Source organism: Oryza sativa, chromosome 6 (genome assembly GCF_034140825.1).
Source record: "Oryza sativa Japonica Group chromosome 6, ASM3414082v1".
NCBI lineage: Eukaryota > Viridiplantae > Streptophyta > Magnoliopsida > Poales > Poaceae > Oryza > Oryza sativa.
Genome location: NC_089040.1, coordinates 6842512 through 6908638, shown reverse-complemented (window position 1 = coordinate 6908638; position 66127 = coordinate 6842512). Strand labels below are relative to the sequence as shown.

Below are 66127 nucleotides of genomic sequence, written 5' to 3'. Positions count from 1 at the left end.
AATCCGTTTTAATCCGCTTAGTCACGTCAGGTCTTTTTCAATCTACTCCCAAACTACAGTGTAGATAGTATGTGTATTTTCCATTTAATCACCAAGCACAAGCCGTAGTCTGCGTACTTTGCTAAGGATTAAGGAAGGAGGTCTTCATGTTGGCCACCAGAGTTCGATTCTCACTGTCTTGTTTTCCCTTTTCTACACATATTATTACTTGCACTTGCATGCTTTAAAGCGTCTATGGGCCAGATTAGGCATACTCTATCAAAATCTTTCTGCTTGCCTCCCAAATCTTTTGCTTCTAATTGAATCGTATCTCTCAAACGTAAATCGGGTATGACACCTCCCCCATCGTCAAAAACCGGTGCAAAATAAATCCTTTGATTCTATGGGCCTCTCCTGGGCCAGATTAGGCCTACTCTATCAAAACCTTTTTACATCTATTATTACTTGGAATAAGTCTACTTTGCCTCCCTTATTCTTGCTCCTAATTTAATCGCATCCCTCGACCGTAAAACATGTATAACACCTCCCCCATATTCAAAAACAGGTACAAAAGTCTACTTTGCATCCCTTATTCTTGCTCCTAATTTAGGGCATGTTTGGCACAGCTCCAGCTCCAACTCCACCCCTCCTGGAGCTGGAGCTCAGCCAAACAGTTTCAGCTCCACCAAAACTGGGAGTGGAGTTGGGTGGAGCTCTCTCACAAAATATACTAGAGTTATAGAGCTGGGTTTAGGCAGCTCCACAATTCCACTCTAGACTCAACTCCTGGAGTTATATTTAGGAGTTGGAGCTGTACCAAACAGGCCCTTAATTGCATCCCTCGACCGTAAAACAGGTATAACACCTCCCCCACCTTCAACAACAGGTACAAAAGTCTACTTTGTGTCCCTTATTCTTGCTCCTAATTTAATCGCATCCCTCGACCGTAAAACAGGTATAACATCTCCCTCATCTTCAAAAACAGGTACATAAGTCTACTTTGCCTCCCTTATTCTTCTAATTTAATCGCATCCCTCGACCGTATAACAGGTATAACACCTCCCCCATCTTCAACAACAGGTACAAACCAAGTGCTTTGGTGGTTTGGAGAATCGTTTCTGCTGATGTGGCAGGTGGGACCACATGTAGGGACTCTCCTCTCCCCTCTCTTTATTCATCTCTCTTCTCATTTCGATCTCTTGCGAGAGTGTTATGCCCGAGCACGAAGGCTCGCCACCATGGGTCGGCATCCGCGGCACCGGCGGTGGTGGCAACAGCCTACCGCAGTGTGGACCACACGTCATCGTAGCAGCTGGGGACGGGGTGCTCTGGCGCTAGGCGGTAGTTGACGGCTACAGCTCGTGCATAATAGGGAACCGCTCGATCGAGCACCACACCATTACCTTAGTGTTTTCGTCTCCACCGTCGAGACGACGACCACCATGAAGGAAGCCTTTTGCCCACCGCTAGCCGCACAAATAGGTAAGTCGTGACCAGGAAGGAGCTGGTGAGGAGATCTACAAGATGGGCGGTGACAAAGGGTCGAAGACGACGCTGTCAATGGGAGGAAGCTTGGGCGGCACTTCCTGAAGCTCCCCCGCGACCACGGCGGGTGCCAGGAAGGATGCCATCCACCGTCCCTTTGCCTCCGCGACATTGAACAGCTCGTCCACCCGAAGATTGGCTGCTCGGTCCATGGCCACACCTTGCGTGCCAAAGGGAGCCGCTTGATAGAACACCGCCTTAGTGTCTTGGTCCCTACCGCCGAGACTACGGGCGCCATGAAGGATGCCTTTTGCTTACCTTCAGCCGCGCCTATGAAGAAAGACGACCTGAAAGTAGCAGGATGGCAACAATGGCGGGGCGGCGGGACGGTGGGGCTTGAACATGGCGTCCTTAGCATCATACTCCATCCGTCTCTAAATATTTAACGTTGTTGACTTTTTAAAACATGTTTGACCGTTCGCCTTTTAAACATGAAGTAATTATTAATTCTTTTCCTATCGTTTGATTCATTGTTAAATATACGTTCATGTATACATATAGTTTTACATATTTCACAAAATTTTTTGAATAAGACGAACGATCAAACATATGCGAAAAAGTCAATGATGTCAAACATTTAGAAACGGAAGGAGTATATCACAAGTGGCCACGATATCGACTTTGCCACTGAAGCAGGCGCCGCGCATCGCCGCGACTATCGGCTTCTGGCACTACTCGATATGCCCGTGAGCGTCGCTTGCATATCTACTCTATAGGTAGGATGGCATGTGGCGCAGTGGCGCAGGGTAGTCTTGGGTGCCACCAAGCGGGGAGGGGGGCCATGGCGGGGTTCTTGGCAGAGCCGAGTTCGATGCCCGCGCAGAAGTGCGGGCCGGCGGCGTAGAGCACAATGACGCACGTGGTAGGGAGGAGGCCGAGGATGACCATGGCATGCATATGCATGGCGGTGGGGAGGGGATTTTGAGTTTGAAGATTTTTTGGAAAAATCGGAGTTTAGTTTGTCTTGTTGCAATGCATGGATATTTTTTTTCTAGTATAAGAAAAAGAACTTTTATAACGAGATTTATTAAGAGAAGTGAGATTTAAATCAGAGTCGGCCTAGGCTATATCTTATGGTGTTGCTAACCGAAAGACCCCCGGACCTTTCTCACAGGCAAACCAAACATAAGCCATGAGCGTAGGAACAATTTCACATGAATCATGTATATATGAATCACGAATTTCGTTTGGAACGCAAGGATTTTACAATGTTTGTACGAACCAAAACAAAAACGCTGAGAACGTACGTTGAACCAATATACTACTAGTTCTACTACTACTACTTAGCTAGGTTGAGGTGGAGTTGTTGGCGGAGACGGTGATGTTGAGCTTGCGGAGCGTCTCGAGCGCGATGAGCTCGTTGGCGCGGTCGGTGGGGTGGTACTCGTCCCAGAACACGTACTGGCTCCGGTCCTTGCACAGCGTGGACAGCGGCGTGCACGTCAGCGTCGGCCGCACCCGCCCCAGCGAGCAGCACGGCGCCCGCGAGTTGTTGAACCCGTGCGCCGCGGGGCGGTCGATGATGTCCTGGAAGTAGTCGTACGCCTCCCCGAACCTGAACGTCGCGTTCGCCAGCGACGACGACAGCCTCGCCACCGCGGCGCCCGCCTGCTCGTTGAAGCTCCTCGCCAGCGCGTTCGTCGGCTCCTGGCACGCGCCCGTGGAGGTCAGGATCCGCTGCAGCGGGATGCAGCCCATGGGCCCCAGGCCGAAGAACGTGAGCCGCCGCGCGCCGAGGGAGTGGAGCAGCCGCAGCTGCGCCTCCAGGGTGGTCACCATGTAGCGGACGAAGGCGTCGCCGTTGTACGTCCACGAGTCGGAGTAGACGGGGAGGAGGTAGTTGTTGATGAAGTCGTTGGCGCCCATCGCCACCACGTAGTAGGCCTCGCCGAACAGCTTGTCCGCCGCCGCCTTCCCGACCTTGCGCCGCATGAACTCCTGCGTCCCCTGGAACAGCTCGATCTGCTTGTACAGCGAGAATCTCTGTATCTGCAACCGCACATGCGTGACATATTCGGTTCAGTTCTTCAGTTCACCGAGCACAAGATAAATTCTTGGCAACCTCTATCCCAAAATATATAACTTCATTAACTTTTCTATAATATTTAACCATTTATATGTAAAAGCATAAGTTAAAATCATACCCTTCCATTTTCATTTCATATTATAAGTTATTTAATTTTTTCTTAGTCGTTATAGAAAACATATTAAGATTTTTTTCTTAGTCGTTATAGAAAACATATTAATATTTTTAATACAAAATAAATATATTATCAAAACATATTCAATGTTAAATTTAATAAAACTAATTTGATGTTGTTTATAATTTTTTCTATAAATTTAATCAAACATAAAGAACATTGGTTAAGAAAAAAGTCAAACGAAAAAATAAATAATATTTATATAATTTTTTTTAATAAAATAATGATTAAACGTTACGTGGAAAGCCAACAATTTCGTATAATTCGATATAGAAGAAAGGAGTACTACTTACAAAGAGGGAGGAGGTCTCGTTGAGGATGCCGCCGCCGCCGGAGGCGAAGTTGACGCCGCGCTTGAGGATGACGTTCTCGTCGAGGGAAGGGTCGAGGAAGGCGGGTGGGCGGGGGAGGCCCATCTTGTCGCCGACGATGTCGGCGACGGTGCGGCCGTTGCAGAAGCGGCCGTTGGGCATGCCGGTGTCGAAGTCGATGCCGTACCAGGGGAGCGCGGCGCGGGCGAGGCTCTTGGTCAGGTAGTCGTTGTTGCCCACGTCCGACAGCGAGTCGCCGAAGATGAACTGCACCACGTCGCCGCGGCACCGCCCCAGCAGCAGCACCACCACCACCACCATCGCCAGCGAAAATGCCATGAGCTTCGACTTCTGCTTCTTGCAAGCCATCTTAATTTGATCTGTGTCTCGATCGACGAGGTGATCTGCTTGGCAAAAGGCCTCCTATTAAAAGTGTGGCGATTTTGCTAATGCGTAATACTACTAGTAGTTAATCAAGAATGATGGGATTTGGAGGTTAATTAAACTGAGGCTGGGACTGGGAGTTGGTCTGAGTAGCTTGGTTTGATACACCTAGCTTACCTAACTGAAAAGCGCGGCAAAGGAAAATTTTTGATGTGGGGAAGCAAAAAAGGGGAGGAGTTGGTCACTTGGTTGGCCTAACGGTGTCGCGGTCGCTGTCAGCCGGCGGCGACTTGATCCTCCTTGCAGATTGCAGCACAAACATTCCAGGAACGGTTGCTTCCTTTGATGCATACAGAACACAGTATAAATTGCACAAAATGCGAGTGCATCGGTTTGAAAACGCCTTAAAAATTTTGGACAATGCAATCATTGCATATGCTGCTCTGTTGGGAAGTTTGGTGCGAAAGGAACAGGTGAATCTTCAAAAGCAAAGAACTCTCAATGCTTCAGCTAGCGGCGAAAATCCTGGATGAAGTGAAGATTTGGTCTGCTTGTGGAGCTAAGGACATTGCGAGAATAATAGTACCTTAGTAACTTTAGCTGGCTTAGGTTTAAAAAAAAAATTGGACATACACAGATGAGACAGGACCAAATCTTGCATTTATTTTGCCGAGGCAAAATAGACTTTTAAGCATCCTTCATCCACATTCGCATGCTACTGTGTTATGCCACTTGGACAAAACTGGCACGAAATTAGAAAAACATTCTCTTTAGTGACTAGTGGCCCAGTATGTATATACAAAGCACTCACCGGTTAAGGGTTGTTTCAATCAATTTGCTGCAGCAAATTTTTTTGGTATTACAATATTACATGTTGGTGTTTAGATACATGGTAAAGTTTTGCCATTAATTATTGCTGCCTCTTTCATGCACAGGGCCCGATGTTTTTTTTTTTTTTGCCAAATTTGTTGCTATGGACTCCCAAATGACAAATGCTAACTTACCTACTTTTTGCTACTAGTATTTAAATTCATTTTGGCAAAAAGTGGTCCAAATCGATAAAATTTTTGGCATTTAGGAGGATGTAACAGTCCCTTAACGATGGAGCATTAAGCCGATTAATTAGTTGCATACTGTATTAGTGTAGTACGAAATGAAGACCCTGTTTAGGATAGCTTTAACATAAGAATCCTCTCTAAGAATCTTCTGCTCCCAAACAATTCAAATTATCACCCAGTTATGAGATTATAGAGTTATAGAATTGATGAAATAAAGTATTCCCTCCGTTTCACAATATAAGACTTTCTAGCATTGTCCACATTCATTTAGGTGTTAATGAATCTAGACTTTCTAGCATTGTCCACATTCATTTAGATGTTAATGAATCTAGACTTTCTAGCATTGTTCACATTCATTTAGATGTTAATGAATCTAGACTTTCTAGCATTGTCCACATTCATTTAGATATTAATGAATCTAGACTTTCTAGCATTGTCCACATTCATTTATATGTTAATGAATCTAGACATAATGTCTAAATTCATTAACATTATGTTTAGATTCATTAACATCTAAATGAATGTGGACAATGCTAGAAAGTTTTACATTGTGAAACGAAAGAAGTAGAAGCTAAAAACTAGGAAACCCAGCCTTTTCAAATTCTTAAAAGCTAGCTACCAACCAACTGCTCATCAGAATCTAAATCTCCCTAAACAGGAACAAAAATACAACAGTTGCTATTCCTAGATAGCATATCATCAGACATCGGTTTTGTTCTACAAATTCCCAAGGTGGAAAGAAAAAAAGAGGTATAGATTTCAGTCACAAGTACTTGTATCGGTTCACTTAGCAGTCCTAATTCAAGGTAGTACAGGACTACAGGGCACGACAAACAACACAGCTACTGTCCACTACGGACTATGCTAAACTGTTACAGTCAACTGAACCCATTCCTGTAACTGGAGTGCTGCAGGATGTGCTTCCAAGTGTCATCTTATCAGAAATTCTGGATGGACAGCCAAAGGGAACAAACATAGCAGCTACAACAATCAGGCTTTTTTGCGACCACAAACAAGAAGGAAAAAAAATCTTTGCTTCTCTGCACATCTGATTAAAAGCAATCTAGGCAGCATACAAAAACTTGCTTCTCTGCACATCTGGTCAAATAACTCGAACACTAGGGAGTTTCACCTGCCAGTCTTCATCTTTCTCAGTTCCCGTTGTACCGCCTTTCGCCTAGCCTCATCTGAATTTTCCAGTCCAGGGATCAATTTCTCCGCAGACTTAGCATTTGGTGTTCTAACATTACTTGAGGAATCATTGCCCTGGTTTTCTGGGTGTACCATAGGAGTCACAGCCACACTCTGCCCACAGCTGGTATCTGATCTTAATGGAGTACCTTCATTGAGATTACTTTGTCCTGTCCTTTCCTCGGAGACCATATCATTTCTATCTACACTAACAATATCATTGGATCCTCTCAGTTGTATGCTATCAACAGTGTTGGTATTGTTATTATTCTCAGCCGTATGATTTTCAATGTTGTTCTCCTTTTTTGTGGCTGCCACTCTTGCGTAATGACGAGTACTGGAAAACCATTTAGTGACCTGTCAACAGAAACTCTATTAAGGAGGAGAGATACAGTGACAGCCCTGCGAAGTGCTCATGGGAGGAAGAACAAAGATCACTGTTTTAAAACCTGATTAAATGTGAGGCCTAACTCTTGTGCCAGATTTTCTTTTGTTGCACGACTAGGGTATGGATCTTCCTTGAAATGTGCCTTCAGTTTCTGCATGAAAAAATGATCAATTTAGTAATGTAAGCAATATACTCTCCAGTGACAAATAAAGGTTGGTTTAGGCATTGACAGTGTTCAAAACTTAACTTTCACTTCTCCAATCTACTACATATTTTATTAAAACAAGTTGGGAAGGAGTCCATGTTCATTCTTATTTCTCAAGGCCTAAATATTACCAGATCATCGGAGAAAAGGAAAAAAGAATCTACAATATTGACAATCCTGAGGGTCCAGATTACAAAATTCTATAGATTATAACAAATAATTCATGTCAAATACAACTAATAAATATCTGAAACTTGGATTGAAATATATTAGAAGAGTTCACACCAAATACAATACAAGAATAACTGGAATGCAGAATAAAACAAAATAAACAAGCAATTTGATTCCCATGCAAATTCTGAAGTAGATTGTCTACCTAACAATACTTCAAAGTAAACTTTAATTTAGTCCTACGTAATTGCATGACGAATTCAGCTAGTTTTTGTTGTACGATATGTTTATAAAGAATGATAAAAGTATAATATTACAAAAGTACTTTTGAGACAAACCTACACTTTAGATTATGCATGATCTAATATCCCTAGAGATAACAATAGTTAGAATCATAAAGTTTGACCATGCAGCTCCCAAAGCATCACTTATTTGTTGACTGGAGATTGTCTAACATAATGAGACATTTGATTATTTGATATTTATACCTGATTAATTGCAGGACCAAAATGTCTGTTTTTGGCTGTGCTACCATTGCTATTGGAGCAAAGTACTTCAGTTTGCTGGTCGCTTACTGAACCACCGGGCCTTACATTCTGTGGAGTATGTTCATTATTATGGTACCTAACTGGTGCTCTTCTAGAGAATCCTTTTCCACCCTGAGGTGATTCAGCAAGCGAATCTGTTTCACTGTCTTCTAAATTACCTTTTTCGGGTGTACTATTTCCATACCACTCTTCATCGTCACTTGAATCAGATGATGCTTTACCATAAGCCTCCTGTAGATCCCCACATGAAAATGTGAAGTGAGTAATGTCCAAGCATTAGATTCTGATTGTTTTCTTAATCAAGAATGCATCAGTTTGAATATCACTAATTGTAATTGTAAATCCCATTAAAGGGCTACATGCGTAAAGCCAATAAACATTGGCAAACGGTAGTACAAAACAGCATCAACAAATATGCTTCCGTTGGAAATGTTGGCTTGTGCTCTGGCTACAACTAGAAAAGAAACACTGGAGAAGAAATAAAATAGGATTTGGTTCATCAATGCCTGGTGTGAGATTTAGGCCTATCACTATTCTCAGTTAGGGTATGATGTAGGCCGAGAATGTTGGTATTGGTGCCAACTGGCCTGCAGTGAAGCTCGGAATGCGCTAAGGCAGATCTCAACTCGAAAGGAACCAGCGCGACTGCAGCAAAGGCACATTGATGTGCTGGGTACTAAGTCAATAGCAAATTAGCAAGGCACAGGTGTTACATTAATATTTTAAAGGGACAATTGCTTATTTGACCCTGTTTTGAACTGTAATTGCCGATTTGGCCCTACTTTTTGAACTTTGCTTATTTGACCCTCTTTTTCGAGTACGAAGCTTCCGTCTGACCCTCTTTTGATGACTCCGTTAGGGTTCGATTTTTTTTTAAAAAGAAAATGTTTCAAGAGTTCCTAATGACGAAAATACCCTCCAAACCCTATTTTGACTCTCTCTCTCTCTCAATCGTGCGTGACTCTCACGGTCTCACCTCTCTCTCACTCTCTCACTCGTGCGTGCAGCGGCGGCGGCTAGCTAAGGGGGCGGCGGTGGCGGCGAGCTGAGGGGGCGGCGGCGGCGGCGTCAAGCACTGCCCCGCCGGCGCCCACTCGTTGTGGTGGAGGGCGGCAGCGGCGGCGCTTTGAGGGGGTCCGAGTCGGCGCCGATCTGAGGGGGCGGCGGCAACGATCTGTGGGGGCGGCGGCGGCGAGCTGAGGAGGCGGCGGCAGCGGCGTGATGTACAGCCCCGCCGGCGCCCGCTGTGGAGGTGGAGGGCGGCGGCGGTCTGATGGGGCGCGGGGCGGCGCCGATCTGTGGGGGCGGCGACGCCGAGCTGTGGGGGCGGTGGCGCCGAGCTGTCGTGGCGGCGACGGTGAGCTCGATGACGAGGAAGAGGAGCAACGGTGGTGGAGCTCAGGCCGTGGTGGTGTGCAAGCGGTGGATCCGGCGGCTGTTGAGTGTACGAGCCGCAGATCCGGCGGCGGCGGCGCCTCTCTCCCGCAAGCTGGTGAGCTTCGGCGCCGCGCCGTCACCACTCCACGCGCGCCAGCCTCCTCCTTTCTCCGCGCGCGTGATGCCGCCGCCCGCCCTCCGCACGCCGGCGAGCTCCAGCGCCTTCCTCCCTCCGTCTGCGTGCCGGCTTCTGTCTTCCTCCGCGCGCGCACCGCCGCCGGGTCAGCAACAACGACAACGACGACGCCACGGCGAAGATCACAGGGAGCCGCTCCCTCCCTCCCCGCGCGCATCGGCCTCAATCTTCTTCTGCGCGCGCCGCCACCGGTCGGCAACGACGACGACGACGCTGTGGCGAAGAGCACAGGGCGCCGCTCTCTCCCCCCCAGCGCGCGCCGGCCTCCGTCTTCCTCCGCGGGTGCGCCGCCGCCGCCGCCGCCGGGGAAAGAGATTTTTTTTTATATTATCCAAACTTTAGGTCAAACAAGCAAACAAACAAGATATAACAGGGCCAAATAAGCAAGGGCAAAATGGACTATTTACCCCAAAATTAACACCGTCACCTCACACAAACGGAATAGGGTCAGACCAGAGCTTCGTACTCGAAAATGAGGGTCAAATAAGCAAAGTTCAAAAAGTAGGGTCAAATCGGCAATTACAATTCAAAACGAGGTCAAATAAGCAATTGCCCCTTTAAAGAGAGCGAAGCGAGTAATATATCTAATTCCGAAGATGCACAAATGGGTAAATACACATCCAGGCATGCACATAATGTCTTGTTTAGATATACATCAAAGATGCACCAGGTTAACACCATTAATGCACCAAAGTATTTTATCAGCATGTTAGCATAGCATAACTTAAAAACCACTTTGGTAGCAAAGCATGGTTCACAAAAAGGAAGCAACCATACTAAAAGATGCTGCACAGTTTATGACCTAACCTATGTGAGGTGGTACATGTAGTGCTCTTTTTACAAGAGCGTACATGTAGTATTATGACTTATGAGCCATATATTTGTCCCCCTAATTGTTTGCTTGGTATGTCTTTTCTTATTCAATTACATTTATTTCCTATACTAGGAGATTGTTTTTCATTAAACAGCAGAAAGAAAGATTTGAAAGTAGTAACTAATCAAACATTGGTAAGAGAAAACCAATTCACAGTATAGAAGAAACAGGATGAGGATACATACATTATACAGTTTTTTGTAATCCAAACGTTCAACTTGTCGTTTACTAGAAATTGGTAGCACCATGTCTTGCTCTAGCTCTGTCTCCATAAATGCAAGATTCGAATTTTCTGCATTAGGCTCACCATCAAAACCACTTCCATCGGTGCGATCGACTGTTCTGATTTGTGATGATGAAGGGCCTGAGATTTCATCCTGACCACAGGATTTAGCAATCTCAGCACAAAAATCATCAGAGTCAGATGTAAAATCTGATTCATCTGACTGATCTGAGTTTGATTCATCATTTTGTTCTTTGTCGGAATCTGGACCTGCTGGATCAAAGTCACCATCCTCTGAATCCTCAGAAGGCAAACCAAGATCATCAACTGTCCTTCCATTCTGTGAAGTTTTAGACTTTTCCTTCTCAGAAGATTCAGAATCCTCAGAAGATGAGTCATCAGAATCTAATCCTTCACCACCATCTTCTCCAGAAGATTTTTCTTCATCCACCTTGTGCCCTTGAGCCAAAGTAGGGTCATAATCATTGTCTGCTGAATCATCTGATGGAAGATCGGACGCATCAATTTGCTTAGAACCATTCAAAAAGGATGCTGCCTCAGGAAAAACTTTCTGCAAAGAATAGATGAAGTTATGTGCTCTCATTTATGTTGAAGACAACATAAGATTGATAGTGCATTACTACTAACAGGATAGTTTATAGGTTTTACCTCCCAAGAGTCATGGATAGAGAGTTTGACCCCTTGGAGTTCATTTAATACATCTATGCAGTCAATTTTGCAATCACATGCAGGGCAAAGCCATCCTTCATCCCCCTGTGGAACTAAAAAAACACATTTGATCAGGTAAATAACAACACAAGCTAATAAAGCTTTCAATATATAAAGGAAAATGTAATGGGTATTACTATCTTCAGCAAGCAAAGGAGGGTTTAAACAATACTGGTGGAACCCTCTGTCGCAGATTCCATCACAAAGAATTATGTCATTTTTTAATGTAACATCCTTTGAACCACATGCAGCACAGAAAATCTGCAACCAAGATGAATCTGAATTAAGGTGACAATACATGAAGTGAGGAGATTTCAAGAACAAAATGGGATGGCTTACATCTTCACTAGATATTTCTCCAGCAGAATCAAACATAGATTCATCCAGCTTTCCCTCAGATAGGAGGGAATCCAAATTCCGAAAAGCTTCCCGTATTCTTGACTTGCATCGCAGAATTTCCACCTTGGCTCGTTCAAGCTCCTTCTCAGGTCTTATTTTTTCCAAGCTAAATATTTATAGGATTAAAAACCAGTGTAAGAAGATGGCTGCAGTTAACCAATATGATAAAAAATGGTAAGAGTATGTGAAGAAAAATTAATTGTTTAACGATCACAAACCTTTGACCTTTCCAACCTTCACTGGCATAGGCTTGAATTAAACTTTGTTCATAGTTCATTCGATTCAAAACATATCTAACTCGCTTTCGGATCATGAGGTAATCGTCCTTGGGAGTTCCTCCTTTTGGGGGTCTGCCTACCTTTCTTTTCTTTTCGGCTGGTTGAACACCAGCACCATCATTTAGAAGCTCATTATGTGCCTTATTCTTCTTTTCCGAGGTAGAGCGAAGCACCCTGCTAGGTGCAGGTCTCAAGGGTTTGCTTCTTTTCCTTTTCTTCGCAACTCGTTGAACAGCAGTATTATCATTTGTGGGCACAATAGGTGTCTCATTCTTCTTTTTTGAGGCAGAGCGAAGCACCCTGACATTACTATGTGAAGATCTCAGGGGATATGTTTTACTTGGTGATATTTGGGAGCCTTTCCTTCCCCTTTTAACAGTTTGTTTGTATCTATTTCTGACCCCACTAGTCTTACCATTGGTAGTAAGAGGCTCCTGTGCAGAACCAGCATTACTCCCAATGTTGTCGTTGTCCAAAACAAGATCAGAAGTAGTTGTCTTATCCATACAAATGATAGCTGCAAATGGACCTCCTCTGTAGGAACAGATAGATCAGTCTTGATAAGCTTAGGGAAGTCCTGGATAAATGCTTTGAGGAAGGGGTTATAACCAAGATACAGTCTAGATAAATGAGCATGTGCCTGTAGCAAATAAAACACAAAAAAGGATTATTAGCAGCACAAAATAAAAAAGGAAAAGGCTATACATCCAAATTTTATCTTACAAAACTCTTACAAACAATGATGTGGCATGCTGTGAGTAAATCTAGATCTCCTGTAACTCACATCTAGTTAAATCAAACAGTTGAGAATTTTGTTTGTAGGAGTTTAGTAGAATTGTTTACTACATGTACCAGTGCTCTAAAAAACAGTAGCCTATCTTATAAATCAAGCTTTGCATGGACATTTCTTATTGATGGTTCAAAACACAGTTTAAATAATACTCCATCATACTAAGCATACAAGGTTGTGTAATTATGGGGAAATGGCCATGGAACCAACATCTTTTCATTGTGTGGGATCTACATACAAGTTATATTCAAATCAATTTGATGTAGCATATACACATTCACCTCAGTAATTAATGAATAGAGTGTCATCCTATCGGACTCTTCATGTACCTATGAGTTGTTTTGCCTAAGAAGTTGGTTCAATGAACCAACATTATATGTTTGCTGTAATAATCAATTAGAATGGAACATGTTAATAGGTAACGTAACAAATCTCGGCATCATTGCTTTTTGCACATTATTTATATCTCTACTATTATAAAAATTGAAGATGTTTTTCCCGGCATTTTGGTACGTCATCCATGTTTGAGTCGGTTTTTAAATTCACTCGCTTTTGGAAATACATATATGTGTTTGAGTCGGTTTTTAAGGTCGTTCGTTTTTAAGGTCGTTCACCTTAGCTAAACCGTATAATAATAATTAAAAGAACCTTCACCCGTTGCAACGCACAGGTATTTTTTCTAGTAAGAAGAAAAAAACAGAGAGATGGAGGCGCAATTGGAGACAGCTAGTAAACTAATGCCTCTGATACCCTCATACACACAAAGGTTACTGAGATCCTGTTACTCCACACCTCTTCAACCACCGCTCTGGATCTCAATAGGCCTAAAGCCACCACCTTTCACAAAACTTAATGACCACATAACATCAAGTATCATGACAACATCATACTACTTTCTTTAAATTCACACCATAGGAAAGAAGGCTTTAAAGCAGCTACAATGCAATGTTGTGCATAACAAACCCTAGATCCAGAAATTGTGCAATGCCATTGTTGCCGCCACAACTATCTTTTGTTTCCACATTGGAAAGCTAAGCATCTTGAGGAGAACCCGCCACTTCATCTTCCATACACCGAAGGATCTCTCTCAATGATAGTTCTGCAGTAGCCTTGACTGTCTGCTTTGTGTCATCCCATCCCAAACCTATTTGTGATTTCAACTACTTCCAACTGTTGTATTAAGTCCTAAGTTTATCCCATTTGTTCTTAATTTGAAACCTAGTCCTCAAAACATGTTCTTGCGGCAAATTGCTCAATGACTTGGCCGTACCAAGGATTGGATAAATGGGTATTTGAACAATCAGCCGCAACTACTTGATCACCAAAAATCTCACACAACTCTTGTGTTGTAGTCATTCCAATAAGCTGAGGCCATGGGCATTTTAACACCCTTTGATGGCACATTTTGATCCATGCCTTTAATCCACTCACTCACACAAATCTTTTCTCAATACTAACATAAATCATAGGTTGAACAACTGAGATAAGACTCAATGCAATTTGGCATGTTCTCTACATGGCTAAAATAGATGATACATTCTAAATAGGGGAAATATCCCATGAAAACCAACAAATAAGTGAAAACCCATGAAAACCGGACCTAAAAGTTCTCTAAATTCATGAAAAAAATTACTAGAGATAGGCACTAGTTCTCAGATGATACAGATTGCTCAACGGCTCCTCAAATGCAAACTAAAATAGCTCATGGTCGCAGTGCTTAAATCTGGAATTTCTCAATGACTTCTAAAATGCGAACTGAAATTATGGACATCGGACTTGGCCAGTGAAACAAAATGCTCAACGTCCCTAGTGCTTAAATCTGAAATTTGACACACCTAAGGGGTAAATTTCAGATCTGAAAGTTACCCAAGTTTCCATTGCTTAATACCAAGCAATCAACCAAAATATACAATCATCCGTACATAAATGAACCGGAATAGAACTCAACATATGAGGGAATATTTAGGGTTTGGTTTCTGTAAAATATATATACACACTATACATTAGGGATTCGGGAAAACCAACCTTTCACCGCCGTCAGCCTCCGCCGCGCGCAGCCTCCGTTGTCGCGCTCGTCCTCAGCAGCCTCCGCAGCCGTGCGCCCGCCGCCTCCGCCTCCGCGCGCCGCCCTCAGCTGCAGCCCTCGGTCGCCGGGAGTCGGGGTTGGGAGGAAAAAGGAGGGAAGAAGCAGGGAAGGAGAGCGCCGACTACGCCGCCGCCTCAGCCGTGCGCCGCCGCTCTGCACCGCCGCCGCCCTGCGCCGCCGCAGCAGCAGCCGCCGCCTGCTAAGTGCCAACGCCCTCGAGAAAGGAGTCGGACTCGCGCGGTAGAGGGGAGGAGGACAGGACGGGTTCACGCGGGACGTAAAAGGGAGAGGAAATGTGGGGGGGCGGGGGGTCACTGACAGGTGGGACCCACCCTCGTGGGGTCACGGGCAGGAGAGGAGAATTTACCACTTTTAGGTGCTGTTTGGTTGGAGATTGCAAACGTAAACGGTAAGGACATCAGATAGCACTGTGATTGTAATCAGATTACGGTAAACTTAGATTTTGTTTGGTTCTCACACGTGGGTCGAGGGGAGAGGCGGAGGCGACGCTTGATTCTTTCTCGTGTTGCCTCTCCGTATCGTTAACGCTTATCGCTCCTGATCAAGCGGTATCGCCTCTGAACTGGGCCCGTAATGGGTTCCATGGTATCCAATTACGGAGCGTCTCAAACAAACAACGGGAACTGGATCTGTTTGCGCTGGAATCGGGTGCGGGCTGAATTTTACCGAACCAAACAACGTAATGGTTAACCATTCGTTATTTGTATGTCTATAACATACGGAGTCCTCCATGTGTATAATAAATTTTGAAACACCACATTTATAGCAGTAAATAGTTAATTATCTCGATGGTGGTATGGTAGAGAACATTTAGAATTTGTCACTGAATATGTTGCATCGTTGGCCAAGCCATCATTGTCGTTTGCCATCCGTCGTGTCGTTGGCCATCCGTTCGCCGAGGCTCGGAGAACTCCAGGCTAAACTCGATGCAAAGCGCGGGGCCGATAGCAATACCATGATGGAGGCGTCGTTGCGAAGATGTCCCACGACGCCACCGCTACTCCAGTTCTACCACTACGTCGAGCTCGAGGAAGTCCTCGCCAGGCATGACATTGCCCTGCTCCTTGTAGTACCGCCTCAACGTCATCGGCGACGACACCCCGTCAATCCCAGCGTTGTCCCCGTACTTCTGCTCCTCATAGCACCAGTCCCCAAGGAACGAAGCAACAATCTTGGGCGGTGAGCTCTTGCATTAAGTTGATGTTTTCATTTGTTATCATTGTCATCATGTGGGTCAACATGATAGGAGACGATGGCTCACGGACTACAGCATGGCTGATGACGGACAACGACGATGGTGGCGCCGACAGATGGACGATGGCGCGGCTAACGTGGGCGATGGCGGATGGACGGCGGTGTCGCCAGGCAGACGGACACTGACGTCATGACTAACGATTGTGGATAGAGTGGCACGGAACAAAGAAAATTCGCATCCCGATGGTAAATTCTGAAAATAGCATGGATTGGGTGGCAAACCCTAAAAACAATGCGTAATCGGTGGCAAATTCTGAAATCTTGTTAGTGGTTGGAAGGGTCGCGATGGCATTTTCCCCGTAAATTCGATGAGAAAAGAAGGGTAGCATACTAGCATTGTCATTCGGTTGGAAGTGAAGCAGTGGAGCGATCATAACCTAGCTCCACCCTTTAGTTTATTTTTTGGGAAGACTTCAGCCCACTCCACTCCAGTTTTATTTAGATCTAGATCGTTTGGATCATCTCTAGCTCTAGAAAAATTGGATCTGGGAGCTAGAGTCATGCAAAACATGCCCTAAAGAAACAACAACTCGATCTGCGGTTAATACCAACCCATGACCAGCTCTCATCAGTGGTTGCCTAGGATGCCTTCGTCACGTGCCGATGTAGTAGCAGCTAGGAAAGAAAGAGAGCAGAAGGGGGTGCCTACTACAGAAGATCTCACCTATCACTAGTCACCATATTTAGCACAGGGTTTAGGTGGTGATGGCGGCACGACACAAGCACATGACATGGATGTGTTAGGGATGATGCGACCTCACACCGCAAACCCGACGAGGCGTCGGGTGGTAATAGTGGTGCGACATGTAGGTGACGATGGCGGTGCAACTTGGAATCATCTCTCTCTACCGTGTGAAATTGTGATTTAGGGTTTTAGTTACAAGACAGTTCAACGTAGGTGGGATTTTTTTATGTGAAGTTGTGGACTATATAGAACAAATGAATGTGCACATGTATGCTTACTCAAGGCTCCACAAGTACATGGAGACGTTTGGATAGGGGAACACCCATGTTCCCGCTTCACTCAATAGGGGAGCAATTTATTTCCATCCCAATGAGAGATAATATTGCCTCGTCTAGAAACTCTAATAGAGCTTTTTCCTATAAGGTTCGGGGTTCGAGTGATCGGGTCCCTTGGTTGGAGAGGGGAGGTGGGGGATTCCCATAGAGATATATGGGGAAGTGTTGGACCGTGCAATGGTCTAATGGTAAATGGTCGAATATTCACTAGCCAAGCACGCAAACATTTTCACTCCGGTTCAGATGTGCCTAGCCCAAGACTAAAAAAAAACTATTTTAGAAAAGTTTGTACATATATAGAGAAACTTTAATATAAAAAAATACTTGAATCCGAATTAGACATATAAGCTGCTTTGAGTGTATAAACCTACTAAAAAATGAAAACCACGTGATGCAGAAAAGAAAAGTGTAGGTGTTCACGCGCCTTAGTCATGTGAACATTCACACGATAGCCCTTTCGAATCAGTAGTGAGCAACAAGATGGCAGTGGCACCGCCAAAGTCATGAGGTTAAAAGATGGTGGTGTGCGAGGTGGGGGGTAGGACGGAGGTTTCGATAAAAGAACCTATATAGAGAAAAGGCTCCCCAACACCTATGTCTTCAACTACCTTTTATTCAGTGGTCACCGGAAGGGGATGAATTGTAACTAACCACTCGTGGTTGGTCCGATGTGCGTCATCCTCTTTCTCGTGCTCCCCCAACGCGCGCCATGGCGTTGGCTGCATAGCCGCCGCACGTGAACCCTAAACAAAAATATCACCAGTGTGCCGTAGCCTTTTAATAGTATTTAATCCGTCTGTCTATCCATCATTCCATCAGCATTAGGTTTTCCTTTCTTATTTATAACCGTGTGCATCTAAGATTGCCATTTGCTTTTGATTCAGTTATGGATGTTGTAACAAGTAGTTGTAGCTTCTTTTGAAGCAAATGCCGGACTATCCATTATCTTAAAAAAAGGGAGAGAAAATAACCGTGTGCAGCAGCCGGATGTAATTTGATTGCCGTGTGCATATCTGATATCTGGTATGTGCATCTCCTCAGTCAAATATTCTTAATTCTGAGTTTCTGACCATCAATGTCTAGAAATTTATATGGTTCAATATGATAAGATCTTTTTAAGATTCACCATGAGAAATGTATAAAGTTCACATGTTATTAAACTTTATGAATTTCATAAAAAATGATGCTCAAAGTTAAAAATGTTTGACCTAGAACAAAGTTAAAAAGACAAATGCCTCCTTATTCTTGTATGTTCCATGTATTTTCATCATCTGCAAGACTTGGATATAGAATTATAAAGTGTGATTGCTACATCAAATGCCTTCAGAGAACAGCACAGAGAAGATTTGCACAGGCAACGTGACAAAGAAAAAGTTCAGGTATGCCGTGGATAGGAAGTGGATTGTACAATGAGTAGTTGTCAAATAGCTTTACATCAGATACAGGATGCATTCCTAGGAAAAGAATGGTAATACTGCCTCTGCATCTACCCTAAAAGTGTAATTGCCGGTGTATCCTACGTTTTTCTAGAAAGATATGTTACAAGAAGCCACACTGCAAGCAACTAAGCAACACCTCCCTACCTATATGCCCAAATAGGAAACCTACATCTTCTACAAAATATGGTGGTGAGACTTCAATCTCTTTCCCCGCGGACAAAAATGACTGTGAATGATATTCAAAACTTCGTTGCCTATTGATTCTGCAACCACCAAAAATAAGCAAGGTTAAAACTTTGTTGCCTGCTCCTCTTGCATGGGGTTGTGGCGTTGTGCCGAGCTTGTCGTTGGTGTCAGCAGGCCATGGCTATACAGTAGCCATCAAAATATATGGTCGGATTAGTCCTGTTACTCCCCCGTTACTCCTTGCAACATGTTCCTCGTTTTGTTTTCAGAAATTTGTCCCATAGGCACATCATGTCCCTTGGCTCCTGGTAATGTGCAACCACATATCCTTCCTCACAGCCTTCGACCAAAATCCTCCCATCATTTTCATACTTTACATCCAACCCATCCTTCTTCATCTCATTGATCCATATTCCCATTGCGACATCTTCTAGTTTGAACATCTGCAATACAACGTCCGGATAGTAGGAATCAAATTTGAGGATGCCAAGAGCATATAAACAGAAACCAGCACTAGTAAGCTTAGAATATTCCATTATGGCTGTGCCATTAGCGGAAACCACAGTAACTGCGTGCAACTGCTGCATATCAGCAGTGAGAAGAAATTTTAGGGAAATCTGGTATTACCTTAAGTTCTCCTCTCTTGTGTTTCCTGTAAACTTCTTTTGCTATGTCTTGTGATACAATGTATCCCGGACCATGTGCCCATGGAGGATAACTCTCCTCAGGCCATTCCTATATAAGTAGAGTAGTAGAGTTATTTCATCGCAAAATAAAAATGGTAAAGGATTTATCGCTAAGCCTGTTGAATGTGCCCAATTACTAACAAATCAGTTCCTAGGCATCTACTATGTCATAATATTAGCAATATACAATGGTCAAACAGAAGATTTCTACATGTTTCAAAATGATGGTGCACACAATAACTTAAATGTCAAATTAGGATTAAATCAACTACCTCTGGGGTTATGTACCACTTGCTATATGGGTCTCGATGAGGCTGAGAATCAGAATTGACACGACCGTACAGTAACCCATGACTGATGTTCACGCGATCTAAAGATAAAAGTATCTCATCCACACGGACAAAAGCATCATCATCTGTTTTCATCACATACTTGGCTGACAAGACGTTTGTCTAAGAGGAAAAATTTAAGCTGAATTAGATGCAAAATATTTCAAAAAATACATACAAAAAAAAAGTAACTACATACCCCATAGATGCAGATGGCTATAGTCTTCCATAGAATCAGGCTATAATAATCAACAAAGGGCATCAATTGGATGTCTCCATATGTTCGTGCTTCATTCCAAAGTTCCTCATTCACCACCTCATTTTTATGCTTTTAACAATGGCAGGAAAAGGGGTAGATGTGTTAACTCTGAAGAAGGGTACCCTAATTCAAACTAGCACAACTGGTGCCGGCAAAAAAAGGGAACAATAAGAGTAAAAATGAATTTTTTTTACAGTATTGTTCGAGACAATAGTCATGATACATCGGTACATTCTACTGATAGGTAGCAATACACAAATTTAGAGTGAAATTAACGAGCAACTAAATATTTACATGTGGGGAGTACAATCAACACAGGGCATGATATGCTAAAATAGGTTATAGGTGGTAATTATATTCCAACACATCAGCCTCTAGGCATATAACCATAGAAAGTTAAAATCAGCCAATGCTTTCAGGTATAAACCAGTGAATCACCCTATAATATGCTATTCTGTCATAGTTTCATGCTTACCAGGCCAACAAAGAATCGAACTGCAGCCTTTCCTGAGCGGACAGCATCATACTGCATCCAAGTTCTGCGAACTGCCATTCTGCGCTTGAAATTGTTAGCTGTAGAAAAGATCCCAATAAAAAGATCCAGGGGTTTGTCCATGGGAACTGGTGGAGCCTTCAAAATTTCTAAGTCAGTCACATGTTCAAAGTCCTCTGTTGTAGGCAAACCACTTGCTATCACAGACAACAATTTAATATCTCCTGCAATTCTTACTTCACCAACAAATCCAGGCTCCAAATCCTGGTAAAAGAATACATTAGTAAGAAAAATAGCAATCCAAACATATTTTGACATAAGAGAGCTGAGGAGAATAAAATGAGTTTCAATTCTTTGTGTGTATGAACTATGGAAGAACAAATATTTTTGCACACTCAGAAAAAAATGCCTACAAAATATTTCAAGATATAAAACATACTAGATTGCCTAAAAAAGACTCACCTCCCGAAAGGCAAATGAAGTGACATGTTTCCCATCTACAGTCATATGGATCCCATGTGCTCCAACACGAAGAATTGCTATAGCAAGATATCCTTGTCTGAAGGGAAAATATTTCTTAGGTTCTGTGTTCTTTTTCCAGGCAGGTTGTATGCTTGAAACATTGGACTTTAACTTAGTGGCCCATGCTTGTTTTTGATCATTGCCCACCATGCTACCGCATTTTTCTAACTCATCCACTGTAAAACAATAGAACACGATGTATCTATGTCAAGCTCAAGATCAAGAGGCGAATGAACTATTTGCCAAGACACCAATCGATTTTTTTGAACAAATCTTAAGGGCTAAAAGTGATGAAAAATAGAATTATATAGCAATATCAAAAGCTTCACACAAATAATGTTTGCAGGTACAATACATGAAGAGGGCATACTTTTTACCATGTAGGCAATCATAAAAACTAGGTACGGTACTTTATCAAGGTATTTTATGTATCCAATTGTAGGGCAAGATCATATGATACAATCGATGGATATCATGTCCATAGGAAGAGACAGGCAACTGAAACAAATGTACCTTTTGCAATGTCCTTAGCATCTGAACCAGGAGATGGGCAACGATCTTCAGAACCCCAGTCGTCAGCTATAGTCCATGTATTTTGGACTATTACAGGATCTTCTGTAAGTTTATCACCAAGAAGACGGACATTGTAATGAAGCACAATTGGAGGGTCTGGTTCACCAGGTACAGTAGCCCCAGTTAATTCTATCTTAAAACTACCAAGAAGACCACCAGGAGTACCGATAATAGTTATTGAAGAGCCCTGAATCAGTCCACAAGGAATCTTTAAGACAAATCTATCACCTGATCTTGTAGCATTCATTCTTCGAATGGAATATGGGCATTGCTTCTCTTTACTTTTTTGATGAGTGCTACCATTGACAGAAACAGCAGATTCATCGTATTCAAGGGCTGCATTTAGCTCCCTCCATGCTACTCCAGCTTCCTTGATTGCTTCTACTCCATCTGGTAAGATGTGCGCATGACTTACTAGGTCTTTTAAATGATTCCAAGAATGCAATGACTGCAGTTCTCTATCGGAGAAATTTCTTGTTATGGAAAGGTTTGAAGCTAACAATTCAGTTGATATTACTTGAGAGATGTTCTGTGGATTCTGAACTGCAGGCGGGTTTGGAACATCCAGCCAATGTAGTGGGGTTGTGTTATTCTGTTGGAAGACATACTGAAGAGATTTTTCAGCAAGTGGACTATCCAATATAACATATCTTAGCATCAATATAATGAACAAAGATACTATGACAAAACCACCGTGCCATTTCTTCATCACTCAGAACTGTTTTAGCAAGTTGGTCTGATGTCTAAAATCAATATGTGTTCATCCTAAAGTATCCATAACCATGAAATTCCAAATTCAGAACACAAACCATCCAAGCAAGCAAGTTAAATCAATTCCAGCTCAACTGTCATCCTGATCTATTAAAGTGTTAAGGTGTATGATAATCCCTTTATGAAGACAAAGAGCTGTATCAGTGAAACTTTGCGGCAGTTTGGAGTGTCCTCTGACCTAAAGAAGCAACGCAACCCAAATAGGAATGTGCTTTACGTCCTGTCAAACAAGAAGAAGCATGCCCATTAATGGTAATTAGCGAATGAAATGTTTGATGTTGATTGCATTAATGGTGCACATGGTACACTCTACTACAAGGTAAAGGTAATGTTTATACACATCCATGGTGCTATTCTACAAGTCGTGCTTATATCATAGCCAGTCCTAAATGATACACAAACAGAATCGTTGGCTACAGACTCTTCCAACCACAGGAACTCTCTTGGTATTACTACAAGATAACAAGCACCAAAACCGCATCATGCCTTGGAATTGCTATGATGTGGCATATGTGTGTCCAATTCAATGCCCCATATTCAGAAATTAGAAGCTCCTACCGAACCAAGTAACTATTGTCAAATCAACCTAGCAAGTAAACGAGTAAACCAAGTTTAGCATGGCAGAGGCTGGAGATATAAACCATTTCCTTATCTAAAAGGGAAAACCGAGTTTAGCAGTGCACCAATCAGCGAAGCTAATTTCTTGAAATAGAGAAAGTGAGGGCGAAATCACAGCAAAAGAGTATAGCAAAAGAAGAAGACAACATAATTACATCACTGTTATCCGGGGAAATCATCAGGAAACCGTAAAGGAGCCGAGCTCCAATTGCAAGGTCTTCCCAAGTGGAGGAAACAGTTCCATCCACTAATCACGCGGTCAGAATTAAGCAACGGTAAATCCAGCCACAACGCTAGAGAGATCACGAAAAAGGTTTAGAAAAAATAAAGGAAAGAAAAACACAGCTAAATACGAAAAAAAACTCGAATTCCGCGAAAGTTTCACGAAATTGGAGCCGCGAATCTAGCGTCAACGCCCCATCACGGCATCACACGAACTCCCACCGACAACCCTCTTTTGAGATGGCGGAAAATGACGCCACTCATCCACTAACTCCACATCAATGCGCAGATCACCGCACCGAAACCCCCCCATCCTCCAACGAATCTGGAGCGGGAAACCACACAAGCGAGATCAGGGACGACGAAGAAACACCAGCAATCTTACAAGCAAAAAGCAACCGCCCCCAAATTCCGCTCCAAAATCTTGTCAACCCAGGCGGCAGCCGATTCGAGAACCGAGCCGGCCACCATCCCCGCTCCCCCACCTCCGCAATGCAATTCGAACAGAGAAATAGCCTCAATGCCCGAGCCACTCACCAGCAAACCAACCAGCCAAGCCAGACACCACCTCCACACCACACCGAGCTCGTCGGAAGCGAGTCCTCCGCTGCCGCTAGCTTGTGGCTGCAGCCAGCCCCGGAGCGAGAGGGAGATGAAGCACCGCGCTGCGCAGTGGGCACCGAGACCAGCGGGAGGTAGTGGGGAAGCAGAAGCGCACGGGAACTTGAAGCTTTGAGCGGAAGCAGCAGTAGCCGCGGGCGCCCTCCTGGGCCACTGCCGGAGGGGGGAGGAGGAGGAGGAGGAAGACGAGGCGGCTTCGAGTCCACGCCACGGACGGACCAACCGACCAACCCGTGCGCCCGCCGCGGGATGGAGATGGGAAAGTCCCCTCGATTTTTCGACTTTGGCCCGTGGCGGAGACGTCGGAGTCGCGGTCGCGGTGGGGTTTGGTGGGTTGGTGACTGAACTGGCGGGATGGGCGCGGCCGCAGCGGGTCGTGGCCCCTATACGCAGTCACGCACCCACGCACGCTGGCTTTGACTACGTACGCCGCGAGCCGCGAGCACGGACGGACGCCGTGGCGGTCGGAGCGGCCCAAAGCTTTTTTTCCCAGCTCGAGCCAAGCGCATGCGCGTGCGCCCGCGCCCGCGTGCCGCGTTTTCCTCGCCCTCGGCTCGTACGCCGCCTCCTCCCGCGCGTGCGGCCCGCAGCGGAAGTCGCAGGCTGATCGGGGACGGGGGACACATGGCGATGCGTAGTTGTGATCAGCGACTTGCCATGCAGGAGAAGGAAACGTTTGGTTTGTGCTGTGGGTAGTGCGGCGTCGGTGCGTCGCTTTCTCGATTAGCCAAGCGGGAGAGAATGAGAGAGATCTGGCTGGGGTTGAGTTGCCGGCGCCTTGCGGAATCGGGGCCTCGTCTTTGGTGGGAACTGGTCCACCATCGTTTCAAAAGTCGTCAGGGTCAAGGATGGAACCGGAGCCGAGTTTCCCGACATGACAAAGCAAAGCGACGCGCTTTCGCTTTAGTTTTGGCTTTAATTTCTTTGTTTAAAGGGCGCTTATTAATCCTAGATGTTGGATGTTTGAAGCACACGGAAAAATGGATTGGGACTAGTAGGAATGGCAATTTTGCCCATGGGTTCGGGTAGCGGATACCCGACCCAATGGGCACGAGCGTGGGTGTGATTTTTTACTCGTGGGTACGCCCGTCCGAGACCCGTAGGCATCATGGGCAACAACCGGGTTTCATTTTTTACTTGTGGGTAACCCATGCCCGACCCGATACATATGTATTAGCTAATTTCGACTTATCTCTTAATTCTTATACCCTTTCTCATGGTTCATTTGTGATACTAACTAATAATAGGTTGTGATGTAATTCAAATTATTGTTGATAACTCATAATTTGGTAAATTGTTGATTTTATTTCTCTTTGTTAAATTATATATCTTTCGAGTTATTATTCATGTGAGATCCATTGGGTACCCGCCGAGTATACCCGTGCCCGTCGGGCATGGGTATGGGCACAGAGTTTTGCCCGCTAACACTAGTGGGTAGGGTTTGGGCGGGCGACGACGGGCATGGGGTCGGGCATGGTTTTGCTCTACCCGTGCCCGACCCGACCCGTTGCCATCCCTAGAAACTAGAATCAAACTAGAACCATGTGCAAATAAATCACCGTCACATTACACGGCTGAAAAACCTACGGTCATCTCACTTAAAACCCACATCAATGATATAGCCATTAGACTTAGCTAGTTAATCATTAACGTATGATTAAATAAATAATAACTACAGCAAATTTGAAATATATATTTAATTTTTTAAGATAATTATATGTGAAAAGTGTTTGCACCAAACATACCATTTAGAAATTTAAAAAAGAGGACTCATGACAAACAAAGGATTAGCCTAATCCAACCAAATGTGGTCTAAGGATATGATCGTTTGAACGACACGAAGAACGTAACATTCTCGTTTTTTTCCACGCACATTTCCTGAAACTGCTAAACTATTTGTTTTTTAAGGTTCTATAAGAAAATTGCTCTTAAAAATCATATTAATCAATTTTTTAAGTTTGAAATAATTAATATGCAATTCATCATATGCTATGCTAATAGTTCACCTTGTTCTACACATCTTCTCAATCTTTTTCTCCCACCGCTCAAACACACTAAAAGGAATGACAAGCCTCATTTTAAATAAGCATTCCAAATGACAAGCTAGCCTGGAAAACCAAATGTCTTGGTAGTCATTTTTCTCCTACAGCTAGCAGTGCTGTTCTCCAATTTTTGGCAGCATGTTTGGTGTAGCAACCAGTGCACTTGTAGTTTTCTTTTCTTTTTTATGAGTGTGGAGATTGCATACTTGCATCACACGTTGACATCTTTAAGATATCCACATCAGCTCTACCGTTTTCCTTTAAGAAAGAGATATCAAGTTATGGGCCCTGATCGATGTCCACTGATCTAACACCAGCAGCCAACTAATATGATGCTTATAGCTCATCTTATATTCCTCCCTCTCTATCACGCATACACCAAAAAAAAGTACATAAACGTTGTTAGTATGAAATATAGAAATATGTCTGGACAAATAGCACTTTCTGCTGCAATTATAGAATGAGATATAAGCATATAATGGAACATAAATTTGCACTTGTGGTTTTTCTATACATACATGCTTCCTCCATAAAAAAAACCCAACTATGTTTAAATTCGTATATAAAAGTTGGTTTTTCATGGGACAGAATAGTAGTTTATTATTTTTATATAGTTTAAGTCCTTGTCATGAAATTGACAAATTATTTATGATCTAAGGGCAAATTGGTGTTTGCAATTGCGTGGATGCTCACACTTATTGAAGATAGTTGGTTTACCATGCGTGACTGTTATATTTTCTTAATGGAAAAAGTACGAATTACCCTCCCTGAACTATCGCGGTCGTCCGAATTATCCCCCTAAACCACAAAACCTGATATTTTTCACCCATAACTATGCAAACCGGACGAATTACCCCCCTTGACTAAATTCACGGTGGTTTTGATCTACGTAGCGTACACGTGGCAGTACAGTCAGTATTCTATTTGTTAAAAAATATAGGACCCACCTGTCATACTCCTCTTCCATTCTTCCTCTCTCTCTCACTCTTCCTCTCTGCGGCTACAGGCGGGGAACACGGAGCGGCGGCGGCGAGGGTTACGCGGAGGCGGCGGCGGCTGTGGCCACGACGAGCAGCCGCCCCCTGCGGCTACGGCGGTCTCGCCGACGCGGTTGCCAGAGCGTCGGGCTCCGGCGCCAGCGGCCCGACGGCACGCACGCGCATGAAACCTAGGTCGGCAAGAGGCCTCGATCTCTCTCTCCCAACGCCCGACGGCGTGCCCGCACGCGCATGAGGCCTCTCTTTCTCTCTCTCTCTCCCAACGCATACGCGCATGAAGCCTAGGCCGGCATCGAGGCCGGAGCGGGGAAGACGGCGGAGACGGCATCGTCGACGTGCCCAGTTACCAAAGGTGACCTTCGCACCGACGACCTTGTCCCCAACCATGCCCTCCGCCGCGTCATCCAGGCATGGTGCGTCGCCAACAACCTCCCTCCTCGCCGCCTTCCCGCATCACCCCTCCCTGCGCCGCAATATTGCTCGTCTCCGGCACCGGAGACAGCAAGCCCGGTGGACAGGGAGGAGCTGAAAGCATCGCCGGCGGCGGCGTGTCCTCTCCTGGCGACGGTGAGATGTTCGTGTTCGACTAGAATACACTGGATGGAAGCGACGGCAGCCACCACCTGTGGTGGCCAGAGAGCGTCCGTATTGTGTACTGATTTAACTTTGTACTGAGTTTTGTGTACTGATTTAACTTTGTCATTCAGACGTTCACCAATCCTGTTGATTTCAGATGCAAGAGTTGTTTGTTGCATTTGTCGTTCGCCGCGGCGAGTGAGTCGAGTGACTCGTCGGCGTCGTCGGTCCTGCTCAACAACGTCCTGGCGGTGCTGGTGCTCGTCATGCCGCTCGACGAGGAGGCCATCGTGGCCATCGGCTCGTCGATCACCACGTCGGTGGCGCTGCTCGCCAACGTTGCCAAGCACGGCGACCTGCAGAGGAGGCTCCAGGCGGTGGTCGTCATTATGGAGATCGTTTGTGTTGTCCTCGTGCTGCTCACGCAACGGCGGCGCTACCACCGCCATTGATCTCAACGACAACCTCGACGGGATCATCGAGAGTGAGAGAGAAGAGAGAGAGAGAGGAAGAATGGAAGAGGAGTATGACAGATGGGTCCCACATTTTTTTTAATAAATAGAATACTGACTGGACTGTCACGTGTACACCACGTAGACCAAAACCACCGCGGATTTGGTCGAGGGGGGTAATTCGTCCGGTTTGCATAGTTGAGGGTGAAGAATGTCCGGTTTTGTGGTTTAGGGGGTAATTCGGACGACCGCGATAGTTCGGGGGGTATTTCGTACTTTTTCCTTTCTTAATCCAATGGATCAAATCTATTTATAATATCACATCAACTACTATTGGTAAAGTGGTAATAGATTTTTTTACTAATAGTAGAATTTATAGATTAACGGTTAATATCACTTCTACTTAGGATAATAATGGTAGTAGTAATACTGCGAGAGAGCACCGTAAAGATAATGAAAGATAATGAAACTAGTGCACCTTTAAGTCAGCCTGGCCGTTTTGAATATGAGCCAAGTAGCCAACCTTGTATGAAAAATGTATCCTCAACGAAAGCACCACGTATCAGTTGCATTTTAAAATGCGTATAATTCTTTATTGATAGAGATCAACATGCATGTGAAGTCAAGGATCAGGGTCAACTGCGCTTTCTTCTTCTAAAATGTCAACAAAAGGATGCTAGGGATAGAATAGTACACATAGATTAGTTGCGGTCATTAGCTGCTACTAGTAATTAGTAGTAGTAAAAGATTATTGCGTAAGTTCAGCACTCAGATGGAGTCGTTCGATAAATTTGTTGGCATTTTTTTTATAAGTCAACAAGCACGATCACAACACCTAAACACCTTACGGTAATATAGAGTCACCAATCATCTTGATCTAGCCAAAAGGCCAAATCAAGATGGGTTTCATAGAAAACGGCTAAACCGGCTAGCGGAGCCGATTTAGAGATCAAAATCAGTCTCTAGGCCGATTTAGATCGATAAGAGGATAACTACTCGTCTCATAGGCAAAACGGAAGGTTTTCAGGACAAACCTACAAAGAGGTGTCGCACTCTCGCAGCGGCCACGAACGATTTATGACGCAAATCAATACAGGTGGATTAAAACTAGGGTAAAGTAGAAAACATGGCTGAAAAGTAAATGAATATTGAAAAAGCGATTCGAGTTGATTATGTGTTGTTTTTTTTTACAATTGAACAGGCATTGTCCCTTAAATAGGGGTCGGTCTTGCCTTCTACAGGCACTCCTCCACGTCCAACTCGGGATAGAGACCAATGAAAACCCGAAACATGCCTTCCCAAGCAAGGAAACCCGAGATCCGACGAAAACAAACTTGAGCTCGGACTCTAACGCTCTAACCGGCTACATACCTACGGTCAGACCGGCCCTACTAGCCGGTCAGACCGGCCACACACTTACGGTCTAACCGGCCCTATGAAGGAAACCCGGCACTTTTTAAACTTTGGCAATTTTCCCTATTTCGTTTATAGGTGCCGAATTTAGGTGTAAACAAAATTAATAACCAAACGCTAAATTTCCTGATGCCCACTGGCAAATGATAGTTCAGTGCAGAATCATGACTTTTCCAACCATTTTTCATCATAACAACAAGGACATGTCATGCCCAATTTTTCATTGCCAATTGAAATATCTTAAGGATCCAATGATCCATATGTGTCATTTAGAAACGCAAGTTCTGGTCAAGCACTAGGGGCACCAGGCTTTCTTAATTTGGGCTCTTCTTTTCCTATCAGATAGCATGAGCAGATTGCCAGTTTGCAACGGCATTGCTATTCGCCTATTCCTGAGTATTTTAGTCATTAGGACATTGGAGATAGTCGCTGGTAGTAATTTGTTGGTGGTAGAATTAAGAACAGTATTCGCGGTCAAACCTCGAGTTTTAAATTGGTAGAATGCGCGTAGCCGTATGCAAGCCAAAAAAGAACCAGATCCGGGACGCCTCGGTATGAAATTGTGTCAAGAACAGGATGCTATTTCTGGGAATGAATTCTAATCCCTACCAGTCTGGATAAGTTAGAGCTTTTGCAGGAAAGAGAGAGAAATTGGAGCAAGAGGAGTGAGAGTGCGTTGAGTAGATGGTACCTATATAACATTTTTTTCTCTCAAATGTAATTCAAATAGTTATATAAAATCTCCGGAAAAAATGGCAATGTAAACTACAGTGACATCAATCACTGGACCAAATATCAAGTCCAAAATTGATAAGAACGGTGAAGAAGAAACATACAGCGCTGCATTTTTTCTCTCTCAATGTGTGAGTTTAGTTTGAGATTTTATGGAGTAGTATATATATGTTGCATAGATATTATTAATTTTTGAAGATCTTTTATGATTATTTGGATGATATTTAAGTAAATGTGATGACATCTCCTTGAGTGATTAAAAAGGTTTTCTTTCTTTGTCTTTGCTACCGCAGTTTCGTGCCTACACCCTACAGAGGAAGCAAGGAATTAACAAGTCATAGGCAGGGCTTCCCAAACTGTCCACAAGGAGGTTCCCCTCCCACCTCCTTGATAAGACGGTTACCATGGAAATGCCAAAAACCATATGTATTTCATCTCCAAAATTTTGAATTCAAAATGTTCAAATCTTAAGGGTCATGGTTACCACAATTTGCTCGAGTTACAGCGTGGTATGCCACAGTAAGGCGTGGTAACCCTAGTCTTTGAGATGAAAAAAAGAGAGAGAAAAATATAGGAAAAAAGAAAATCACAACCTCACATTTGACAACAACCAGAAAATATCACAATATAATATCCACAACAACAAATATTATAACATATACAATATAATTCTTAATTCTAAAGTAACGCCGCCTTGTAGTCATGTCGAAATGTGAACTTAGCTTAGCCTTTTTTTTAAAAAAAGAATTGCCATGAGATATCATTAGAAATCATATACTACTTTTAGTAATGTTTTGGGATTTTTCTCTCTTTTTTCCTTAAAAAAATATTTTGAAGAAATTTTGTCAAACCTACTATTGTATTCTTTACTCGACCTACGTTAAACGTGGTAACCACATGGTTATTGATGGTTCGGGACTGGGAAACATAGTTGTAGGTACTCCGTGACTTCCCTTCTCTATAGTCGCTTTGAGGAAGGTTGGAGTAGACCGTCTGAACATTTTTCTATTTAAATTTCAAAATAAACCATATATAACCGTAATAGCTTATTTTCTAAAAATTGATCACGCGTGAAAAGCAAATAATTTTTTTAAAACACAAACAACTAACAGTAGTGGCAGGCACTGTACCATCACTACTCATGAAAGGTCAACAGTGTTTTGACACGTCACGAAGGGTGTGCACTGTGCAATATCGTTGCCACGACAGGCTTTTAACCAGCAACGAGTGGTCAAAATGTTCAAATCCAAATATATGCTTTAAAAAATTTAGTTTAACAATTATATGACAAAACGTTTGGAGAATTATGGTTTATGTCTAACTTTAGTTTAGCTCAATTCGTCGAAACTGTGGACTTGCTACATAGCTTGCGGTTAACAATCCTGTGGCCATCTGGATTTTGCAATTTCTCTTGGCCCAGTCTAAGTTGAATCATGTGATTAAGCCTTTTGAGTAGCCTACTGCTGGTCCATGATTTGCAGGCCCAGAACTGGCGCTACTGGGCCCCCCGCTGGTCCATACATACCAGCCGGGCCAATTATTGTTTGGCCCAGGCATTCTGACAATAATAGTAAATCTTTATCTCAAAAAACCAAATTAAACGGAGACCGATGTCAGTAAAATCCATGAATGAAATTGCTATATTACTGTTGACAGGAAAAATGGAGAAAACTTTTTAATTCTTTAGCCGTTGGATGTGGTTTGAGATTCGTGATGGACTGATGGTGGGGAAGAAGATTTCCACGGATGCGCGTGGAGTGAGGACGTACGCGCCGCAACATCGCTACACCAACACGCCCTTCTCGATTTTAGTATATAACAGGATGTGGATTTTTATTCTTCAAGGGGACATTTACTCGTTGTTTGTATGTTATCTAAATAGTTATTAAAATTTATTTTAAAAAATTGACAACATAGATTAATACGAAATATATTCCTCCATAAAAATGCAAGACCAAATTCAACTTCTACCAGTTGCAACAAAAATAACAAATTAAACTGGAAAAAGCTATCACACATTCGCAACTATATTTGTTATTTCGTAAAATCTAAATCGAGAGCGCTCTCGATTTAGTCACAATGAGCGACCCTATTATCCAATCAGCCGTTGTTCAGATATGTCTTGAAGAATCTTACTTTACTAAATTACTAATTGATCAAGCATGTAGAACAAATACTCCTATCATCTATGCTTCAAATAAAATTTTCTCTTAAATTACTCATCCGATCTACAATCCGATTGCATCGTTGTGTTCGTAACAATTAAATCTTTAGAACAAGATCTCACATGATTATATTTTGATAAAAAATCATAAATTACTTTTATAATATATCTAGATTACTTTTAGATTTCATTAAGGTACTTCTTAAATATATAAAAGTAAATTCAATAAAGTTTTAAAGTAATTAACATATATTATAGAAGTTACTTTCTTTTTGTTATAAGTTACTTCTATAATATATATAAATTACTTTTAGGTTATATTGAATTACTTTTATATGTCTAAGAAGTAACTTAGTGAAATCTAAAAGTAATCTAGATATATTACAAAAGTAATTTATATTTTTTCATCAAAATATAATCATGTGAGATTTTGTTATAAAGATTTAATTTTTACGAACACAACGGTGTAATCGGATTGTAGATCGGATGAGTAGTTTAAGAGAAAATTGTATTTGAAGTGTAGGTGGATAGTGTTTATCATAGATGGAGTGGTAGCTAGCTGTGTAGCCATGTCCTTGTTATTTTGTTACAACTTATAGAAGTTGAATTTAAACTTGCATGTTTGTGAAGTGCTATATTTCATATTACTTTATGTTACCATTTTTTTTCATATTTCTTGATGAATATTTAGGTGACATTCACGAAATGAGGGGATATCCCCTCGAAGGATGAAATCACTTTCCTATATAACAAGTATATTATAGTGTAACTTTACTGTGCAATGCTATTACATTACCAATTTTTTATTAGTTAGATTCTAATTTGTTATTTTTATTACAACGTGTAGAAGTCGAATTTAATATTGCATGTTTGACTGTTTACGAAGTGATATACTACCTCCGTCCCAAAATGTAACAACTTTTGGCTATGAATATGGACACACAGTTCTCCAGATTCATAGCTAAAAATACTTATATTTAGGACGGATGGAGTATTATATATAAATATATCTTGTTAGAAAATTTTAATTTTTTTATAACTATATCTACCTCCTTCGTTTCATATTATAGCACTTTCTAGCATTGTCCATATATATATATATGTATATGTATATATACGTATATGTATATGTATATATACATATATGTATGTATATATACATATACATCTATATATATGTATATATACATATATATATATATACATATATATATATATATACATATATACATATATATATATATATACGTATATATATATATACGTATATATATATATATATGTATGTATATATATATATGTGTGTGTGTCAATGAATCTAGACATATATGTGTGTCTAGATTCATTAACACTTATATAAATATGGAGAATGCTAGAAAGTATTATAACCTGAAACAGAGAGAGTAGTTGACATGTAATGAACCAGTGGACATACACCAGGTGATTTATATATTCTCTTATAAGTTACATTTAAAGTATTTTGAGTTATTTTGTGTCGACAGTAATATATCCATCCATGAAACGTTCGTCCAATTTCTTAAAGTTGTAGGATCGAAACACAAGAACTAAGACAACCAGAGGAGGAGGGGGTGAATGGTTGGTATGTCCAAAAACCCAAACTTTTCACGGAATAAAAAGTTAGCCTCAAATTCGATGTAGATCAGTCTGACCGAGGTTGATCAACCGGTCTGATCGTGCATGTGCCGCCGGTCTGACCGGTGTATATCGCCCAGTTGGACCGCCCTGAAATCGCCTCTTCCTCTTGAAGCCGCCGCCGGTATGGCGCCGGTTAGACCGCCGAACCCGAACAAACACAATTCGAAGAACTCTCGGAGTAGATGACAACTTTATCGCTTTCTCTCTATGTTTACAAAGTACAACACTCCTTACAAAAATCTCGACTAAACTTGAAACCCTAACTAAACTATCAACTCAATGCTCTCAAAAACGATATCGGGAAGCCTAGCGCTCCCTCTCTATTTATACATAAGGTAAGTAGCCTAAAGCCACGAACCAAACTCATACTAGAAATCCTAATCCACCTAGGAAACCTTCTCGTACAAAAAACAAACTTTACAAACTCCAATCGTACCAAATTTGGGCTCCTTCCAAATTCGACTCCGTATCCCATACGCACACAATACCTCTATCGTATGCCATATGGAATCTCCACTAACCACGTGCATTGAACTCTATCATAAGTATCCCGCATAATATCTGACCGTAATGGACATCGCCTTATCCCCAAGCCGACTCTCGATCCATCACCGGCAATACTCTCCCGAGACATCAAGTCACCTATACGTGAATCAAACAAAGAAACCATATTCCGAGACTAAGCTATCTCCAACTTGACTCATTGTTAGCAAACAACAGCATTACATACGCATAGTATCCATCTAGAAGCTATAATCATGAAACAATCACGGATATCTAAACAAACAACCCAAAACCGAAACCGACACAGAGTCGGCCGGTCAGACCGCGGGCTAGCCAGTCTGACCGCTTGATAACCGCCGGTCTGACCGACACACACAGCCTGATCTGACCGGACCAAATCACAGACAGCAGTTCCTGTAGTTTACCTGTAAAATCCAATCATCTCCAAAACCACTTCGCCAATAATCTCTAAATATCAAAACCAATAATCTTATATACTCCCTCCGTTTCAAAATATTTGACACCGTTGACTTTTTCGCACATGTTTCACCGTTCGTCTTATTCAAAAAAATTTGTGAAATATGTAAAACTATATGTGTACATGAAAGTATATTTAACAATGAATCAAATGATATGAAAAGAATAAATAATTACTTAAAATTTTTAAATAAGATAAATAGTCAAACACGTACTAAAAAGTTAACGGTGTCAAATATTTTAAAACGGAGGAAGTACCAATTATTCATCACATAATAAGAATCAAAAAACACTTCACAGTTGCAGCGGCCAGTGGGCATGCATAAGGGCGAAAACGGCACGACCAAACTCGTCGAAAACACGCACGTAAACGCGGTAAGCTTGCCACCGCTGGTGGTTTCTACCACGAAACCCAGTTCAGTAGCGACCCCCACACCCAAAAAAAAAAAACTCTAGTACTGCACGTGCGGCTCCTCTGCTGCTCCGCGACAAGCCGTGCCGCGGCCGTGCAAGCGCAGCTCGTGGTGATCGTGGCGCGTGGCGAGGCCACCCACATGTGCGGTGCCGGTGCGTGCGGACTCGCGCGACAAATCCGCTGGAGACGCCGCTAGAGCTTACTACTCCCCGTGCCGAGCGAGCCAGCGACCGCGACGCGACGCCGTGACCGCGCGCGGGAGCCGCCACCCGATTGGTTCCCCGGATTGCATTGCATTGCACCGCGGCCCAGAAACCGCAGAATTATCCGTGATGTCTCCAGATGCTACGAGAAGTACTAGTAGTAGAACCAGGACATATGACGACAATTTCAGCGGCTCGATCGATCACGAACCTGCCGGACAAATCCTCACGAACGATGAATGCAAGTGAAAAAACAAATTAATTCAGGCCATGATCAAGCAAGAACTTGCCACGTTGCACCGTGAAAAATCCACTTCTGTACTGTAAGCACCGTGAAAAATCCGTACCTGAAAGCTATTTAAAACCCGGAATCGCCGTACGGTTCCCTCCAAAATCCGAGAGCTAGAAGCAGCAAGCGAACTGGAACGAATTGATACTTCTACATCTTACTGTTGCTCGATTGTGATTGGTTCAGGCATGTCGCCGACGGCGATGTCGCTGACGACGACGACGAGCCGGCTGCCGATCTGCAGGGCGCAGGGCGGCGGCGTCGCCAAGGAGAAGCGGACGACGCCGCCACCTGCCAAGATCACGCCGCCTTCGTCGTCGTCGTCGGAGGCCGCCGGACTAAGCAGGAGGAGGCTGCTGCAATCGGCCGGCCTCGGGCTCGGCCTCGGCCTAACGGCGGCGAGGCCGGCGCGAGCCGAGGCGACGGCGCCGGAGGAGGTGACGTCGAACAGGATGTCCTACTCCCGGTTCCTGGAGTACCTCGACGCCGGCGCCGTCAAGAAGGTGGACTTCTTCGAGAACGGCACGGTGGCCGTCGCCGAGGTGGACGACGCGGCGGCGCTGTCGAGGGTGCACCGCGTCAAGGTGCAGCTCCCGGGCCTCCCCGCCGAGCTCGTCCGGAAGCTCCGGGACAAGGGCGTCGACTTCGCGGCGCACCCGGTGGAGCCCAGCGCCGGGGTGATGCTGCTCGACCTCCTCGTCAACTTCGGCTTCCCTCTCCTCTTCGTCGCCTCGCTCCTGTGGCGGTCGCCGACCATGAACAACCCCGGCGGCGGGCCTAGCCTCCCGTTCGGGCTCGGCAAGTCCAAGGCCAAGTTCCAGATGGAGCCCAAAACCGGCGTCACGTTCGACGACGTCGCCGGCGTGGACGAGGCCAAGCAGGACTTCCAGGAGATCGTCCAGTTCTTGAAGTTCCCGGAGAAGTTCACGGCGGTCGGTGCGAGGACCCCCAAGGGCGTGCTGCTGGTCGGCCCGCCGGGGACGGGGAAGACGCTGCTGGCCAAGGCGATCGCCGGCGAGGCCGGCGTGCCCTTCTTCTCGCTGTCCGGCTCCGAGTTCATCGAGATGTTCGTCGGCGTCGGCGCGTCGCGGGTGCGCGACCTGTTCGACAGGGCCAAGGCGAGCGCGCCGTGCCTCGTCTTCATCGACGAGATCGACGCCGTGGGGCGGCAGCGCGGCGCGGGGATCGGCGGCGGGAACGACGAGAGGGAGCAGACGCTGAACCAGCTGCTCACCGAGATGGACGGGTTCGGCGGCGGCGACGGCGGCGTCGTCGTGATCGCCGCCACCAACCGGCCGGAGATCCTCGACGCGGCGCTGCTCCGGCCGGGGCGCTTCGACCGGCGGGTGTCCGTCGGCCTCCCCGACGTGCGCGGACGGGAGGAGATCCTCCTCGTGCACGGCGCCAACAAGCGGCTCGACCCCGGCGTGTCGCTCGCCGTGGTCGCCATGCGCACGCCGGGGTTCAGCGGCGCCGACCTCGCCAACCTCATGAACGAGGCCGCCATCCTCGCCGGCCGCCGCGGCAAGGACCGCATCACCGTCAGCGAGATCGACGACTCCATCGACCGCATCGTCGCCGGCCTCGAGGGCACCAGCATGACCGACGGCAAGAGCAAGATGCTCGTCGCCTACCATGAGATCGGCCACGCCGTGTGCGCGTAAGTACACCCACCTCTCATTCTTCCTCCTCTCATCACCTTGTGTTTCCTTCCCTTCTCACATCGAGAATGTTAGTTTGAATCGAATATATTTAATAAATCTTTACAGTTTATAACTAAAAGTTATAAAATTATAGTAGGTGACTAGGTGTTAGAAATAAAGTAATGTAACACATTACCATTATTAAAAAAAGAAACAGTAATAGTCGGATTCACCACATGACCTTTAAGCATAGGCAAGACGGAGCCGGAAATACTAATCGGCGGGTGATGGCTCCCCCCGTCCGCCGAGCGCTCACCCGCCCGCTTCCTTCTCTATACTATTCTCCTCCCTTCTCTTCGTACTATAGTAAACCAAAAAAAATTATAAAACGCAATAAAGTTAGAAAAATTTATGTATAGAAATACTATGTATAAAAAATTTGAATTCAAATTTAAATTTGAATCGGGTATGTAAACTTTTGACTTATAAACTTTGGGTCTATAAACTTTAGGTGTATAAACTTTAGATGTATAGAAATACTATATATAGAAAATATTTGAATTCAAATTCAAATTTGAATCGGATATATAAACTTTTGACTTATAAACTTTTGGTCTCTAAACTTTAGATGTGTAAACTTGAGGTGTATAAATTTTAGGTGTATAAATTTACTAAAATAGAAAAGTAATAAGGTGCCAAAAAAGAAAACCAGGTGGAAGGGGAGAGAGGAGGGGGGGGCAGGGCGATCGATCGCCCATTAGGGTTGTCCAAAGGGAACGGTTATTGATGGCGTCTAGTCAAGAGTTCGTACAACTCTGATACCCTCTGATTATGATAGATCGGGGAGGGGAATCCATAAAGAGTCGCCTAGAGATAAATATTATGGTTAAAATCCGTTATTAAATATCGTGTCTCGGTATATCAGAATCTCCTACAACGTTCTCGATGTGCTATCGGGGCCCTTTTTTTTTTTTAATGCAGGACTTTGACGGCGGGGCACGACGAGGTGCAGAAGGTGACGCTGATCCCGCGGGGGCAGGCGCGCGGGCTGACGTGGTTCCTCCCCGGCGAGGAGGACCCGGCGCTGGTGTCGAGGCAGCAGATCTTCGCGGGGATCGTGGGCGGGCTGGGCGGCCGCGCCGCCGAGGAGGTCGTCTTCGGCGAGCCGGAGGTGACGACCGGCGCGGCGGGGGACCTGCAGCAGGTGACGCGGGTGGCGCGGCGGATGGTGACGGCGTTCGGGATGTCGGAGATCGGGCCGTGGGCGCTGGCGGAGCCGGCGGCGCAGGGCGGCGACGTGGTGCTGCGGATGCTGGCCCGGAGCTCCATGTCGGAGAGGCTCGCCGCCGACATCGACGCCGCGGTGAGGACCATCGTCGACGAGGCGTACGAGGTGGCCAAGGCGCACGTGAGGAGGAACCGCGCCGCCATCGACCAGCTGGTGGACGTGCTCATGGAGAAGGAGACGCTCGGCGGCGACGAGTTCAGGGCGATCTTGTCGGAGCACGTCGACATCGGCAAGGAGCGGCGGGAAACGGCGGCGAGGACACAGCAGCTGGCCACTGCTTGAGCAGCAGTAGTGGTAGTACACAGAAGTGTAGTGTGTAGAGATATTTACATAGAGCAATGTAATGTACTGTAGTAACAAATGTAAGGCAGTTGATTGACAAACATATGAATGCATTTAGTTTGTTCTCAAATATTAGTAATGCATACAGAATTTTGACAACATCACATTTAGCCTATCTTACTAAATTTTAACAATGTTGCTCACTTGCCAAAATTTGGAAATGTTCATTTTTGCAATAATGTGAACAGGCCCTAAATGTTTTTCTTTTCTAATGAAAACTGGATTTCAGCATAATTTCACTTGTTTTTGTCGACATTTGATACTAGTTCTGACTTCTGATAAAATAAAACAGCTGCATATATGCGTCTCAGAAATTCACAGCAATCTCCGGACAGGCAGACATTAGGAAATATACCCTCCCAGTACCATTTGGATTACTAATACGTACTAGTATACTGCAAGTAGGAGTATAAGATAATCTGACTGTACTGAACTATAGCAGACACATGGAACACGCCAGATTCCCATCATAGAGACATGACAATATGACATTTAGCATTGCAAAGAGGATTTGCATTATATTATATTATATTATGTATATGTTGCTGGGCATAAATACTTTCTTCACGGCTCCCCAGCTTCAAGAGCCAAGAGGCGCCTCTTCTTGTAGTTGGCCTTGAAGCAGGCCTGCCTGAGCCTCTTCGTCTTCTCCTCGAGCTGAACATACGGCTTCTGCTCCAGGAGCCTCCTCTCCTCCTGCAGCATCTCTACCAGCATCCTCAGCTGCTCCTCATTGTTCGCCTTGCTGGCTTCCTGAAGGACCTGCATCGCCATTTATCTCACAAATGTATTAATAAAACAGAGTATAAAGTTTTATCTGACATAGAATTACAAAAACGAAAGTTGGGAAGAAAGAGAGGACCTGTACATTGTTGATGAGTGTCTGCAAGCTTTTCATCTTGCGGTGTGGCCACCTTGGAATGCCCAGCTCTCTGCACTTCTTCTTCAGGAGGGTGAGCCCAACATTCAGCTCTCGTGCCGCCTGCGTGATCGGCATGTAGAAGTACTGGGACACGAGCTCGAACGTCAATGCCTTCTCCTCTGATCTAACATCGTCTCTCATGATCTTGGAGGCTGCTCCGTTCTCATCACCGTAATAGAGCAGTGGCAATCCCTTCTCACTTTTCTCTACCTTGTTCTCCGATTGCTCCATCTCATCCCAATACTTCAGCACATCATCTTCAAAGATGACACCAAGCTCGTCTGCATGGCAAGAAACAAGGGTCTAAGCACCACAAATACACAGAAATTACCATTCTTCTTCGGTTAAAAAAGAGATGACCATTCTTTCAGTAATCCAAGAAGAAAGAAAAAAAGGCATACCTTGTAAAACGTTGCTTTGCATGACAGTAGAGTAGACTGGCTGGGGATGAAAGCTCGGGAAGGAAAGACTGGAGAAGAGCGCTTCCTCCTCAAGCAGGTAACTATCAGGCCAAAGGCTAGTACAATAAGGCCACCAGCTAGTTCATGAAAAAAAAAGGCTAGATCAATAACAGATAAACACACTGTCTTGCAGCCAAAAAATGCTACTGCTACAAAATTTTCTCAGAGAGGAGCATGGTTAACCATATGCATGATGCAAGACAAAACTGAGCTTACCTATGTTCTTGGCTGGGCTCCATTCTTTCGAGAGAGATTTGAGTGGTGAGCAGCCAGAGAATATATACTGAGTGGATGAACTCATGAAAGGAAAGCCGGCTCACAAATCCTGATATCATTGGGCGCATGACGCATGGAAACGGTTAGTAATTAAAACCATGCAAAAGAGTTAATGCAAAGAGTGGCTAATGGATCGGGGGTTACCAAAGCAATTATGGTATTGGCTGCCCACTAGTAATTAGTTTTGGTAATTGCAGAGCATGTCTTTGGGGTTTGTGCATTGGGGAGTAAAATCTTCCGGCTAGATTAGTTTTCCCACTAAGATTAGTACTACTGATATTCTTTAGCTGAACTGATATTTTAATATTATGGCTTGTTTAGGACATGAACCTTGTGTTTTGCTGTTCATCTACTTTAAATTTGCTGTATATATGTCTAATATTTGTGGCTTTGTGCATCTTAGTTGCAGTGGCCTGCTTATCCATTATCTTAAAAATATATATATATATGGCTCATATATAAACGTGCACCACTGGCCTGTTGTAACCATAACTGTAACTAGTGAGAACTGGGAAAAATTTCATAGGGACGGATCCAGGACAATTCTCCTACGGGAGAGCAAGCATTTGTCAATTATGTTTCGTGAACAAAGCAGCAATTAACTGCAAAAAAAGAGATAGTAGTATCGAAAACAAAGTAACAAACATGTGCCAAACATGTAAAACACAAGCTTACTTGATTGTTTCTTTTAGCAATAAGCTTTACTTGAGTTAGCTGGTTCATCTCCAAGCTCATTGGGTTGTGCCATTGCCAATCTGCAGAAAGCTAGGCAAACGACCGCACTGTGGAAAATAAATCATTCACATTTAGTATGATTTTGCTGTCTAAGAATGAATTTATCAAAATTTGAACAGTTATGTAAGTAAATTTAATATATCACTGTATAAATTCATTATTGCAATTAGATTGAAGACAAATCGTTTGTTGAACTCAGGAAAATACAAACAATACATGAAATGAGATATCTGTACAGTACAAGAAGAATTGAAGGAAGAAAAGCTGTACATTTGCTTCTACAGTCTAACACAACAAAACTTTTTTTCTGTTATATATAGAAACAAAAAATTTGCCGTACCGTCTAACTCCAATCTCTACATGTCCTGTCAACACCTTCCAGGACAGAAAAAATCTCCTGGGCATTGGGATGCCAAGTATCCCCTGAGATGAAGACATGCATCTTGCCTTCCAAATCAATCCAGCTGTATCCTGGCTGCTTGTAAATGCCTTGCCGTTCCATCTCTTCCCTTACCACCGCTGCACTTCCCCACTTCCCTTCATGGGCATGTAGGTTATGAATAAGTACGTATGGAGCAGAACTGTCGGGATTAATCGTCGATAGTTCCTTTGCAGCCATTTGAGCTAGTGGTTCATTCTTCTTAGCCGTACAAGCTCCAAGAAATGCACCCCAAACTGATCGATCTGGAGCCATTGGCATGCTATTGATCACCTCCAACGCGTCATCAAGTTGCCCATGACGTCCTATGAGATTGACGAGTGCAGCATAGTGCTCAATTCTAGCAACAATGCCATACTCATGAACCATGGTATCGAACACCATCCGTCCTTCAGAGACAAGACCAGCATTGACGCACGCACTCAAGAGAGAAACAAAGGTTATGTGAGTAGGCATAACCTTGGCTCTCCTCATCTCTTTGAACAGTTGCAAGGCTTTTGTAGCACGACCATGGTGTTCATAACATCCTATTAGTGCATTCCAAGACACTAAATCCTTTTTTGTATGCATCTGCTTGAAGATGGCCTCCGCATCATTTAGTGCCCCACATCTAGAGTACATCGTTATAAGTGCATTGCTGATTGCAGTATCTGGCACAAATGATTTTTCAACAAGTTGGTGGATCTGAGCTCCGAGGCCTAACATAGGGATAGAGGCACATGCTGCTAGAACAGAAGAGAAGGTATGCCGATCAGGAATCTCACCAACTTCAAGCATCTTTGAAAACAACTTAACAGAACTGATGTAATTCCCATTTTTCTCATAACCGGATATCATTGTATTCCATGAGATGGTTCCACGCTCTGGCATCCTATCAAAAAATCCCCTGGCATGCTCAGCCTCTCCTTTTTGCATGAATCCTTGTATAATTAAATTCCATGATACTGTATCTGGATCTGGCATTTCCCAGAACAGTTTCTCTGATTCTTTCATATCTGACGCTTGAGTATACCCAGAAATCATAGTATTCCATGAAACCAAGTCTTTATCTGGCATCTCATTAAACAATGCCCTAGCTGAGCAAACATCACCAGCCTTGATATAGCATATCATCATCGAGTTCCATGAAACAACATTCCTCTCAAAACCTTTCCTTTTGAGCATATTATGCTGGTATTGTCCTTTGGGTATCATATCAAATAATCTTTTGGCATCACTAAACCTCCCAGCTTGTCCATATGCAACAATTAGTGTATTGTAAGCGTCAACAGCTTTGTCCATGTCTGTCACACTCAAACGCTTTGTTAACAACTCCTCGGCCTCATGCAGCATACCATTCTTGGTAAACCCAGACACCATCGTGCTCAGAGATGCAGAATCCTTGGCAGGCATTGCATCGAACACGTCAAGGGCCTTCACCACCTGGCCAGCAGCAAAGAACCCGGTGACCATCGTGTTCCAGGAAGCGGCGTTCCTCTGGGGCATCTCGTCGAACAGCCTCCGCGCCTCGTCCATGAGCCCCCGGCGCGCGTAGGCGCCCAGCAGCGTGTTCCACGTGACGACGTCCCGCTGGGGCATTTCGTCGAACAGCCGCCGCGCGGCCGCGAGGTGGTCCGGGTGCGGGGAGGCGGAGTAGGCGGCGAGCAGCGTGTTCCACGAGACGGCGTCGCGGACGGGCATGGCGTCGAAGAACTCCCGCGCCGCGCGGGCGTCGGGGCGGCGGGCGAGCCCCGCCAGGAGCGAGTTCCACGTCACGACGGAGCGGGCCGGGAGGGCGTCGAAGAGGCGCCGCGCGGCGCCGTAGCGGCCGGCGCGGAGGAGCGCCGCGAGGGAGCGGTTGTGCCGCATGACGAGGTCGTCGGCGGCGGCCGGGGCCGGGGCCGGGGCCGCGCCCGCGGCGGTGGCCGTGGCGCGGCGGTGCGCGGCGGCTGGGACGGGAGGAGGCCTTGTCCGCATCACACACCAGGGGGGACTTAGCCGTTGTGTATGTGGGTTCGGTTCGTGTTGTGTTTAGCCTGAATCTGACGAGGTCCGACTTGGTTAAAGGGTCGCATTCCACTCTCAAGTTTCAAACATCCAAATCATAATTTCAAACTGTATAAAAGAGTTAATAGCATAGTCTCTTAAAAATACTAATGAATTCATTCGACAGAAGGGAGGCAAATCATACTGCAATCAGGTATAATGAATCTAGATCTGTAAATTTGTGGCATATGTATTGGTGTTATTAAATCGGTATTTCATAAACTAGGTGATATTCACGCACTGCTGTGGAGCTAAATGTGTTACAAAATAAGTTGCCTTAAATATTTTGTGAAAGTACTTTTTTGAAATAAATCTATACTATTTTTTTAAATATCCAATCTAAATAAATATTTAACAAGATATTAATATATTTCAAACTTTTAAAATTATGACGAAACAAAGTATCAATTTGTATCTGAAAGGAGTATTTTCAGTAGCATATTAATCTTCGTGTAATTTAAGCTATATTTATGAGGAAAAAAAAGCTGAATCTGTCCTCACTCAAGTACTGTCCATGTGTGGTATGGCTTAGGTTCTGTTTGGGGAATTTAACTTGAGATTATGATAAACAACTGAGTACCGAGCTTGAATTAAAAAAAAAAAGCTAGGTCTCCCATTCTCGTCTTTTAGTCTAATTTTTGGGATTATATAGCTATAACTTCTTAGGCTATGTTCGCTCCAGCGTGTGCTCATCCAGAACAGTGCATACGGAAAACATAATAGTCTATTAGCGCGTGATTATTAAGTACTCTATTCGTTCACAACTACTTTTCTTAGATGTTCCATAATACAATTAACTATGACCTCTTCTCTATTAAATTATTATTTTTAAAATCCCCCATCCTCAAGATCTCTAATTCTATTGGATGAATGCATTATACTATTTATTAGGGTCATCCAAACTAAGAGATAATAATAATTATTTCTTGATCTTTGGGTTAAGAGTAGTTGTACCTTATATTTTGAAATAGAGGGGGTATTAGCTAATTTTTTAAAGTAACTTTCATATAAAAACTTTTTGTAAAATACGCACCGTTTAACAGTTTGAAAAACGTACGCGCGGAAAACAAGAGAGATGAGTTGCGAAACCTGAGGGTAAGAACACAGCCTCATAAATTCTAGGTGAGAATCTGAACTATCCGAGAAAGCTGAAGATTCTGGGGGAAAAGCTAGCTCTCGCAAACGGAACCTAATTAGGCCGGCCGGTTACATGAACCACATCATATATACATGAATCTGTTCTTCACCGTGCGTAAATAATGGCAGGTGCAAGAAGTGCCGCACCACACAAATATCTCGGCGATAGAATGGCGTGTGCTCCTGCTCCATCGAGTTCTCCTTGCGTGCAGCATACATGCATGCTAGCTAGCCAGCTAGCTCCAGGCCTCAAGTTAAGCTGAGCTGCCTCCGACTCATCCGGGATCCATAGCCATTGCTAAGCTAAGCTAAGCCTGATCGGTGTAGTGTTGGCAATGGCTCACACGAGCTCGCAAAAGCACGGCAACGACGACGTCGACACCGGCGCGGAGGCGGCAATGGACCAGCTCGCCGGGAGGTCGTCGTTGTCACCGGCGCGGGAGAAGACGAGGAGGCGGCCGGAGAAGAGCGGCACGGTGTGGACGGCGACGGCGCACATCGTCGCGCTCCTGATCGGGTCCAGCGTCCTGGCGGTGGCGTGGACCTTCGCCCAGCTCGGGTGGGTCGCCGGCCCCGCCGTCGTCGTCGCCCTCTCCGTCGTCACCTACTACTCCTCGGCCCTCCTCGCCGACTGCTACCGCGACGACGACCCTCTTCACCTCGGCGGCGGCGCCGTCCATGGCGAGTACATCGCCGCCGTCCGCTCCTACCTTGGTAGCAACTACTCTCTCCGCCAGTCAAACCTCCCGTTAAAAAAACGGATTTGCTAACCTCCTGTCGACAGAAATTGTAGCCCCAAATCTTACAGATTTTGGGCCACTTAATGAGCTTCGAGATTCGTGCTCCAGACCTTTTCCTTCAACTCCGGCGACCTCCTCTTCTTCTCCGGTGCCGGCGACACCCTACGGGTTAGGGTCCCGGGGTGGGGTGGGGGTGGGAGGGGGAGGGGAAAGGGAGGAGTTCGCCGGCTTAGAGGGATGGCCAGGGGAGGCGGTAGCCCGGCGGTGGGCGGCGGATCGGGTGGGCGGCGAGGCGCCGGCGCCAGAGCCACGGGGCTGGAGAAGGGCGGTGGGCCGGTGTTGGTGGCGGGGGCATCGCCGACGACGACTCACGGAGGAAGGAGGGGGGAGAGGGGGAGGGGAAGGGGGAGGGGGAGGGGGAGGAGGCTGGCCGGGGAAGGTCTCGTCGGCGCCGTTGATGCCCTCCGGCCAGCCGGCGAGGCGGGCGGCGGCGCGGTGGGGCGGTGGCGGCGGGGGGATCGGGCGGAGGGTGGCGGCTAAATCGCGCGACATGAGGGGAACGGGAGGAGAGCTAGGGTTAATGCCTCTGCACGAATCTTAAAGCACATCTAATGGCCCAAAATCTGAAAGATGGGAGGTGGGATTTTCTGCCAACAGATGTATAGACAGTCCCAAAAAAAATGTAGAATAAGGGTCTGTTTGGCACAGCTCTAGCTCCAACTCCACCTCTCCTGGAGCTAGAGCTCAGCCAAACAGTTTCAGCTCCACCAAAACTAGGAGTGGAGCTGGGTGAAGCTCTCTCTCAAAATAAACTAGAGTTGTGGAGCTGGGTTTAAATGAACTAGAGTTGTGGAGCTGGGTTTAGACAGCTCCACAACTCCACTCCAGACCCAACTCCTGGAGCTAAATTTAGGAGTTGGAGCCGTACCAAACAGGCCCTAAGTGTGGTCAAAATTTAAAAACTTCGACCACCTCTCTCCCTTTCACAATACTTAAAAATTTTAAAATTAATTAAGATATGCAAAGATTTTTGAAAAAGAAAGAGTAAATTTCACAAAACTACAGATACTATGACCAAATTATCACAAAACTACATATTTAACTCGATGTATCACAAAACTACACATTTAACACCAAATTTATCACAAAACTACACATTTAAGATGAAGTGTCACAAAACTACATATTTAGTAACTAAATTATCACAAAACTATAGGTTTAGAATCAATTTAATCACAAAGTAATGATGTTTATAGCTCCTCCATAACAATGGTGCTAGGGATTTAAACTCTAAAGTTGTAGTTTTGTGATAAGTTCAATATTGAATATGCATTTTTATGATACTTAATCTAAAATATGTAGTTTTGTGATAAATTTGGTGCTAAATATGTAGTTTTGTGATACAACTCTTTAAATCTGTAGTTTTGTGATAATTTGGTCAAAATACTTGTAGTTTTGTGAAATTTACTCAAAAAGAAATATCATAAACTAATTAGATCTTCTAAACTATGCCTAATGTCTAGTAAATATAAATTGTCACAAGTTTTTTAAGTTCTATAAACTGTCGCAAGTTTTTTAAATGAGAAACTTTTAAATTTGACTGTTTTGGGGAAAGAAACTATCGATAATTTTATACTAGTAACAATTTTGTGATGTAGGTCCGAAAAGCGTGACATTCTGCGGCATCATCCAGTACGGCGTTCTCTGGGCGGCGATGGTTGGCTACACCATCACATCAAGTTCAAGCATGAGGTATGGCGCGTATACAACTTTAGATCACAAATATTTTCAAAAAGACAAAATTGAAACCAAATGAAAAAACGCTAAAACATATAAAGAGCTATACTGAAGCTGATCTGTGTACTGATACTGATCAGCTAGCGAGCTGGTTTTTTTTTTCTGTGCAGTGCGGTGCGAAGAGTGAACCGCTTCCACCGCAACTGGTTGGCCGCCGGCGACGGCGACGGTGGCGGCGGCGGCGGCGGCGCCACCGGCGTCAGGTACATGGTGGTGTTCGGCGCGTTCCAGCTGCTCCTCTCGCAGCTTCCCAGCCTCGAGAATGTAGCGTGGCTCTCCGTCATCGCCGTCGCGACGTCGTTCGGGTACTCCTCCATCTGCCTCGGCCTCTGCGCCGCCAAGTGGGCGTCCCACCGCGGCGGCGTCCGTGGCACGCTCGCCGGCGCCGCCGCCGGCTCGCCGGGGGAGAAGGTCTTCAATGTCCTCCTCGCCGTTGGGAACATCGCTATCTCCTACATCTATTCTCCCGTGCTCTTCGAAATCCAGGTTTGTTTAGACGAATTTGGGAGTTGATTTTAATCCTCGTGTGGATCGTTGTTTCCATGTTAGTTAAATGATTATGAATTTTTATAAAAAATTAAAAAAATGTATTAACATGTGATATATTACTACACAAACATACGTATTCAAATTCAACTTTTACATCTCGCAACAACAAAAATAAATTTGACTGGGAATATACGTTAATTAGTTGTAGTTTAATTTATTTTTTTACTAGATATAAAAGTTGAATTTGAACTTATATATTTATAAAGTGATATACCACATATTAATACATCTTCCTAAAATTTTTCATAACCATACGAGTGACCCCTCGTTGATCAAAATAGTTTCCCGATGAATTCGATCTTTTTTTCTTCTCGATCTTTTTCTTGAAAAAAGAAGGCAATGCATGCAGGACACGGTGAGAACGCCTCCGTCGGAGAGCAAGACGATGAAGAGGGCGTCGCTGTACGGCCTCGCCATGAGCGCCGTCTTCTACCTCGTGCTCGGAGCATCCGGCTACGCCGCCTTCGGCGACGACGCGCCCAGCAACATCCTCACCGGCGCCGCCTTCCACGAGCCCTTCTGGCTCGTCGACGTCGCGAACGCCTGCGTCGTCGTCCACTTCCTCGGAGCCTACCAGGTCATCGCGCAGCCGGTGTTCGCGAGGCTGGAGGCGTACGTCGGCGGGCGGTGGCCGGAGTCCAGGCTCGTCACGGCCAGCTACGAGCTCCGCCTCCGCGTGCCGGCGTGGACGTCCGCGCCGCCGACGGCCGTGACACTGTCGCCGGCGAGGATGGCGCTGCGGGCGGCGGTGATCGTGGCGACGACGGCGGTGGCGGCGATGATGCCGTTCTTCAACGCCGTGCTGGGCTTCATCGCCGCGCTCGGGTTCTGGCCGCTCGCCGTCTACCTCCCGGTGAGCATGCACATCGCGAGGGTCAAGATCCGGAGGGGGGAGGCGCGGTGGTGGGCGCTGCAGGGCGCGAGCGCGGCGCTGCTCGTCGTCGCCGTCGGCATGGGCGTCGCGTCCGTGCGCGACATGGTGCAGAGGTTGAACGAAGCTGCTCCCTTCAAGACCACGGGCTAAACTAATTTACCGAGTGCTTTAGAAATTTATTACGATCACTTACATAATTGATAAGGACGTGACTACGATGAGACCGTAAGCTGGATTGTCATAATCAGCGACTTCAATCTCATATCCAGTTGCTATTAGTACATCTAAAAGTGGATGCATTTTTTTCTTATAGAATTTAATTTCTCTTAAATTACTTATCCGATTTACGATCCGATTACACCATTGGGTTCGCAATAATTAAATTTTTATAACAAGATCTCATATAACTATATTTTTATAAAAGTTATAAATTATTTTTATAATTTACTTTTAGATTTTATTAAATTACTTCTTACTTATAAAAGTAAATTTAATAAAGGCTGAAAGTAATTTATATTGTAGAAGTAACTTAAAACAAAACTAAGTAACTTGTTACCGCATTAAAAGTAAATCTATAATGGGAGTAAAAGCATAAGTCTATCTAGAAATTTGATTTAATCAACATATCATAGTCACCCCACAACTGATTTACTTCTGATGTCATGACAAGTTATATATTTTCTTTTTTTTAAGTTACTTATATAATATATGTAAATTACTTTAAGCTTTATTGAATTTACTTTTATATATCTATGATGTAATTTAATGAAATCCAAAAGTAATTTAGATATAATCTAAAAGTAATTTATATTTTATCATCAAAATATAATTATGCGAGATCCTATTATAAAGATTTAATGTAATGAATACAACGGTATAATCGGATCGTAGATCGGATGAGTAAGTTAAGAGAAAATTTTATTTGAAGCATAGGTGGTAGAAACATATTTTATACTTACTCAATAGACAAGTATTATAGATTAACACATATTTGGACAACATTTGATGGCGTCGCTGGTTAGCACTAAAACGAGATGCTTCTCGATTTAGATTTTGCGAATTGATAACGTATAAGTATAAGAAATGCTTTGTAATGGAAAAAAATATTGTGGGATAAAGTACCAAAATCACTGAAATTTCAAAACGCTTGGAAACTATGCTTCAAATTTAAAAGTAAATACCGAATCGATTTTGAACAAAATTTGCAAAAATGCGTCCAATGAAAGGTGAGTTAGGAAGATAATGGCACCTTAGCTAATCGGTGGAATGTAAAACAAGATATAATTAGTGCATAATTGATTAAATATTAGCTATACAAATTTGAAAAGTATATTTCTAAACTTTATTATATAGAAAGTTTTTGCACATGACGTACCGTTTAACCGTTTGGAGAACGTGCTTGCACAAAATCAGAAACTCAGATAGTCAGGTAGTAGCTCAGCTATTATATATGCTCTCCCGAACTCACCCATAGGTCAGCTATTATAATAGCTCAGCTATTATAAGTCAATAGCAATAGTTGAACCCCCCAATTTCACTCTTCGTCTACACAGACAATCTGAAGTTCTGAACATATACTCCACCACTCTCAACGGAGAGAGTAGGACGTATCGCGGTTGGCAGGGGGCGAAGCTATGTTAATGCTACATAGTGAACATGACACGAGTCTAACTATTGTATTAGTTAGTTTGATATGTACGTAAGTGACATGTATGTATATGAGACACCCGATAATTTCAGTACTATGAAACATCAAATAGGTATCGCCACCATAGGTGCCGGTAGTGCTAAAACCGATACCTATAGATATTTCCCACCTCTGCGGATTGAAATTGCACAAAACCAACACCTTTAAGTAATTATAGGTGTCGATTCTAAATTAAAAACCGACACCTATTCTATTTTGTATTGGTTTTTCTTTAAAAATCAGAATATTTAATATTAAAAACGGCACCTATAGTTGAGCCGAGCCGGTGGGCCCCACCATGACGCTTCGAGAAGATAAGGTCCGCAGCGTCGACCGCTTGTCTCCTCTCGGTCTCTCTCTCTCATTCTCTCTGCTCTCTCTCACCTCTCCCCTCTCTTCTCTTCTCTTCTCTTTCTTCTCTCCCGCCGGCGGCGGCGGCGGCTGGAGGAGCGGCGTGTGGTGGTGGTCACGCCCTCCCCTCCGCCAGTTCCAGGGAGGGGCGGCCTAGTGGCAGCAGCGGAGGTGCGGCCTAGCGGCGGCAGCGGTAGCAGCGGGAGGCGGCAGAGGGGAGGGGGATGCGGTCAGTGGCGGATCCACTGTTGGGGCTTGTGAGTGCGCAAGCCCCAGCTCCATGATCCCCTTCCTCTAATTAGCAACTAATGATTCTAATTAGCATTTAGTTTAAATCTAGTAGTATGGCAAGGAAAGCTACCTCAAGCACTCAATGCCCAAATTAAATTGCCAATGTTAAATATGTTATAAGTATACCATACCAATTTCTTGATAGATTTGTGTGTATAAATTAATATAGCTGCAAATTAAAATGGAGAAAGCAATGTGTTGTGTTTTGATCGTATGCGTTTGGGTTTCATCCGAAAATACTTAGTTGACATATCTTATTTTATTTTAGTCACATTGACATATTTATACACGAGCATCCTCTCAATTTACATCATAGATTCGCCACTAGATGCGGTGGCGGCGCCCTCCCCTCTCGACTCTCTCGCTGCCCGCGGCTGGCCGGCGGAGGCGGCAGCGGCGGCGGCGCCCTTCCCTCCGCCAGATCCGGGGAGGGACGGCCTAGCGGCGGCAGTGGCGGGAGGCGGCATGTGGCCGCGGAAGGGAGGGGAATGCAGCGGCGCGACGAGAAGAGGTGGCGCCTTCCCTCTGTCAGATCTGGCAGCCTGGCGGCGGGACAAGAGGCAGTGGTGGCGCCCTCCATGTTCTATGATGATTTCTGGGATAATTTCTGTGATGTTCTTCTCTGTGAATGACTTCTGTGAAATATTATTATGATGCTCTTTTCTGTGAATGATTGGGGATCGGGGATTGGGTATTGGGGATGAGCTCGACGCATCGGCTCGATTTGAGGTGCCGGTTTTTTTGGCTCGCGAGTGGTCTAAAGGTGCCGGTTTTTAAAATGGGTTTGGTGCCGTAGCATTCATCAGTACCGTCTCTATTGTGCCGGTTGGGAAAACCGGCACATATTAGGGTTTCCCAACTGACACCTTTTGTCCTTTCTGTAGTAGTGTTTTTGTTCTAGATTCGTCATTGATAGTCGGTGATCCATATATCTCGCCATCAACTTGGAGGCTGGAGGGCCCTCCTCCCATGCAGTATGAACCTTCGATTCTAAAATTTAAATTCTTCTACATTGAATGTATAGCTGCAGCAATAAATTTGGATCAGTCTTTCTACTCCCTGCATCTACGTTGAGCAGGTATCTTTAGGTAACTGCACATTACCTAACCTAATTTATTGAAAAGAGTGCTTATTATAAATCAATTCTTGCAATTTTTTTCAAAAATTGATTACCCCCACGTGTCACCATAAGCGTCGAACACTGGCACACCCGTGCGACATCCGCACCGGCGACCGTAAGGAAGCTAGGGAACGCTCATGATTCGTGACCATGCATCTAGCAGTCCTAAGAACAAATTTTTAATAGTAGACCTAACTAGTATTAGCCTATGTTATAGGTAATATATATAATATGTTAACTATAAGATTGGTTATTTAAGGGATAATTGCTTATTTGACCCTGTTTTAAAGTCTAACTACCAATCTGACCCTGTTTTTCCTAGTTTGCTTATTTGACTCTACTTTTCAAAATCAAACACCCCGTCTGACCCTATTTCTCTACACCATTAGGGTTTCATTTAGAAAAAAAGAAAAAACTACTCAAACTGACCAAAATACCCTCGAAGAGGGTTCAACCCTATCCATTAGGCCCGACTAGCCCTCTCTCTCTCGTCCTCTCGCACAAGCGGCGGCAGCGGAGAAGGGGATCTACGGCAGTGCGCGGAGGGAAGGAAGGAGCGGCGGCGGCACCGGCGCACGGAGGGAGAGAGCGCCAGTTTGCTGGCGGTGAAGGGTGCTGCGTGCGAAAGTGACGGCGATGGGTGCGGCACACGACGGTAGTTGCTGCAATCAGAGGGAGGTCCGCGGCTGCGGTGGTGCCGACGCGCGGAAGGAGGCCGCGTTGGCACACGGGAGTCTAGGCGGAGGGAGTGGCGACGGCAAGTGGGAGCCCAAGCAGAGGGAGCGGTGGCAACGACAACGACTAGGAGGGCGACTGGCGGTGCGCTTGAGCCTGGCTAGAGGATGATGCGACGGTGGCGGGTTGGAGGGCGAGCAGTGGAGCGGAGGAGCCCAAGTGGGGGGAGCGGTGGTGGCGGCGGCATGCGGGAGGGCGAGCGGAGGGAGCGATGGTGGCAGCAGCGGCAATGAGGCGGATCTGCAGATGGTTCAACGACGAGGAGACTTGGGCGATAGATCCGACAGCGCCGAGGCGCGCCAACACTGGATCTATCGGCTGCGGTGGTGTTCGGCGTCGGGGAAGGAGAGGACAGTGGTGGCGGTGCTGCTCCTCATTCTGAACGGGAAGGACAGCGGGTGGCGGTGGTGGCTTTCGGTGTCGAGCAAGGAGAGGACGGAGGCAGCGGCGCTGCTTCTTCTCGCTCCGAACAGGGAGGACGGTGACGCGGTAGAAGGCTGTGGGGCAGTGATGCTTCTCCTCTTTGATCCGAATGAGGAAGACGATGACGAGCGGCGGCGCGGTGCTCACCGGCCTGGGCGTGGGAAGTCGTCACCGGTGTGGGCGTGGGAATTCGATCGCCTGGCTTATCCACCCTAACAAAAGCTTTAAGAATATAGGGTCAAATAAGCAAGGGCACAAACGTCATTTTTTTATCTAAGTTAACACCGTTATGTTGACCTCACGAAAAAGGGTCAGACCTGATCTTCGGTTTTGAAAATGAGGGTCAACTGAGTAAACTTCAACAAGTAGGGGCAAACTGGTAGTTAGGTTTCAAAACAGAATAAAAAAGAGAATTGCCCCTAAATTTAATGTAAATATCTTGAAGTGTGTGTAGATCTATCTCTTGTATGCGAGTCAACACTAATCATTCTTCATTCTCTTATAGCCCACTATTATCCTCACTCTAATTTGAACGCAGCCTGTCTTAAAAAGACAAAATCAAATCGGTGTAACTCTATCTAGTTGTAAGGTACTATACACAACAATTTATTGGCCAAATAATCCAAAAGCTATTTATTAAGAATATATAGGACTCTAGCTACCAGATATTATACATATACAACAATTTATTACCCAAAACCAAGTAATTTATTAGAATATATAAGACTATAAATATTGTATACAACAATTTATTAGCCAAAACCAAAGTAATTTATTACGGAGTAGAATATAAGACGAGGTAGGTATACGAAATATGAGTAGGTTGAGGTTAGAAGTGAGATGATGCAGTCGTCCATAGTAGTATAACACAGCTAGCAACTCGCTTAAAAAGGCGAGGACGCGCGCGTAGACGACGGAGCGATCGATCGCCGCCGATCGGCTTGGCTGAAGGCGAGAAGGTAGGGATGGCGTCGGTCGACTTGGAGCTGGGGCGACCTCTGTCGGCGGCGGCGGCGGCGTACCCTCCTCCGCTGCGGCGGAGCATCAACGACGACGACGTTGACGACGACGGGAAGCCCAAGCGAACAGGTAGGCGATCGAACTGATCATGATCGACCAATGTACGTTAATTCCGACATGTGATTTTGCTAAGCTTTTTTGCCCCTTTTGATCATGCAACATGCATGGGCGATCGGCATGATATAATTAAGTTACTTTGGAAATTAGGTCCTGATTTGGTGTACCTTAATCTCCTTCTTGGTCACCTCTTTGTTATTTTATTTTTTTCTTTCTATCGCTAGTAGAAAAATGATTTTCTCAGCTCCCACCTTTAATTCATAGGCGGATTAAAATGCGAAATGTCTGCTTTAAGTCTGAGAAATTTTATGATCATTGAAAAAGTATCTAGAGGTACCATACTAAATTTTATACTAGAAAATGTGGTACTTTCCGATACCTTCCTAAGATGAGAAAATTATACTTTAAGAGCATCACCAACAGTTTACCTATATGATTCTCAAAACTAATCTTGAGGGATTTTAGTCCAAAAATCAGCTCCAACAGATCTCTTACTCTCCTACCCAAGTTTTGGAGTTCCCTTCCCCCGGTTCCTCCCTTTGTTTATATGCGGGCGCGAAAGTCGCTCCCAATCACGCAATCCCGCCTCTCTCCTTCGTTTCCGCGCGTGGGAGATAGCGATCTTTCTGCGCGTGAAAGAAAAAAAAGGAATTTTCTTTTTGTAGTTTAACGGAAGGGCCCACTTTTAAGTTTCGGGGATTGAATTTAGGCTATCTGTTGGGGGAGGAGTTTTTTCACTTCCTATTTTCAATTTAGGAAAACCAAAAATAAATTTTTAGGAGAAAATTATAGATAATCTGTTGGTGATGCTCTAAGTTTACTGGGTATATAGGGGGTTTACGAATTGACCATGTAAATAGAATGCTACAGCCCATGGGTGGGTGCCGCCCATGAAAATTATTTTTACAGGGTAATTTCTTGATGCAACTGTAAAGATATTTGATTTCTGCAGGCAGGTCGGAAAACACCTGTGTTATACGGATAAATATGTTTTCCGTAGTAGTGTATATATGTTACTGATTCTTGTGATTTGACGAGCAGGAACGGAGTGGACGGCGAGCGCGCACATCGTCACGGCGGTGGTCGGCTCCGGCGTGCTGTCGCTGGCATGGTCCACGGCGCAGCTCGGCTGGGTCGCCGGCCCGGCCACCCTCGTCGTGTTCGCGGTCATCACCTACTACACCTCCGTGCTCCTCGCCGACTGCTACCGCGCCGGCGGCGATCAGGTCTCCGGGAAGAGGAACTACACATACATGGACGCCGTCGAGTCCTATCTAGGTACGTTCTGCTACTACTGCTGCTGCATGAACCAACGACTCAACGATCGAATTACCTGTACATTCAGTTATTTTTACTGTATTCTGTATATATTTTCATGTGTATATATGCAGGTGGTCGGCAAGTGTGGTTCTGTGGTCTCTGTCAGTACGTTAACCTGGTTGGAACTGCAATCGGGTACACCATCACAGCATCCATCAGTGCCGCGTAAGCCATCAAATTAGCTCAAATGCTGTTTCTAATTCATCGATATCATTGGTGTGTGTGTGTTTCTGAATTTTCTGATCAAAACTGCGTGCGTGGATGGATTCTGCAGGGCGGTGTACAAGTCCAACTGCTTCCACAAGAACGGCCACTCCGCCGACTGCAGCGTCTTCACCACCTCGTACATGGTGGTGTTCGGCGTTGTCCAGGTCTTCTTCTCCCAGCTGCAGAGCCTCCACGAGGTGGCGTGGCTGTCCGTGCTCGCCGCCGTCATGTCCTTCTCCTACTCGGCCATCGCCGTCGGCCTCTCCTTGGCACAAACCATATCAGGTAACTTAAGAAGAACACACATCTTTGCCTTGGTTTTATTGCTGATCTTGATGAGAATTTCTGGTGGTTAAGGACTTGTTTGGCATGGTTTCAGCGCCAGCTCCACATCTCCTGGAGCTGGAGCCCAGCCAAACACTTTCAGCTCCACCTAAAATGGAAGTGGAGTTGGCTGGAATGTAACGCTATCACAAAATGAGCTAGAGATGTGGAGCTGGGTTTAGGCTGCTCCACAACTCCACTCCAGATCTAATTTGTGGAGTTAAATTTAGGAGTGAAGCTCTATTAAACGGATCCTAATTCAGGTTCATACTTCTGACACTGTACATGTTTGTGTTTTCGCAGGTCCTACTGGTATGACGACTATGTCTGGGACTGTAATCGGAATAGATGTTGATTTGTCGCACAAGATATGGCAGGCACTGCAAGCCCTCGGAAACATCGCGTTCGCATATTCCTACTCCCTGGTTCTCATTGAAATCCAGGTAACTGTACAAAATTAAGTTGGGTTTTGGTTAGTTTGGAATAACTTAGTTTTCAGGAAAAGATTGAAGATCATTCTTTTACTATACCTAACTGCATGGAGCTCTTAAAGAAATTCTTGCAATGAAATGTGACTTACGCTCTGTAGTAAATTTACTCAAAATTAATTTGTTGTGTGTTTACGAGCGGTGCAGGACACGATCAGGTCGCCGCCGGCGGAGAGCAAGACGATGAGGAAGGCGAACGCGCTGGCCATGCCGGTGATCACGGCGTTCTACACGCTCTGCGGCTGCCTCGGCTACGCGGCGTTCGGGAACGCGGCGCCGGGGAACATGCTCACGGGCTTCGGCTTCTACGACCCCTACTGGCTCGTCGGCCTCGCCAACGCCTGCATCGTCGTGCACCTCGTCGGCGCCTACCAGGTGATGTCCCAGCCCGTCTTCACCGCCGTCGAGTCCTGGGCGTCCTCCCGGTGGCCCCGGTGCGGCTTCTTCGTCACCGGCGGCGGCGGAACGAGGCTGATCAGCGTGAACGCGTTCAGGCTCGCGTGGCGCACGGCGTACGTCGTGGCGTGCACCGCGGTCGCCGCCGTGGTGCCGTTCTTCAACGACGTGCTCGGCCTCCTCGGCGCCGTCGGGTTCTGGCCGCTCACCGTGTACTTCCCCGTGGAGATGTACATCCGGCGGCGGAAGCTGGAGAGGTCGTCCAAGAGGTGGGTGGCGCTGCAGAGCCTCAACGCCGTGTGCTTCGTGGTGACGCTCGCCTCAGCGGTCGCGTCCGTGCAGGGGATCGCCGAATCGATGGCGCACTATGTACCGTTCAAGTCAAAGTTGTAAAGGAAAAAAAAAAGAACGGTCTATGCACCATTTGCTGTTAACCTGATAGGAATGTGACCGTACGAGTACTTTGAGATTCATGCTGGACAACAAAACCCAAAGAGAGTTGCTACAAAACAGGATCCCGTTGCAACGGGATAGACATATTAACTATTCTCTTACACGAGTATTACAGGTATCAGGTGCTAGGTATCACAGGTACCGAGTAACAGGTATCACAGGTTTGGGTAATATGTACCCGTTCAACGGGATACCGTTGTCTAGGTTTTATGAACCCAAAAATCCTTTCCTTCTCGAGATCGCTAATTAGCGATCTATCGCGCTACTTTCTTCTTTTTTTTTCCATATAGTTTATCTTTTTGGTAAGTTTATGTGCCTAAAGTTTATACAACAAAAGTTTACACACCTTAAATTTATAGGTTAAAAGTTTATATACCCGATTCAAATTTAAATTTAGATTTAAATATTTTATATATAGAATATTTCTATACACAAAGTTTATGCGTGCATTATTTTCCTCTTTTAGGAAGTTTATACACCTAAAGTTTACACATCTAATGTTTATCCACCTAAAGTTTATAGAGTGAATGTTTATAAGCAAAAGTTTTTATACCGATTCAAATTAAAATTCGGATTCAAATATTTTATATATAGAATATTTCTATACATAAAGTTTATGCGTGCAAAGTTTACAGTATAAAGTCTATGCACATGAATGAGAGTATTATATTTTTTTACTAACTTTTTTTTTTGAAATTTATGATGAAAGGAGAGAAGGGAGATGAGTATAGGGGGGAGGGGTGGGTTGATCGCTGGGAGCGAACACCCGCCCATTAGGGGTGCCCTTTCCTTCTCCCTCATCATCCAAAAACCCTTCGTGCCACCTTTGCTCACCAGCGCCCGATCCATGCCACCTCCGCCACTGCTGCCCGACCTTGCCGGCTAGTCGAAAGCGTCAACGGCACCAACAAGGCCCCCTAGATGACCTCCTCTCCTTCCTCTCCTACTCAACCCTTCTCTTTCCTAAATGATAGCGAGTGCCCCTGTTCCGTCGTTTTCTCCATCTCTAGCGGCTCTCCACCACCAGATCCGGCACCACCAGCCACCGCCTTCTAACCACAATCTTGCTTTGTCCCCACAACCAATGCCAGCTTACTGCCCTCCTCCATCCCCGTGGCTTTGGTGCAACCGCCAGTACCTCGCCGCCCACTCGTGTCCATCGTCCATTGCTGGGCCACCACCTCCCACGACCATCCCTCTAAGCCCGATGATATGCCCCCTCTTCCCCCTTCCCCCCCCCCCTCTCCCAACTCTCATCTCAACTTGAGACCCTAAACTCTAACTCCATTGCTTTCGTTGGGGTTGCTGGAGCTAGAGAATGTGTCACCTACGTTGGAAGAGAAGAGTTGGGATCACCGGAGCACAAATCATGAAGTAAAAAAATTAATAAGATACTAGATAATATTTGAATGTGATATGCCACTTTACAAACGTACAGTTTCAAATTCAACTTATACAAGTAAAAAAAAGACAAATTCTAAATAGCACATGTAATTCATTGCCATATTTATTTTTTCTATAATTTGTATCACTCGAATTTGAACTTGCATGTTTATCAAATATCATATCACATATTGATTTATCTTGCTAATTTTGTTAAATTTTTTTTGATGATTTTTAAACGCCATGCACAAAATGGGTGGATGTACCCTCGATGGAAAAAAAAATCAATCTCCACTAGTAGAATCATCTTCCTACCTGAATACACGGCATATGGATTTCTTTCTCAAGTGATTTATGCATAACATCATGGTTGACACCACCTGTCCTAATCAGTGGTATCGAATTGACTAGTATATGTCAATTTTCAGTAGCTGATCCCAATTGCTCATCTCCTACTACCTTTGCCCATAAATGATCAGAAGCTCTGCACAATCTGTTTCAGCGAGCTGTAAGTGCCTATCACGATCACTCCTAACCCAAGCACGATGATCCCCACGCAAGCCACGATCTCGAGCACCCCCAGCTTCCCGGAGGCCCTGGAGCTGATCCGGAGGTAGCACGCGCACGGCAGCAGCATCGTCGCGGTGGCGCTGAGGAACGAGCCGGTGAGCGCCACCACGTAGGCGAAGAAGGGCACGGCGAGCGCCACCGCCGTGGTGCTCACCACCAGCGCCGTCCTCACCGACACGCTCACGGCCGCGGCCCTGTACTGCGCCGGCTTGCCGCCGGTGGTGGCGGTGCCGAGGCCGAGGACGCCCTCGATGGCCTCGGCGATCGGGGTGATGAGGAGGGCGAACTTGGTGAAGGGGTTGATGAGCGTCGTGTAGATGGCGATGCTGGAGCTCAGCTTCCTCGCCGGCAGGTTGAGCGTCACCTGCGACCGGAGCGAGCCGCCGTACATGAGGTAGCCGATGACGCCCATCACGCCGTAGGCGAGGGTGCAGATGATGAAGCAGATGAGCAGCACCTGGGATTTGGTTAAGTTGGTAGAAAAAATAAAGTTATTGATTAGTTGTTAATAAACTCAATTAAAGCACACGATTGAGACGGAATTAGCATATATAGCAATGCTTTATGCAATTGGAAAGTTTGACAAGGTTACCGTGGTTAAAATTTGCATGGGCAACAACATAACTTTTTATCATACACTACCAGTCAAAAAGGTTAAACATTTTGTACTACTGACTGTAAAGCAAAATTATCCAAACAGTTTGCCTGGCTGAGACCTGAGATCATTAGTAGTACTAGTTTTCAGCAGATAGTTGTAGTGCTTTACAACTAACACTTCTACTATTATTTACCAGTAATATATCCGTGATTTGCAACAGGCCGCATCCATATAATTAGAGATTTAGCTAGGTGTATGAATTAAGGATAAATTACTAAATCCTATACTAGTTACGCAAACACGAAGGAGCGGACGACCTCCTGTGTAGGGTGGGGAGAGGATTACTGTGCTTTTATATACAAAAGTTTTATGGTCCATAAAAAATACCTCGGGTACCTAAATTTTATATTAATTTTTTTATACCTTGACGTACTTAGTATCTATATGTACTAAATTTTACGCTAGAAAGTGTGGTCGGTATTTTTTTCAAAGATGGTAAAATTACCCTTTATATAAGACTGTAAAAGAAACAAACTTCTGCTTTACTTACATGTGGAAACATTCTCCTGTTCCTCATGCCGGTATAAATCATGGGGAAAACCGCATGGCCACTGAAGCAGAACGCGTACAGGCTCATGGCGGTCGGGACGCCACCCCACCTCACCGCCACGCCGCCCTCGCGGAACCCGACGCCGTCGGCGGCGCCGACCCAGAGCACGGACGCGACGAGGATGGCGGACGCCAGGACGCCGCCCAGGGAGACGTACGCCAGGAGGTCGAGGCTCCGGAACCACGTCGTGGGCAGCACGAGCAGCGCGAACAGCAGCACGAACCCTTGCCTCGTCCCGCCGGCGATCCTGTGGAAGGAGGAGAAGAAGCTCGCGTTCGGGAACAGCTTCTCCAGGTTGTCCCCCTCCAGGATGAGGAAGTCGATGGCGACGAGGTAGAGCTCGAGATACATGAAGGCGGCGACGGCGATCCTGCCCTTCCGGCCGAACGCCAGCTCGCCGATGTCCGGGTAGGTCTTGACGAGGGAGCTGGAGTCGATGCATCGCTGCAGGAGGATCCCCGTGTAGAAGCAGATCGCTGCTATGGTTATGAAGATTGCTAGGCTCAGCCATCCTCCCTGGGACAATGCGTAAGGCATGGATAGTATCCCAACACCTGAAGAAAAGAAAAAAACAGAAACAAACATTTTAGAAGTTAAATTTTAACTTGCATATTTGTGGAGTGATATATTTCATATTAATTTTGTCAAATTTTTTTATGACTATTTAGGTGACATGTACGAAACAAGAGAATATCCCCTCGACAGATGAAATCACTTTCCCAACATTTTAAGTTAGTTTTAGTACGTGGTGAATTTTACGGTTTTCGAGACAGCACTTGTAAAAAGATAAAAATAAAATTTGGTATCTAGTATATAAAGGTAACAAGTTTTATATTAGAACATATGGTATCTTCCGGTTCATTTTCAAATATGGTAAAATTACCTTAGTATGTTATAATGTTAAATAAAGAAAATATATGGCATCTTTCTTAACAACATAAAACATCAGGTAGTACTTGATGTCTTAGCTTGATTAAGATCACGAGAGGCAGGATGGAAGAAATAAAACCTGAGAGGGCATTGACACCATTGAAGCAAGTCTTGAGAAAGCTTGTCCCAGACTTTGGAGGAGTGTTGGTTTCCATCAGAATTCAGAGAACTCCTGAGTGCTCTTGGACTAGACACTGAGCATCACACCCTGCCTTTTAAAGAGGAGAAGGGTGGTGCATCCATGAACTAAGCACTAGCAGTGTGCAGAGCTACAACCACAATGGCTGACACCTCTCGTGAGCTGTGGTGACAGTGAGTAGATGTCCATTCCTGAAAAGAAGGGGAAAACAAATCAAAGAAAAAAAAAGGATTCGAGTGGAGTTGCACAGAGCAGCAAAAGCAAGTGGATTAACCCAATGTATTATTTTTAGTTTCTGACTTAATAGATATGGTTCAAAGCATGAGAGAATCGAAGATACGTATACCAGATGCAGGGAGAGGAGTAGAGACGCCCATGCAAAATGTGTGCAAGCAGCCATGCGAAAAGCAGGGAAACAAGTGAAGATTTTGCTGGTCATATATTCTTGGTCTTGTTCAGTTCAAAACACGTGAGAAACTAGGATATCCAAACTTTTGAAGTTCTGATTATTTTTTTCATCGCACTTGTTTCCCTTTTCCTTGGAAAAGGCTACAGTATTCTGAAAGTTTATGCAATCCGATCATCTTATAAAGGTAGGTGATGAGTTCATTCTTTTGTTCATTGCATGGCACCAAATGAAAGTGATGTCTCAATGCAAGAAGAATACTCTGAATTTCTTGCCACCATGTTGTACAGAGTATCTGTCAGTACGATTAGACCCAGCAAATAATGTGAACAAAGACTTACAAAGCCGTAGTAAAATAGGAAATGTGTTCACATAATCTCTGGCAATACTGAAAAGAACGAGATCTGCTAACAAATCTCGATATCTACCCACGTTTTTTAATTAAAGAGGTGATGGTTATGGAACATATATCGACACACGAGTTTCTGTTAATTAGATGCTGTAACATGATGCAGACAGTAAAACGGACAGAACCACACTATCTCAGCATCCAACACCAAGTCACCAATAGAAGTGACAGAGCATCTAAAGCAACAGTTAAAGGTAGGTACGATTTAATGAGAGACCAAAGCTTTCCCGAATAGTGAATTATGCAGAAGAACAGAATCTTTGTTAATTAATTAACCTCCTAAAAATATAATAATAAGACATTCATTCATATCTTAACCCTACGAGCTTCCTTCAATTCAAAATCACTAGTACATGCCTGCTGCACTAAGCATAATGATAGCAGAAAACAATATATGTCTAAAATATGAACGTACAAAATTTCCCACCTTGTGATGTCCCCATTGTGGTGATAAAATTAACTACAAAAGAAGAAAAGATTTGCTGCACTCAACTAGTATAGTATTCAACCAACACAAGCATAAAGCTTTGTGCTGCTTACTGCAGGCCCTGCAGGAGCATACCTAAAAAAAAACAAGTTCCACTAACTTACGCCTAATGGGATCATGTCAAATAATTAGTACCAAAGTGATATAGCATTAGTAATATTTTGCAACCTAAACAATAGAATAGCTCTGGCCACAATACTGATGAAGTGCATAATTCAGATTAGTTCAAATGGAAAAAAAAACACTTTACTGGATGATATCACAGCCACACAGATGTGCTGTTGAAAGATGCTAGGATAAGTACGTAAAGCATAGTACTGTTTGAAAGATTCTGAACGTAAGCACTTGATAAAAAAAATATTCCCTCTTTATACTTTCAGTAATTTTACAAGTTGTCTATCTGAATAAAACAAGAAGAGATGTAGATCAATTACCCTACCTGAAGTCCCGAATAAAAGAATGGACACTAAATTCGGTATTAATAGTTTGACATGCCCGTACAATCTTCATCTTCATTCACTCTAACTAAATGTTATTTACCAGTATTATTATCAGTAGAAGTGATTTTAGCAATTGATTTATGAGTTCTACCACTAGTAGAAAAAAATTATGCTACCAGCCGTTGATATGGGATTATGAATACATATGATCTATTCAATTAGAAAAGACAAACAGTCTAGTATTTGCTCTTAGAGATGAACATGTACTAAAGCACAGCTAAGAGCAAGTTTAATAGTATAGCCCGTTACTAGCTCTAAATTATCTATAGCCAATTTATACAATAGTTGCTTACTATATATACTATTAATACCTGGTCCCATCTGTCATACACACATTACGTTTTGGAGTCCGTGCTGCAGCTGGCTACAGATCTGTAGCCCGCTGCTCTTCTCTCTTTTCCTTTATCTTCTTAAAATATATTTATAGTAAGCTTATAGCCTGCTATTGTATCTGCTCTAACCCATGCATGCTCTAAATTAAAGAATTTGTGAACTTGAAGACCTTTTCCATTCCTGTCGTTTGAAAACTGATAGGCCATGCATTAGGTGGTTGCATGTAAAGCACTTGAGCTAACGCAAGAGATGACATATAAATGGTCTCTCCTTTTAGGGTATCGAGAATGCTATTGTCTATGCACTACATGTGATTCACCCTATATCCTAAACTAAAGGATTTAGCAGGGACAAATATCATTGCCAATTTGCATACTTTTCAATTTTCAAACCTATATTGGCTCTGTCACTAAAAAGCTAAATGTTTGCTTCTAGACGAAAGCAAACACACAAAGTTGCGTTAAAAGGAAGCATGCACATTTCCGTTTCTCTAGGAATAACCAAGATAACTCAGTTATTGAAATCCCCTTTTTGAAAAAAAACTCGATTATTGAAATACCAGCATATTTCATTGCCAAAACAAGAATTTGCACCAAGAATAAATCCAGTGTTTTGTTAAAAAAAATGGAGTTCATTCCTAAACCTGTTTTTTTTTGTTACTCATTGATAATAACCATAATAAAGGGGTGACAACTGAACTATATGTTCTGCAGAAAAACTAGTACAGTAAGTAGTGAAAACATCTTTCCCATTTCACAAAATGATTGCCAACAGGATAACACAGATAAAGTTTTTTTAAAAGAAAAAAGCTAACCAAAGTTGATGTCGGCAGCTGGAGCAAGGATGTGGTCAAGATTCAATATTCTTACATGAACAAAAATTTACCATGTGGCCAAAGTTGCTAAGAGAAGCAGTATAACATTACTATTTTCATAAAGCCAAAGCCACTTTTTTTTTTGCACGATCCCTCGAATCTAACTGATTCCAAATCAGAACAGATAAAAACACACTCCCCTCAGGGGGAAAAAACAAATAAAAACACCAATGGGTTGCTGGTGAAAATAAATATGAACGAACGGTTCTTGAAATTGCGCTAAACTAGATTAAACTCTTAACAAGTCATGCCTGCAACTAGGGTAGTTCGGGAAGATTTCATTTTTGCCACCCATTGCTATTGCAACTAGGGTTGAAAACAATTTGGAAAGTTTCTAGATTTCCGACCTATTTTCACAAACGAAAAGCACGTACCTGTCGGAATTTCTTTTGGGTAATTTTCAAGAAAGGAAACAAATTCAGATTTTCTTTTCTCAAAATGGCATTATTCGTCAAAAAGTAGAAATGTTCGAAAACTTTCTGAAGAATTTCTCCTAAATGAATTTGGAACTTCTTTTTTTCGAAGAATGTTTACTGTCTCAAAAGATGAAAAAATGGAGTTGACATAGTGATATGTGAACTACGATGTTATCCTTATGATAATGCTAAAATTTGGAATTTTTTATCTATTTTTTAGACAAAACTTGGAATCTTAGTTGGAGGGTTTTTTACATTCTAATAAATATTCATTACCGTATTTGCTTCGAGTCGTATTCGTTCCTTTTTGTATTTGATAATATTTGATTCCGTTTTTCTATCCAGGGTTCCCTATTCTGAATAAAAAATATTAAAACGAAAATGGTAAAGGTGGTTTCCATTTGTTTTCGAGCCGTTTTCATCCATAATTGCAATTGTACTATCTCTTCCACCATTGAAAGTTTGTACTCCTCTTTTACCACCCTTTCGTTAGTTCGTATATTT

General features: G+C 44.4%; 8 protein-coding genes across 11 annotated transcripts; 3 read left to right on the top strand and 5 right to left on the bottom strand.

The window, feature by feature from the left end:
* Positions 1 to 2663: 2663 nt before the first annotated feature.
* Positions 2664 to 4529, bottom strand: LOC4340566 (GDSL esterase/lipase At1g74460). The gene is made up of 2 exons (XM_015786503.3): positions 4019 to 4529; positions 2664 to 3513 (listed from the first exon to the last, which is right to left on the bottom strand). Exons 1-2 carry the CDS (start codon positions 4403 to 4405, stop codon positions 2812 to 2814), a joined length of 1089 nt encoding a protein of 362 aa, XP_015641989.1. The 5' UTR covers positions 4406 to 4529; the 3' UTR covers positions 2664 to 2811.
* A 1552-nt stretch (positions 4530 to 6081) lies between these two features.
* Positions 6082 to 15197, bottom strand: LOC4340565 (homeobox protein HAZ1-like). 2 transcript variants are annotated; one of them, NM_001402797.1, is made up of 9 exons: positions 14873 to 15197; positions 11998 to 12697; positions 11720 to 11885; positions 11518 to 11641; positions 11321 to 11433; positions 10614 to 11222; positions 7922 to 8212; positions 7119 to 7208; positions 6082 to 7026 (listed from the first exon to the last, which is right to left on the bottom strand). In NM_001402797.1, the coding sequence occupies exons 2-9, from the start codon at positions 12561 to 12563 to the stop codon at positions 6607 to 6609; spliced, it is 2379 nt and encodes a 792-aa protein (NP_001389726.1). In that variant the 5' UTR covers positions 12564 to 12697; positions 14873 to 15197; the 3' UTR covers positions 6082 to 6606. The 2 variants fall into 2 exon arrangements, with proteins under 2 accessions (NP_001389726.1, XP_025882115.1); XM_026026330.2 differs by having other exon boundaries at positions 6212 to 7041; positions 14873 to 15195.
* Positions 15198 to 18588: 3391 nt separating this feature from the next.
* On the bottom strand, positions 18589 to 24303 carry LOC4340564 (beta-1,3-galactosyltransferase GALT1). The gene is made up of 8 exons (XM_015788359.3): positions 23864 to 24303; positions 21656 to 22706; positions 21083 to 21318; positions 20603 to 20884; positions 20068 to 20196; positions 19812 to 19991; positions 19481 to 19588; positions 18589 to 19296 (listed from the first exon to the last, which is right to left on the bottom strand). The coding sequence occupies exons 2-8, from the start codon at positions 22422 to 22424 to the stop codon at positions 19087 to 19089; spliced, it is 1914 nt and encodes a 637-aa protein (XP_015643845.1). The 5' UTR covers positions 22425 to 22706; positions 23864 to 24303; the 3' UTR covers positions 18589 to 19086.
* An 11458-nt stretch (positions 24304 to 35761) lies between these two features.
* On the top strand, positions 35762 to 39241 carry LOC4340563 (ATP-dependent zinc metalloprotease FTSH 6, chloroplastic-like). Of its 2 annotated transcripts, XM_066311156.1 has the most exons (3): positions 35762 to 35902; positions 36055 to 37528; positions 38493 to 39240. In XM_066311156.1, the coding sequence occupies exons 2-3, from the start codon at positions 36057 to 36059 to the stop codon at positions 39079 to 39081; spliced, it is 2061 nt and encodes a 686-aa protein (XP_066167253.1). In that variant the 5' UTR covers positions 35762 to 35902; positions 36055 to 36056; the 3' UTR covers positions 39082 to 39240. The 2 variants fall into 2 exon arrangements, with proteins under 2 accessions (XP_066167253.1, NP_001408402.1); NM_001421473.1 differs by lacking the exon at positions 35762 to 35902 and having other exon boundaries at positions 35920 to 37528; positions 38493 to 39241.
* Positions 39242 to 39328: 87 nt separating this feature from the next.
* Positions 39329 to 43986, bottom strand: LOC107276991 (pentatricopeptide repeat-containing protein At1g62260, mitochondrial). Of its 2 annotated transcripts, XM_015786436.2 has the most exons (6): positions 41876 to 42437; positions 41476 to 41582; positions 40741 to 40849; positions 40465 to 40601; positions 40004 to 40344; positions 39329 to 39903 (listed from the first exon to the last, which is right to left on the bottom strand). In XM_015786436.2, the coding sequence occupies exons 3-6, from the start codon at positions 40761 to 40763 to the stop codon at positions 39706 to 39708; spliced, it is 699 nt and encodes a 232-aa protein (XP_015641922.1). In that variant the 5' UTR covers positions 40764 to 40849; positions 41476 to 41582; positions 41876 to 42437; the 3' UTR covers positions 39329 to 39705. The 2 variants fall into 2 exon arrangements, with proteins under 2 accessions (XP_015641922.1, XP_025882382.1); XM_026026597.2 differs by lacking the exons at positions 39329 to 39903; positions 40004 to 40344; positions 40465 to 40601 and having other exon boundaries at positions 41876 to 43986.
* A 1344-nt stretch (positions 43987 to 45330) lies between these two features.
* On the top strand, positions 45331 to 49411 carry LOC4340561 (amino acid permease 4). Its single transcript, XM_015787257.3, has 4 exons — positions 45331 to 45850; positions 47535 to 47628; positions 47784 to 48159; positions 48572 to 49411. Exons 1-4 carry the CDS (start codon positions 45472 to 45474, stop codon positions 49244 to 49246), a joined length of 1524 nt encoding a protein of 507 aa, XP_015642743.1. The 5' UTR covers positions 45331 to 45471; the 3' UTR covers positions 49247 to 49411.
* Positions 49412 to 54546: 5135 nt separating this feature from the next.
* On the top strand, positions 54547 to 58077 carry LOC4340560 (amino acid permease 8). The gene is made up of 6 exons (XM_015787148.1): positions 54547 to 54792; positions 55822 to 56058; positions 56172 to 56265; positions 56375 to 56592; positions 56935 to 57074; positions 57267 to 58077. Exons 1-6 carry the CDS (start codon positions 54669 to 54671, stop codon positions 57906 to 57908), a joined length of 1455 nt encoding a protein of 484 aa, XP_015642634.1. The 5' UTR covers positions 54547 to 54668; the 3' UTR covers positions 57909 to 58077.
* A 1551-nt stretch (positions 58078 to 59628) lies between these two features.
* Positions 59629 to 62596, bottom strand: LOC4340559 (amino acid transporter AVT1I). Its single transcript, XM_015786024.3, has 3 exons — positions 62139 to 62596; positions 61070 to 61683; positions 59629 to 60378 (listed from the first exon to the last, which is right to left on the bottom strand). The coding sequence occupies exons 1-3, from the start codon at positions 62212 to 62214 to the stop codon at positions 59827 to 59829; spliced, it is 1242 nt and encodes a 413-aa protein (XP_015641510.1). The 5' UTR covers positions 62215 to 62596; the 3' UTR covers positions 59629 to 59826.
* Between the last annotated feature and the right edge of the window lie 3531 nt (positions 62597 to 66127).

Excerpts from the sequence above, each read along its gene's own strand:
- LOC107276991 (XM_026026597.2), bottom strand. The coding sequence starts at position 43,930 with ATGCGGACAAGGCCTCCTCCCGTCCCAGCCGCCGCGCACCGCCGCGCC.
- LOC4340561 (XM_015787257.3), top strand. The coding sequence starts at position 45,472 with ATGGCTCACACGAGCTCGCAAAAGCACGGCAACGACGACGTCGACACC. Across the intron at positions 45,851-47,534 it reads CGCCGTCCGCTCCTACCTTG|GTCCGAAAAGCGTGACATTC; the intron begins GTAGCAACTACT and ends TTTGTGATGTAG. Across the intron at positions 48,160-48,571 it reads CCGTGCTCTTCGAAATCCAG|GACACGGTGAGAACGCCTCC; the intron begins GTTTGTTTAGAC and ends CAATGCATGCAG.
- LOC4340563 (NM_001421473.1), top strand. The coding sequence starts at position 36,057 with ATGTCGCCGACGGCGATGTCGCTGACGACGACGACGAGCCGGCTGCCG. Across the intron at positions 37,529-38,492 it reads ATCGGCCACGCCGTGTGCGC|GACTTTGACGGCGGGGCACG; the intron begins GTAAGTACACCC and ends TTTTTAATGCAG.
- LOC4340560 (XM_015787148.1), top strand. The coding sequence starts at position 54,669 with ATGGCGTCGGTCGACTTGGAGCTGGGGCGACCTCTGTCGGCGGCGGCG. Across the intron at positions 54,793-55,821 it reads CGGGAAGCCCAAGCGAACAG|GAACGGAGTGGACGGCGAGC; the intron begins GTAGGCGATCGA and ends TTTGACGAGCAG. Across the intron at positions 56,059-56,171 it reads CGCCGTCGAGTCCTATCTAG|GTGGTCGGCAAGTGTGGTTC; the intron begins GTACGTTCTGCT and ends GTATATATGCAG.
- LOC4340559 (XM_015786024.3), bottom strand. The coding sequence starts at position 62,214 with ATGGAAACCAACACTCCTCCAAAGTCTGGGACAAGCTTTCTCAAGACT. Across the intron at positions 61,684-62,138 it reads TGGTGTCAATGCCCTCTCAG|GTGTTGGGATACTATCCATG; the intron begins GTTTTATTTCTT and ends TCTTTTCTTCAG. Across the intron at positions 60,379-61,069 it reads ACAGGAGAATGTTTCCACAT|GTGCTGCTCATCTGCTTCAT; the intron begins GTAAGTAAAGCA and ends ACCAAATCCCAG.
- LOC4340565 (NM_001402797.1), bottom strand. The coding sequence starts at position 12,563 with ATGGATAAGACAACTACTTCTGATCTTGTTTTGGACAACGACAACATT. Across the intron at positions 11,886-11,997 it reads GAAGGTTGGAAAGGTCAAAG|CTTGGAAAAAATAAGACCTG; the intron begins GTTTGTGATCGT and ends ATAAATATTTAG. Across the intron at positions 11,434-11,517 it reads TCCTTTGCTTGCTGAAGATA|TTCCACAGGGGGATGAAGGA; the intron begins GTAATACCCATT and ends GTGTTTTTTTAG.
- LOC4340564 (XM_015788359.3), bottom strand. The coding sequence starts at position 22,424 with ATGAAGAAATGGCACGGTGGTTTTGTCATAGTATCTTTGTTCATTATA. Across the intron at positions 20,197-20,602 it reads TTCGATTCTTTGTTGGCCTG|CATAAAAATGAGGTGGTGAA; the intron begins GTAAGCATGAAA and ends CATTGTTAAAAG. Across the intron at positions 19,589-19,811 it reads AGTGGTACATAACCCCAGAG|GAATGGCCTGAGGAGAGTTA; the intron begins GTAGTTGATTTA and ends CTACTTATATAG.
- LOC4340566 (XM_015786503.3), bottom strand. The coding sequence starts at position 4,405 with ATGGCTTGCAAGAAGCAGAAGTCGAAGCTCATGGCATTTTCGCTGGCG. Across the intron at positions 3,514-4,018 it reads ACGAGACCTCCTCCCTCTTT|ATACAGAGATTCTCGCTGTA; the intron begins GTAAGTAGTACT and ends GTGCGGTTGCAG.